Below are 55,056 nucleotides of genomic sequence, written 5' to 3'. Positions count from 1 at the left end.
GGTGCAAGTTTGGGTGTCGATAGGTGTTGTGAGCAATAAGGTAATACCGTGTCCAAAACATGATACAAAATAACTACAGCGCCAAGAAACTGTAAGAGCTTTTGTACCAGCCCCATATCCACCGATCAGAAAGAAAAATAGAGGAAACTAGATAAGCTCAGCGGTAGCGAGCGTGGAGTGCCGCCGCGTTGATGTGGCGGAAGCGGCGACTGCGCTGTCGCGTCGCGTTGTGAAATCAGTGATCGCCATAGGGTGAGTGGCAGGCTCCCGCGAGAAGAGACGGTACGCAATAAAAGGCCGGCTGGCGCACCGCCTCTTCCCAGTCGTCAACATGTCTCCCCGCCAGAGGACCGCCGCGCTCACTGCTCTGACCGCCGCCACCCTCGTTGTGGCGTTCGTGCCCGTCGTCCTCGCCTCGCACAAACTGCGTAAGTGGACACACGTCAAACATTCATTCATGCGCCAACATTTCTTTATAGTTCCTGTTGCAAACTGGCGTACAGTCGACTGCTGCTAATTCGAAACTCGAAGAATCTAATTACTCGATAAATCTAACCTGTTGCCAATATCCTCGAAAAAGCCTCGATAAATTGAAGAAGTCCCATGCGACTCCGTACAATCGATAAATCGAAACGGCTGTTATTGCAGACCGCACTGCGGACACCGTATAATAATTCTACGTCAGCGATTGTCCAACACTCGCTAATACAAATTGCTTCGCTTGTTTCGCCATTCAACTCTTCGTGACACTCATTTGTTTGCTCAACGATGTATAACTTCCTGTACGAATCCGCGATCGTTGTGAATGTTTTGTGAATAGAACTGGTCTAGATCGCTTAATACATAGCAGTGGAGGGTATGTTAAGTTTATCGGGGACGCGGAAAACAATGCAGTTCTTGTCGCAATGCGGAGACGGAGAGATTTATCTGAACTCCAAAAGGGCATGATCTCTGGTCTTCTGGCCAAGGCTGGAAACGTTTCCGAAACTGCTAAGTTTGTAAACTGTTCGCGTGCCGCCGTGGTTAAGTATGCCGTGTATGGCAAAATGACGCTATCCAAAATCGGCGCCCAAGCACATATGGTGCACCACAGGCTAAAAATGTCACATGTCAACTACGGCTGGCGCGCGGATGTGGCCGAGCGGTTCTAGCCGCTACGGTCGCAGGTTCGAATCCTGCCTCGGGCATGGATGTGTGTGATGTCCTTAGGTTAGTTAGGTTTAAGTAGTTCTCAGTTCTAGGGGACCGATGACCTCCGATGTTAAATCCCATAGTGCTCAGAGGCATTTCATCCATTTTTGAACTACGGCTGCGAAGATTTGTACGGAGGAATAGACGTGCAACTGTTGAGCAACTGACCGCCCAGATGAACCAAAATCCTACCAATAGCGTCTCCTCAAGGAGCGTTCAGCGAACGTTGTTGCGTATGGGTCCCCTCAGCAGCAGTCTGCTTCATGCACCCACGATAACTGCTTTTCACCAGCGACGAACTCTTGAATTTGCACGCCAGTACCGCAACTCCATGTCCACTGAGTCGCGATGGGCGGTCTTTGTACATGAATGACGTTTTATGCTCCGTCAGACAGAGGACTGTTGGCATGTACGGCATGAAACGTCTGAATGCAAAGACGCTGCCACAATCGTCGGAAGGGTCGAGGCCAGATGGCATTTCCTCCGTGATCTCTTCATTGTGGAAGGCGCAATGTATCAACACAAGCATGCATCTGTCCTTGGGGACCATGTACACGGATACACGTAGTTTGTTTTTCCTCGGTACAATGGCATCTACCAGCAGGACAATGCAACGTGCCGCACGGCTCGCAGTGTAAGTTCCTGGTTCGAAGAGCACCAGGAATGAGTTTACCGTACTCCCCTGGCCACCAAATTCCCTGGATTTAAACCCAGTCGAGAATCTGCGGGACCAGCTCGATAGGGCTGTGAGCGCCGTGGATGCTCAACCGAGAAACCCAGTGCAGCTGGCCACGACCCTGTTACTCAGCACGGCTCCACATCGCTGTTAGAACCTCAGAACCACGTGGACTCCCTTCCTCCATCTCTCGCAGCGGTCCGTGCTGCAAGTGGTTCAGGCTTTTGATAGGTGGTCACATTAATGTCACTGGCTCACATTTCTTTATTTGGTACACCGTTTCCGCTATTACTATTGGATCTATAATTAAGATTAAAGGAACATAAAGAACGACAAGAGATTGTTACACGTAGTCAAGCTTCAAAAGATGAAAAATAAAATTAAACGTTTTTTAAAAGTTCACTCACCAAAACTAGTAACTTGTAAAATAAGGTTGTACATCTACATCTACGTCTACATCCATACTCCGCAAGCTACCTGACGGTGTGTAGGGGGAGGGTACCTTGAATACCACTATCGGTTCTCCCTTCTATTCCAGTCTCGTATCGTTCGTGGAAAGAAAGATTGTCGGTATGCCTCTGTGTGGGCTCTGATTTCTCTGATTTTATCCTCATGGCCTCTTCGCGAGATATACGTAGGAGGGAGCTAATACTGCTTGATTCCTCGGTGAAGGTATGTTCTCGAAACTTCAACAAAAACCCCTTACCGAGCTACTGAGCGTCACTCTTGCAGTCTTCCACTAGAGTTTATCTATCATCACGGTAAAGCTTTCGCGATTAATAAATGACCCTGTAACGAAGAGCGCTGCTCTCCGTTGGATCTTCTCTATCTCTTTTATCAACCCTATCTGGCACGGATCCCACACCGGTATTCAAGCAGTGGGCGAACAAGTGTACTGTAACCTACTTCCTTTTTTTTTTTGTATTGCATTTCCTTAGGATTCGTCCAATGGATCTCAGCTTGGCATCTGCTTTACCGACGATTAATTATATATGGTCATTCCATTTTAAATCACTCCTGTTGCCTACTCCCAGATAATTTATGGAATTAACTGTTTCCAGTTGCTGACCTGCTATATTGTAGCTAAATGTTAAAGCATCTTTCTTTCTATGTATTCGCAGCACATTACACTTGTCTACATTGAGATTCAATTGCCATTCCCTGTACCATGCGTCAATTCGTTGCAGATCCTCCGGAATTTCAGTACAATTTTCCGTCGATTACTACAGCATCATCCGCAAAAAGCCTCAGTGAGCTTCCTATGTTAACCACAAGGTCATTTATGTATATTGTGAATAGCAACAGTCCTACGACACCCCCCTGAGGCACCCCTGAAATCACTCTTAATTCGGAAGACTTCTCTCCATTGAGAATGCCATGCTGCGTTCTGTTATCTAGGAACTCTTCAGTCCAATCACACAATTGGTCTGATAGTCCATATGCTCTTACTTTGTTCATTAAACGACTGTGGGGAACTGTATGAAACGCCTTGCGGATGTCAAGAAACACGGCATCTACCTGTGAATCCGTGTCTATGGCCCTCTGAGTCTCGTGTTAGACTAGCGCGAGCTGGATTTCACACGATCGTCTTTTTAGAAACCCATGCTGATTCCTACAGAGTAGAGTAGATTTCGGTGTCAGTATCAATAAAAGCTCTGCCTAATCGGGGCGTTAACTGTCAACCTGGCTCAAAACATTATACATAGAGGTAAGTATAACCGACAGCACAAAGTCAAATTATTTTATAAATGAGCAACAAAAAATTTCAATGTTCAAATGTGTGTGAAATCTTATGAGACTTAACTGCTTAGGTCATCAGTCCCTAACCTTACACACTACTTATCCTAGCCCGCATCTCGTGGTCTTGCGGTAGCGTTCTCGCTTCCCACGCCCAGGTTCCCGGGTTCGATTCCCGGCGGGGTCAGGGATTTTCTCTGCCTCGTGATGGCTGGGTGTTGTGTGATGTCCTTAGGTTAGTTAGGTTTAAATAGTTCTAAGTTCTAGGGTATTGATGACCATAGATGTTTAGTCCCATAGTGCTCAGAGCCATTTGAACTACTTATCCTAAATTATCCTAAGGACAAACACACACACCCATGCCCGAGGGAGGACTCAAACCTCCTCCAGGAGCAGCCGCAGTGCCCAAGACCGCTCGGCTAATCCCGCGCGCCAAGTGAGCAACAATTCTCCTTTAAATCGTGTCTTGTAATCGGACTTTGAATGTTTGTAATTTTAAAACTGTTTGTCATATAAGAAGTTGAAGGCAACGTCCACCACAATAGCGCTACCTGTCGGTTAGACTTCACATCTTTGTACAATTGTTTGAGTCTACTTGTTAGTTGCCGACCCGATTAGGCATAGATTTTATTGATACTAATGCTGAACCTTATTTTACAAGTTACAAGTTTTTGTTAACGAACTTTTTGAAATTGTTAAGCTTGACAGTATCTCAACTTTTGTAGCCTGAAGATGTGTAACAAGCGCGCGTAGTTCTTTACGTTACTTAAATCTTAAGCACAGATTTGCTGATTCCAATAGCCGAAACGGCCTAATAAATAAAGAAATATGTTAAGGAGTCTAAATGGTTTTATTTCCAAAAAAATGCATAAAGTATCGCAAAGAACATAAAACAGTTGTAAAAATCTCTTCAAAGTAGTTGTTCGAACTTGTCAAAAATGAAACTGGTAATTCAGTCTGTGGAATGTGGAGTCAAATAAAGATGAGATTGCTGAAAATTTGAAAATTATCATTGGGGTGTAGGGGAGGGGGGAAGGAGGGGACAGAAAACGGATCCAGCAAGGTGAGTTTCCGGCTCCTAAGGAATGCTTTGGAAATGTGTTAGTCAATGCAGAGAAAAAAAATCTGTCTTAGGTAATAAATGGGACGATAGTCAATGCGGAGGAAAAAACTTGTATGTCGGAGATATTAAATGAGTTAGTCAACGTAGAGAAAAAAACGCACAATGATGGAAAAAGAATCGCAACACCAAGGAGTTAGGCGACATGAACGAAGGTTGGTAGGCGTAGTTATACATACAGGGTGTTTCAAAAATGACCGGTATATTTGAAACGGCAATAAAAACTAAACGAGCAGCGATAGAAATACACCGTTTGTTACAATATGCTTGGGACAACAGTATATTTTCAGGCAGACAAACTTTCGAAATTATAATAGCTACAATTGTCAACAACAGATGGCGCTGCGGTCTGGGAAACTCTGTAGTACGATATTTTCCACATATCCACCATGCGTAGCAATAATATGGTGAAGTCTCTGAATGAAATTATCCGAAACCTTTGACAACGTGTCTGGCGGAATGGATTCACATGCAGATGAGATGTACTGCTTCAGCTGTTCAATTGTTTCTGGATTCTGGCGGTACACCTGGTCTTTCAAGTGTCCCCCACAGAAAGAAGTCACAGGGGTTCATGTCTGGCGAATAGGGAGGCCAATCCACGCCGCCTCCTGTATGTTTCGGATAGCCGAAAGCAATTACACTATCATTGAAATATTCATTCAGGAAATTAAAGACGTCGGCCGTGCGATGTGGCCGGGCACCATCTTGCATAAATCACAGAAAAATCCCCTGTTCTAAGGAATAAGCCATGTTGTCCACAGCACACTTGCACTTGTGAACAGCACACGGTTGCAGCATAAAGGCGACGTACAGAATGGCGCACCCATAGACTGCGTTGTCTTCTATATCTTTCTCATCACTTGCAGCGCCATCTGTTGTTGAAAATGGTAACTACTGTAATTTCGAAAGTTTGTCAGCCTGAAAATGTACTGTTGTCCCAAGCATATTGCAACAAACGGTGTATTTCTATCGCTGCTCGTTTAGTTTTTATTGCCGTTTCAAATATACCGGTCATTTTTGAAACACCCTGTATGAAAGATGATGTGTATTCCAACTGCTTGCCAGTCGCAGAAGAGAGTCACTAGTAGCGCCACTACGAGGATGCAAATCAGTTTTGCTTGACATCTACATTTACATCTACATCATTATACACTTCGCTAGCCAGCAAGCGGTATGTGGCGGAGGGCACAATTCGCGCCAGTCATATGCCCCCCCCCCCCCCCCCACCTCTCTGTTCAACTCGCAGATCGCGCGAGGGAAAAACGATGGCCTGAACGCCTCGGTACGAGCTCTAATTTCCCTTATCTTTGAATGGTGATCATTGCATGATTTGAAAGTTGGTGGTAATAATATATGCCCTACATCCTCGGTGAAGATCAGATTTCGGAATTTAGTGAGCAGCACCTCCCGTTTAGCGCGCCGTCTATCCGCAAGTGTGTCCCACTTCAAACTTTCTATGAGATTTGTAACGCCCTCGCGATGGCTAAATGTACCAGTCACGAATCTTGCCGATCTTCTTTGAACCTTCTCAATCTTTTGAATCAGACCCAACTGGTAAGGGTCCCATGCAGACGAACAATACTTTAAGACTGAACGAACTAACGTATTGTAAGATATTTCCTTTGTTGAAGGACTGCATCGCTTCAGGATTCTACCAACAAACCGCAATCTAGAGTTTGCCTTACCCGTTACTTGTGTAATCTGATCATTCCATTTGAGATCATTTCGAATAGTCACACCCAGGTACTTGACGGATGTTACCGCTTCCAAAGACTGGGCATTTATTTTGTACTCGTTCATTAATGGGGATTTTTGTCTTGTTATACGCAGTAGGTTACACTTACTAATATTGAGAGATAACTGCCAGTCATTATACCACGCATTTATTTTCTGCAAATCCTCATTGATTTGTTCACAACTTTCGTGTGATACTACTTTCCTGTAGACTACAGCATCATTGGCAAATAGTTTAATGCCGCTGTCAATACCATCAACCAGATCGTTTATGCAAATCGTAAAAAGCAGCGGACCTATTAACGCTGCCCTGGGGCACACCTGAAGTTACGCTTGTGTCTATTGAAGTCACCCCGTTCACCTCCCTGTCTGTTAGAAAACTTTCTATCCAACCACAAATGTCATCAGATAGACCGCAAGCGCGCACTTTTTGGAGCAAGTGATAGTGCGGAACTGAATCGAACGCCTTTCGAAGGTCGAGAAATATGGCATCAACCTGGGAGCCGGTATCTAGAGCATGTTGCATATCATACACAAAGAGGGCCAGCTGTGTCTCAGATGACCGCTGTTTCCTAAAACCGTGCTTGTTTCTGCAGATGAGCTTCTCAGAGCTTTAAATAAAAGTTATAACGGTCGTGAGTATTAGTTACATTTGAGATGGGCGTGGTGAGTTGATGTTAGTCAAGAATACCTTTAACACGACAAAGACGCCATTATCAGCACCTGATCGAGTTTGAGCGAGGTCGTGTAATAGAACTGCGAGAAGTTAGATGTTGCGTCTGCGACATTTCTGAAAGATTTGACAGGAACGTAGACACTGTACATGAATGTTGGCGGCGGTAGTAACGAGAATCGCAAGAGGACCGAACTCCAGATGGCCACGTGGCACTAGAGAGAGGGAAGACCATCGCGTTTGGAGCAACGTACTGCGTCTGTAAGAGCAATCTGAGCAGCAGTTGGCACCACAGTGACGCAACGAACTGTTACGAATCTGTTACTTCAAGGACAGCTCCAAGCCAGACGCCCTCTAGCGTGCATACCGCTGACCTCAAACCACCGCCATTTGCTGCTTCAGTGGTGTCAAGCGAAAGCTCATTGGAAGGCAGGGTGGAGGTCTGTCTTATTTTCTGTTGAAAGCTGGTTCTGTCTCGGCGCCAGCGATGGCCGTGGCGTTGGTTAAAAGGAGTCCAGTTGAGGGTCTGAAGTCAATCTGTCTGCGTGCTAGACACTCTGGGCCTACACCATGAGTTATGGTCTGGAGTGCCATTTCTTATGATACCAGGAGCACTCTCGAGGTTATCTTACGTACCCTGACTGTAAATTTGTACGTCAGTCTGATGATTATACCTGTTGTGCTGTCATTCCTGAAGAGCATTCCAGGGGTGGTTTCCAACGGTATAGCACTCGCCCAAATACTGCCATTGTAACTCAACAAGCTCCGCAGAGTGTCGAGATGTTGCCTTGGCGTGCTCAATCACCAAACCTGTCTCCAAAGAAGCACATATGGGACAAATCGGACGATAACTCCAGCGTCATCGACAACCAGGATTAACTGTCCGTATATTGACCGACGAAGTACAACAGGCATGAAACTCCATCCCACAAACTTGTAAGTAGGCTGTTTAAGTTTTTATGTTGGTAACGCCACGTAGAGCTCGGTATAAAAATCACTGACTGTGCTGTGTGCAGTCTGTGGCTGGTTTGCATTGTTGGAATATTTACTATTGTAGCGTTGCGCTGTTGGGTGTGAACAGCGCGTAGCGTTGCGCAGTTGGAGGTGAGCCGCCAGTGGTGGTGGATATGGGGAGAGAGATGGTGGAGTTTTGAGAGCGGATGATCTGGACGTGTGTCCATCAGAGACAGTAAATTTGTAACTACGCCTATCAGTACTTAGTGCCTACAGTAGTTAGAATCTTTTATTCAGCTGGCAGTATTGGCGCACTCTGTATTGCACTAGTTCGAGTAACGAAGATTTTTGTGACGTAAGTGATTAATGAAAGGTATAGGTTATTGTTAGTCAGGGCCATTCTTTTGTAGGGATTATTGAAAGTCAGAATGTGTTGCGCTAAAAATATTGTGTGTCAGTTTAGTGTTGATCAGAATAGGTATAGAGCGAAATGTCTGAGTACGTACAGTTCTGCTCAGCTGCTTGAAAATCAGATAATGTAAGAGGTTTATCAGCACAGTCATTCATAAATTTTTCTAAGGGGACGTTTCGAACTGACATCCGGTACCTTTACAACACAATGCCTGCATATTTGCATGCTTGCGCTCAACATTCTGGTGGTTACACCGGTTGTTAATGAACCAGCATTTCACGTTAGAAGTGGATTCTCTCGTTCTTATATTCACATTAACCTGTGATCTTGCAGTGTTAATCACTTAAATATGGAACAAGGAAGGAGCTTATGGGAAATTAAATACTGTATCTAGTCAAATGTATTCCCGAAATTTCTTTAGGTTTATTGTTTTTTGGAGTTTTTTTTCCCGTTAGTGTATCTGTCGGAGGTAATAGGAAAAAATCTGTATGACATTCGCTCTTAGTGCGGGCACTGAAGCGTTCGACAGGTGCTAGAAGTAGCTCGCAGGATTTAAGAAAAATATAACTTTGTTTTTAACAGCACTTCTGTTAACAACCCGTATCTTAGAATCGGTGCCACTGCGGAACATATAAAAACTGATAAAAGTTTTCATCGACGTTTGAAAGATGTCATGCGGCATCCACACAGAACCACTGAAGAAAAAAAAAAAACAGTGTGCAGAATCGCATCCAAAGGAAGACGGCCGAGTGAGGTGGCGCAGTGGTTAGCTCACTGGACTCGTCTTCGGCAGGACGACGGTTCAAACCCGCGTCCGCCGGCCACGATGGCCGTGCGGTTCTAGGCGCTACAGTCCGGAACCGCGGGACTGCTATGGTCGCAGGTTCGAATCCTGCCTCGGGCATGGATGTGTGTGGCGTCCTTAGCTTAGTTAGGTTTAAGTAGTTCTAAGTTCTAGGGGACTGGTGACCTAAGATGTTAAGTCCCATAGTGCTCAGAGCCATTTGAAACCCGCGTCCGGCCATCCTGATTTAGGTTTTCGTGATTTCCCTAAATCGTTCCAGGCAAATGCCGGATAATTCCTTTGAAAGGGAACGGCCGAATTTTTACCCCATCCTTCCCTAATCCGATGGGACCGATGACCTTGCTGTTTGGTCTCCTCCCTCGAATCAGCCAACAAAAGGAAGACGACAAAAAAAAAAAAAAAAGAATGGCTACGTGTTATTGCGATTCGTAGACTGAGGTTTCCGTACAATCTTAATTATGTACACTACCGGCCATTAAAAGTCCTGCACCACGAAGATGACCGAGCGAGGTGGCGCAGTGGTTAGCACACTGGACTCGCATTCGGGAGGACGACGGTTCAATCCCGTCTCCAGCCATCCTGATTTAGGTTTTCCGTGATTTCCCTAAATCGTTTCAGGCAAATGCCGGGATGGTTCCTTTGAAAGGGCACGGCCGATTTCCTTCCCTAACCCGAGCTTGCGCTCCGTCTCTAATGACCTCGTTGTCGATGAGACGTTAAACACTAACCACCAACCACCACCACCACCACGAAGATGACGTGCTACAGAAGCGAAATATAACCGACAGGAAGAAGATGCTGTGATATGCAAAATTATTAGCTTTTCTAACCATTCACACAATGTTGGCGCCGGTGGCGACACCTACAACGTGCTGACATGAGGAAAGTTTCCAAACGATTTCTCATACACAAACAGCAGTTGACCTGCGTTGCCTGGTGAAACGTTGTTGTGATGCCTTGTGTAAGGAGGAGAAATGCGTACCATGACGTTTCCGACTTTGATAAAGGTCGGATTGTATCCTATCGCGATTGCGGTTTATCGTATCGCGACATAGCTGCTCGCGTTGGTCGAGGTCCAGTGACTGTTAGCATAATATGGAATCGGTGGGTTCAGGAGGGTAATACGGAACGCCGTGCTGGATCCCAACGGCCGCGTATCAGTAGCAGTCGAGATGACAGGCATCTTATCCGCATGGCTGTAACGGATCGTGCAGCTACGTCCCGATCCCTGAGTCAACAGATGTGGACGTTTACAAGACAACCATCTTCACGAGCAGTTCGACGACGTTTGCAGCAGCATGGACTATCAGCTCGGATACCGTGGCTGCGCTTATCCTTGACGCTGCATCACAGACAGGAGCGCCTGCGATGGTGTACTGAACGACGAACCTGGGTGCACGAATGGCAAAACGTCATTGTTTCGGATGAATCCAGGTTCTGTTTACAGCACCATGATGGTCGCATCCGTGTTTGGCGACATCGTGGTGAACGCACATTGGAAGCGTGTATTCGTCATCGCCATACTGGCGTATCACCCGGCGTGATTGTATGTGGTGCCATTGGTTACACATCTCGGTCACCTCTTGTTCGCATTGACGGCACTTTGAACAGTGTAACTGCATTTCCGATGTGTTACGACCCGTGTCTCTACCTTTCATCCGATCCCTGCGAAATCCTAAATTTCAGCAGGATAATGCACGACCGCATGTTGCAGGTCCTGTACGGGCCTTTCTGGATACAGAAAATGTTCGACTGCTGCCCTGGCCAGCACATTCTCCAGATCTCTCACCAATTGAAAACGTCTGGTCAATGGTGGCCGAACAACTGGCTCGTCACAATATGTCAATCACTACTCTTGATGAACTGTGGTATCGTGTTGAAGCTGCATGGGCAACTGTACCTGTACACGCCATCCAAGCTCTGTTTGACTCAATGCCCAGGCGTATCAAGGCCGTTATTGCGGCCAGAGGTGGTTGTTCTGGGTACTGATTTCTCAGGATCTATGCAAACAAATTGCATGAAAATGTTATCACATGTCAGTTCTAATATAATATATTTGTCCAATGAATACCCGTTTATCATCTGTATTTCTTCTTAGTGTAGCAACTGTATGGCCAGTAGTGTATATTCCCGTACAGGGGAGACATTTTACTGGGAAGTTGCTAGCCCAGTGTCGGCGGATAAATAGGATGTAAGCAGCGCCTGTGTTACATTCCCTATTACGACGCAATATGCCTTCGGACATTCAGGACGAGCGAAGTCAAAGTAAAATGCTTCCCTTGTAGGGGACTATACATATGGATGTACGAGCACAGGTTGTAGACACATGGTTGGCGACATGTGGAAGTTTGGCTGTGGCTGTGAGTCGTGTTCTGATAGCCGTATAGTAAGGCGACCGCTCGCGATAAATGGGAAATCCGGGTTCGAGTCCCGGTCTGGTACAAATTTTCACTGTCGACATTCCATAATACAGCTGATAGTTTTCCAATTCGTAAATCCGAATATAATTCATATATTTCATAACGGCTGTAGACGACGCATGCTTGCTCGAAGGAACATTGCATCGGATTTGGATTTACTGTGATTTAGATGTGACAGTGTGTTTAGGCAGGATCGCTCTCCTTTCTCAGTCTGGTGTATAATGCGTATATTTGAAAGCGTTTGTAAAGTGCTTGGATTTTTATGAACCGTCAGTGACCTGAAAAGACAGTACAAGATATATCTTTCCATTATTAGTAAACAGCAGCAACGACGATACCGAACTTACAGATTTGGAGAGGATGGAAAAGGAAGTCGACCGTGCTCTTTTAAAGTGAATCACTCTAGCATTTGCCTCATTAGATTTAGGGAAATGTCGTAAAATCAAAATGTGCACGACTGGACTGGGATTCGATCCACTGTCCTCTCGAATGTAAGTCAGCATTCCCCCTTCTCGCTTGGTAAACATCACGTCGTGAAGGCTGGGTATAAGGCAAGATATTTACGTACAATCTGGTGTTGGGGGACCATAATTCAACACCGTATCTGTTTACTGTGATGAAATATCGGAGCCAAAAATTTCTCTAGCAATGGGTTTCGAGCCAGCTACTTCCACGGCCGAGATTATTTTCGGGACCTTGCACGTGGCATGCAATTCGACTGAGATTTTTCAGCGAATGAATGAGGATCATTCTTAGCCTTCAAGGTCCGGTCAATCGCAGAGGGTGGGCTTATTGGTAGTTGGGAGCTCCAATGTTAGGCGCGTAATGGGGCCCCTTAGGGATATGGCGGCGAAGGAGGGGAAGAAATCCAGTGTTCACTCCGTGTGCATTCCGGGAGGAGTCATTCCTGATGTGGAAAGGGTCCTTCCGGATGCCATGAACAGCACAGAGTGCACCCAACTGCAGGTGGTGGCACATGTCGGCACTAATGACGTGTGTCGCTTTGGATCTGAGGAAATTCTCTATGGATTCCAGCGGCTATCTGATTTGGTGAAGGCTGCCGGTCTTGCTTACGAGATGAAGGCAGAGCTCACCATCTGCAGCACCGTCGACAGAACCGACTGCGGAACTTTGGTGCAGAGCCGGGTGGAGGGTCTGAATCAGAGGCTCAGGCAGTTTTGCGACCGTGTTGGCTGCAGATTCCTTGACTTGCGCCGTAGGGTGGTGGGGTTTCGGGTTCCGCTGAATAGGTCAGGAGTTCACTACACTCAGCTTGCGGCTACACGGGTAGCGGAGGCTGTGTGGCGTGGACTGGGCGGTTTTTTAGGTTAGATGGCCACGGGAAAGTACGGGGTGGGCTGCAATGTCAAAGGGTGCATGGCAAATACAGGACGTGCTTGGATCAAGGAACAGTCGGAATTATAGTTGTAAATTGTTGTAATTGTGCTGGAAAAGTCCCTGAGCTTCAAGCGCTAATAGAAAGCACAGAAGCTGATATCGTTATAGGTACAGAAAGCTGGCTAAAGCCTGAATAAGTTCTACAGAAATTTTTACGAAGTCTCAGACGGTGTTCAGGAAAAGTAGATTAGGCAGAATTGGTGGTGGAGTGTTTGTGTCTGTCAGTAGTGGTTTACCTTGTAGTGAAGTCGAAGTAGATACTCCGTGCGAATTTGTATGTGTGGAGGTTATACTTAACAGCCGAACTAAGTTAATAATTTGCTCCTTCTACCGACCCCCAGACTCCGATGATACAGTTGGGGAACAGTTCAGAGAAAGTTTGAGTGTCGTAGCAAATAAATACCCCACTCACACGGTTATAGTTGGTGGGGACTTCAACCTTCCCTCGATATGTTGGCAAAAATACTTGTTCAAAACCGGTGGTAGGCAGAAAACATCTTCCGAGATTGTCCTAAATGCTTTCTCCGAAAATTATTTCGAGCAGTTAGTCCACAAACCCACGCGAATTGTAAATGGTTGCGAAAACACACTTGACCTCTTAGCCACAAACAATCCAGAGCTGATACAGAGCATCATGACTGATACAGGGATTAGTGATCACAAGGTCGTTGTAGCTAGGTTCAATACCGTTTCTTCCAAGTCCATCAGAAACAAGCGCAAAATAATTTTATTTAAAAAAGCGGATAAATTATCACTAGAAGCCTTCCTAAAAGACAATCTCCATTCCTTCCGAACTGACTATGCAAATGTAGACGAGATGTGGCTCAAATTCAAATATATAGTAGCAACAGCAATTGAGAGATTCATACCTCATAAATTGGTAAGAGATGGAACGGATCCCCCGTGGTACACAAAACAGGTCCGAACGCTGTTGCAGAGGCAATGGAAGAAGCATGCGAAGTTCAGAAGAACGCGAAATCCCGAAGATGGGCTAAAATTTACAGACGCGCGAAATTTGGCACGGACTTCGATGCGAGATGCCTTTAATAGGTTCCACAACGAAACATTGTCTTGAAATTTGGTAGAAAATCCGAAGAAATTCTGGTCGTATGTAAAGTACACAAGCGGCAAGACGCAGTCAATACCTTCGCTGCGCAGTGCCGATGGTACTGTTATCGACGACTGTGCCGCTAAAGCGGAGTTATTGGACGCAGTTTTCCGAAATTCCTTCACCAGGGAAGACGAATGGAATATTCGAGAATTTGAAACACGAGCATCTGCTAGCATGAGTTTCTCAGAAGTAGATACCTTAGGGTTTGCGAAGCAACTCAAATCGCTTGATACGGGCAAGTCTTCAGGACCAGATTGTATACCTATTAGGTTCCTTTCAGATTACGCTGATACAATAGCTCACTACTTAGCACTCATATACAACCGCTCGCTCACCGTAGATCTGTACCTACAGATTGGAAAATTGCGCAGGTCGCACCAGTGTTTAAGAAGGGTAGTAGGAGTAATCCATCTAACTACAGACCTATATCATTGACGTCGGTTTGCAGTAGGGTTTTGGAGCATATACTGTATTCAAACATTATGAATCACCTCGAAGGGAACGATCTATTGATACGTAATCAGCATGGCTTCAGAAAACATCGCTCTTGTGCAACGCAGCTAGCTCTTTATTCGCACGAAGTAATGGCCGCTATCGACAGGGGATCTCAAGTTGATTCCGTATTTCTAGATTTCCGGAAAACTTTTGACACCGTTCCTCACAAGCGACTTCTAATCAAGCTGCGGGCCTATGGGCTATCGTCTCAGTTGTGCGACTGGATTCGTAATTTCCTGTCAGGAAGGTCGCAGTTCGTAGTAATAGAGGGCAAATCATCGAGTAAAACTGAAGTGATATTAGGTGTTCCCCAGGGAAGCGTCCTGGGACCTCTGCTGTTCCTGATCTATATAAATGACCTGGGTGACAATTTGAGCCGTTCTCTTAGGTTGTTCGCAGATGATGCTGTAATTTACCGTCTAGTGACGTCATCCGAAGACCATTATCAGTTGCAAAGCGATTTAGAAAAGATTGTTGTATGGTGTGGCAGGTGGCAGTTGACGCTAAATAACGAAAAGTATGAGGTGATCCACATGAGTTCCAAAAGAAATCCGTTGGAATTCGATTACTCGATAAATAGTACAATTCTCAAGGCTGTCAGTTCAACTAAGTACATGGGTGTTAAAATTACGAACAACTTCAATTGGAAAGACCACATAGATAATATTGTGGGGAAGGCGAGCCAAAGGTTGCGTTTCATTGGCAGGACACTTAGAAGATGCAACAAGTCCACTAAAGAGACAGCTTACACTACACTCGTTCGTTCTCTGTTAGAATATTGCTGCGCGGTGTGGGATCCTTACCAGGTGGGATTGACAGAGGACGTCGAAAGGGTGCAAAAAAGGGCAGCTCGTTTTGTATTATCGCGTAATAGGGGAGAGAGTGTGGCAGATATGATACACGAATTGGGATGGAAGTCATTACAGCAAAGACGTTTTTCGTCGCGGCGGGATCTTTTTACGAAATTTCAGTCACCAACTTTCTCTTCCGAATGAGAAAATATTTTGTTGAGCCCAACCTATATAGGTAAGAATGATCATCAAAATAAAATAAGAGAAATCAGAGCTCGAACAGAAAGGTTTAGGTGTTCGTTTTTCCCGCGCGCTGTTAGGGAGTGGAATAGTAGAGAGATAGTATGGTTGTGGTTCGATGAACCCTCTGCCAAGCACTTAAATGTGAATTGCAGAGTAGTCATGTAGATGTAGATGTAGTATACGCTCAACTGCAGCGACTGATTTAAACTCAGCAAACTATCTGGCTACGCCAAAAGTTGATATCAGGCAGTTGTGTGATTCCCATAGTGACGAATTTACATTACAGGTGAAGTACAGATGTCCGATGTTATGATGTTTCTCAACTACCTAGAATGGATCATCAACACTTTGAAGTTATTTCAGATATCGTAGCGTCGCAAAACACTGCTGAGATGAGATCTTCGGGCCAGTAAATATAATAAGATTTTTATCATGATAGAATATCAGCTACCTATACGATTCACTATTAAAGAATCGTCTTAAGGTAAATATGTGCGCATACCTGTCGTGTCCCTAAAAACAATTTGTAAAGGATGTTGCTGGCACCTGCTTACAGGAGAATGTAACGTAAATATAAGGGTGAACTATATATAAACTGTAATTTATTAAAAGAAAGGCGAACGAACAATTATTAACTACTGAAATTAAAATACAAGTTTCAGTAAATCTTAGAGAAGACTTCACTGAACTCAGTTTTCTCATATAACAAGCGTTCAGGTTTATTCTTACGGTGGTTGTTAATTTCTCTTCCTATTTCAGATTGCTCAGCAGTAAACTTTTGGGAACTATGTGCAGAATTTCTAAATTGTATTTTAAATTCTCCATGGTATGTTTAATATTTAAAATGTCTAAACCCAAAGTTGATTTACTTCGTGTTGCTCAATAGGAGTGTTATTTAAGTCCTTAGTTAAAATTACCTACAGTTATCGTGTCGTCTCCCACGCATACATCCTCTGACACATTTTTTGTGACAACAAAAATCTTTTTATCACTTTAGAAAGATGATTACGATAATCCTTCAGTTGCCGCAATACATTTTGCATTTTACTAGGACTGGTTTGAATAGGTGAGTAATATTTTAAAACTATTATAGATGAGTCGAATTCTTTTTTATATAAGTCACCTTTTATTAGACTTATAAAACGTCTCACAGAATATTGATAAAATTAATGAGGGTGCACCCAATGAATTTTGTTTTCGATCTAGTATGGAATCCGACAGAGACTGTTGCAGGTCGCTTGACGTATCTTCTAATATATCTTGAGTCAAAATTGTGGATGCAGCAGAGATGTACAGTGAGTATCTAATCCATTGGAGAAACAGATAAAACTAGCAACACAGACACTATCGCGAATCAAAAAGCTAAACAGATTAATGCAGTGGTCGTCAGACTGCAGCCTGCGGACTGCACACGGCCCCAAACAAGTAGTTGTGCCACCTGCTATTCTCAGACAGAGTTTTTAACAATATGCATCTAAAAACGAACAGATGAATTCAAAAACGTCAAATAACGTTATGAGCTTCTTAAGAGTGCAGTTCTCCTGCTCAGTAACTAACAAAAATACTTGATTGACGTTAGTGAATTTAGCCGTGAGCTATGTAAAGTTGGCCGCTTACCTCAGAGGCAAGGATCCCTCTGTAGCGCGGCCACTACGAGCTTAGCGGATGTCTTCCAGTGCTGACAACTCACTGGCGTATGTGCAACATACCGATCAGCCGTTATGACATTAATTAAAATGTAAGTGACATGGACTCGTGAATGCGCGTTGTAGAGACAGTCATCTTCATATACAGTACTTATTTGTAGCAAGGAATGTGAAATTACATGAAGGCTTTTGTAATGCAACGCAATGAAAAGAAAATTTACATTCAAAACATTTAGGAAACATCTGTGGTCGTGTCTTGTATAGCACAGAGCATTTAAAAATAAATGCAATTACTGTTATAAATACTCTTGCTGCCAGTCTCATCACTTGACGGGACGCGAAAATTTCCGCAAACTCAGTCGGTCTTCATTGTGTTGCGGGGGACATGTAATTTTGATTTCGTAAAACGCTGGATGATACACTGCGTTGTTTTCTAATGTTTCTTCATTTCCGAACCATGGAACGTTTTTGTATTTGGTATAGACAGGATGGGTTGCTAGTAAAGACACTACATACCACAGCATCTAGTGCAAAATAGCCATGTGCAAGAAACCTTGTTACTAACTCCATAACATAAAATATATATGAAAGAAATACGTAACAATTTATATATATGACCCGGTTGCTAGTAAAGACACTACATACCACTACATCTAGTGCAAAATAGCCATGTGGAAGAAGCCTTGTTACAAACTCCATAACATAAAATATACACTCCTGGAAATGGAAAAAAGAACACATTGACACCGGTGTGTCAGACCCACCATACTTGCTCCGGACACTGCGGGACGGCTGTACAAGCAATGATCACACGCACGGCACAGCGGACACACCAGGAACCGCGGTGTTGGCCGTCGAATGGCGCTAGCTGCGCAGCATTTGTGCACCGCCGCCGTCAGTGTCAGCCAGTTTGCCGTGGCATACGGTGCTCCATCGCAGTCTTTAACACTGGTAGCATGCCGCGACAGCGTGGACGTGAACCGTATGTGCAGTTGACGGACTTCGAGCGAGGGCGTATAGTGGGCATACGGGAGGCCGGGTGGACGTACCGCCGAATTGCTCAACACGTGGGGCGTGAGGTCTCCACAGTACATCGATATTGTCACCAGTGGTCGGCGGAAGGTGCACGTGCCCGTCGACCTGGGACCAGACCGCAGCGACGCACGGATGCACGCCAAGACCGTACGATCCTACGCAGTGCCGTAGGGGACCGCACCGCCACTTCCCACCAAATTAGGGACACTGTTGCTCCTGGGGTATCGGCGAGGACCATTCGCAACCGTCTCCATGAAGCTGGGCTACGGTCCCGCACACCGTTAGGCCGTCTTCCACTCACGCCCCAACATCGTGCAGCCCGCCTCCAGTGGTATCGCGACAGGCGTGAATGGAGGGACGAATGGAGACGTGTCGTCTTCAGCGATGAGAGTCGCTTCTGCCTTGGTGCCAATGATGGTCGTATGCGTGTTTGGCGCCGTGCAGGTGAGCGCCACAATCAGGACTGCATACGACCGAGGCACACAGGGACAACACCCGGCATCATGGTGTGGGGAGCGATTTCCTACACTGGCCGTACACCTCTGGTGATCGTCGAGGGGACACTGAATAGTGCACGGTACATCCAAACCGTCATCGAACCCATCGTTCTACCATTCCTAGACCGGCAAGGGTACTTGCTGTTCCAACAGGATAATGCACGTCCGCATGTATGCCGTGCCACCCAACGTGCTCTAGAAGGTATAAGTCAACTACCCTGGCGAGCAAGATCTCCGGATCTGTCCCCCATTGAGCATGTTTGGGACTGGCTGAAGCGTCGTCTCACGCGGTCTGCACGTCCAGCACGAACGCTGGTCCAACTGAGGCGCCAGGTGGAAATGGCATGGCAAGCCGTTCCACAGGACTACATCCAGCATCTCTACGATCGTCTCCGTGGGAGAATAGCAGCCTGCGTTGGTGCGAAAGGTGGATATACACTGTACTAGTGCCGATATTGTGCATGCTCTGTTCCCTGTGTCTATGTGCCTGTGGTTCTGTCAGTGTGATCATGTGATGTATCTGACCCCAGGAATGTGTCAATAAAGTTTCCCCTTCCTGGGACAATGAATTCACGGTGTTCTTATTTCAATTTCCAGGAGTGTATATGAAAGAAATACGTAACAATTTATATATGTGACCCAGAAGAAGTAGTTTCCAGGTTCATTAAAAGGTTAGAATCACAGTTAAATGTTAGCTAGTGTTCTTGATTAAAAAAAATACTGAAAAACCTTAAAAATAGCCAGCATTCTAAGAGACGGAAACGTTTATGTGGCGGGCAATCAAAGCGTTAATTAATAATCTGCTCACACAAAGGACACAATAGCACTTCGTTAGGCAATCACACTGTCTCAGCTTAGGCGTCGTCGAGGGTGGCATTAATTTGAAACAGAACAGTCGTACGGAATGTTCCGAATAGCGCCGACTTTTAACGATCAGTACGAGGAACGGTGGTCAGTTTATCGTGCCTTTACTATAGCTAGCATATAGGGTGCTCATAACATACTAATTTGTGCAGGTAACCAATTAATAATAAGACGGTACGTGTGTGCCCCGAGAAACCGCACCACTGTTTCTGGGGGCAAGAAAGTTTGATGACCACTGGACTGATGGGTGCCGGTGCAATACGACACTATTAATGCCGCACATTTATGACCTATTTCATTCTTCTGTGTAGCAGATGGCTTGTAGATAGTTTAAGCAAACCCAGACACTAAGAATAAATAAAAACCGACCTGGACACCATCAAAATTAAGCTTTTAATTATCATTCGCTGACGACCGTAGGAGTATTGTCTAAAATTATTGAAAAAACGAAATGCGTAAAATGTAGATAAACTTTACAGACTTACTAAAATTAATTGTTACTCCGTGAAAGGCCGTCAAAATGAGAGAGAATTTATTGCTAACCAACTTTTCATCGTACATTAGTAAGTCTAGAGATACACTGAAGCGACAAAAGTAGTGCGATAGCGAAATGCACATATTCAGATGCCGGTAGTATCACGCACTTGAGGTATAAAAAGGCAGTGCATTGACGGAGCTGTCGTTTGTACTCAGGTGATTCATGCGAAAAGGTTTCCGACGTGATTATGGCCGCACGGGGAATTAACAGATTTGGAACGCGAAACTGTGGTTGCAGCTAGACGCATGGGACATTCCGTTTCGGAAATCGTTTGGGAATTTAATATTCCGAGATCGACGGTGTCAAGAGTGTGCCGATAACAGGAAATTTCAAGCATTAGCTCTCACGGCCTTCACTTAACGACCGAGGCCAGCGGCGTTTGCATAGAGTTTTCCGTACTAATACACAAGCGACACTACATGAAATAACCCCAAATATCGACGTGGGAGTACCATGAATGTATCTGTTAGGACAGTGCAGCAAAATTAATGGGTTATGGCAGCAGACGAACGACGCGAAGGCCTTTGCTAACAGCACGGCATCGCCTGAAGTGCCCCTCCTGGACTCGTGGCCACATTGGTTGGACCCTAGACAGATGGTCAGATAAGTCTCGATTTCAGTTCGTAAAGCTGACAGTAGGGTTCGCATGTGGCGTAGACCCCACGAAGCCTTGGACCCAAGTTGCCAACCAGGCCCTGTGCAAGCTGATGTCGCCTGTATTCACCACCTGAGGCCATTTGTAGCCATTCATTGACTTCATGATCCCAAAAAAAAAAACGAAGCAATTTTTATGGATGACAATGTGCCATGTCACCGGACCATTGTTGTTCGCGATTGGTTAGTAGAACATTCTGGAGAATTCGAGCAAATTATTTGACCACTCAGATCGCCCGACATGAATCCGTCCGCCAGGGTAGCCGAGGACGCTAACGCGCTGCTTCCTGGACTCGGGTAGGCGCGCCGGCCCCGAATCGAATCCGCCCGGCGGATTAACAACGACGGCCGGTGTGCCGGCCAGCCTGGATGTGGTTTTTATGCGGTTTTCCACATCCTACTAGGTGAATACCGAGCTGGTCCCCAAGCCCGCCTCAGTTACACGACGCGCAGACATTTGAAACACATTCACACTATTTCACGATTTATACTTGACGCAGACAGCTGGGGTACACTACTTCCGTCCCAGGGGGTGTGGGGTAGCGGCAGGAAGGGCATTCGGCCACACCTTAAAATTCACCATGCCAAATCCGTACTTAACCCTGCCGAACCTTTGCACAATGCGGGATAAAGCCAGTAGGAAAAGAAAGAAAGAATCGCCCGACATGAATCCCATCGAACATTTATAGGACACGATCTAGAGGACAGTTCGTGCACCAAATCTTGTTCGAGCAACATTTTCGCAGCTGTGAACGGCTATAGAGGCAGTAAGCTCATTATTTCAGCATGGGACTTCCAGTGACTTGTTGAGTCCTTGTTATGTTGAGTTGCTGTGCTACGCCGGGCAAAAGTATGTCCTACACATTTTTAGGAAATATCCCATGACTTTCGTCACCTCAGAGTATGTGGTATACAGTTTACTAATTTCTTTTTCAAAACAAGCATTACTTTATTTATTACATATGCAAAACCTGATGGATTTGTCTCATCTTTCTCAGAAGTAAGGTTCTACATTGTGTTGTGTTACAGCGCCGTACATAAAGCCATGCTCCCGGAACGACATCCATCTAGATGAGTGTGCTCTGCGCAGCGCACGAGCCGCCCTGCCCGGCATCATTAAAGGTGAGCTCCAGCGCAAATCTACGCACATATCTACACTTAGATCTATATGTAATCACACCGAACAAACAACGAGTCTAGTAATACCATGTAACTCCGCCTCTAGCCGTAATAGTTGCCTTAATTCGGCGAAGAAGAGCTTACCCAAGTTTCTTCAGGCATGTCACTCACTGACGGTTAGATCCCGTGGAGCTAGCATGTTGCAGGGAAACTGACTATCACTTTCACCCACTGCTCTAAACAATCCCACACATTTTCCATGAGCTTCTTAAGATCGTGTCATTTAATGGGCCAGCTAACGTGGTGCCTGTATGTTCGTCCAACTAGAAATTTGTAAATGCAGCCCTTTTATCTTGGAAGATGCGAGTCTATACAGTACTCGTACTTGATCACCAAGAGTGATGAAATAAACGGCCTGGTTCATGTTCATGAAAATCTGAATGAGTGGGCCCAGATCATGGTACGAAAAACACGCCCAAAAGATCACAAAACCATCTCCAGCCTTACCCGCACCATACATACACTTTGTGTTAAACAACCATCGGGCCTGGCGGAGCGCTCGACGCTCACGCATCACTTTAGAAACACGCAGAATCACGACTCGGCCAGTTTCTGCGTTGCTTGAACCATCGTATACGAGGCATGACTATAAAATAACGGGACTGATGCTGTAACGAAGTAGTTATGCGTGAGTCAAATATGAAAGACGAATAGCTGTGAAGCGTCAAGCCTTCTTAGTCGAATTCGGTATCTCTGGTGTCCGTAGACAATCAGTGTGGCCGTGGTCGTCCTTTGTCTAACAGCCGTTACTTTGTTTTCCAGGAAAAATTGTAAGTGTAATAACAGACCAATAACTTGTCGTGAAGTTTCGCGTGAAACTTGGAAAAACTGCTACGGAAGACTATCTTTTACTGAAGGAAGTGTACGGTAAAAGCTGTTTATCGCATATGCCAGCTTCTGAGTGGTTCAAGCGTTTCCTAGATGTCTGGGAAGATGTTAAAGATGATTCACACTCGGGACGCCCGTCAACATCAAAAACGGGAGAAAATGTCGAAAAAGTAAGTAATCTGATACGATCCGACCGTAGATTAAGTATTTGATCGATTGCTGAAACTGTAGGAATTGACAAAGAATGCATAAGGCCAATTTTACATAACCAGTTTAACATGAGAAAAGTGACTGCGAAAATGCTACTGAAAATTTTCACAATCGAACAAAAAGGAGCTCGTGAAAATGTTTGTACTGGCACTTTGAATAACACTGAAAATGACCCTAATTTCTTGGGAAGCGTGGTAACATTTGACGAATCATGGGTTTTCACTTATGATCCCGAACTGAGAGCCAATCCACGCACCTGAAGGGGCAAACTTCACCCAGAGCAAAAAAAAAGCTCGAATGAGGAAATCAAGATTCAAAGCGACGATGACTATTTTTTCGATATTCATAGAATTCTGTATCTTCATTGGGTTCCTGAAGGTCAGACTATTAATCATCATTACTGCCTTGAGGATCTTGTTCAACCCCGCGACAAAATAAGAAAAAAACGCTCCGAATTGCCGAATAACAAGACATGGGTTCTGTATCAAGATAACGCAAAACCGCTTTGTCTGTGACGAGGTTTCTAGTGTAATACAGCATCCCATTGTTAGACCATCCACCTTATTTGCCTAACCTAGCATCATGCTTTTATCTATTCCCCAAGCTCAAATCTACATTGAAAGGAACAAGATTTTACTCCGCTGACGCAATGCAAAAAAAGCGGCACGCATCATCAAGGAGCTCACAGAGAAAAACTTCTAGGACTGTTTCCATCAATGGAAAATTCTCATGTAGCGTTTTGGGGATAGAGGAGGGGAGTATATTGAGGGCGACTAAATACAATGTGTGATTGGAAAGTTTTAAGAATGTACCCGTTATTGCTTACTAGTTTGGCGGGCATGTACGCGGAGGGTGGTGAATGAGACATTGCCTTACCCTTGAACGTCCTCGGACAGGAAACTGCGTTTTCTTTTTTCAGTTAGTTGTGGCAGCTGGCTGAGTGCGGGCCTATTAGGGCTTGTCGCCGGATTTTGTCTGCGTGAAAATGGACGTAAAAACGGAGCAATGAGTTTGTGTGAAATTTTGTTTTCAAACCTGGAAATCAGCTTCTGAGACGTACGAACTATTAAAAAAGCTTTTGGAGATAATTGTAAGAGCCAGTCAAATGTTTTTGTCTGGTTCAACAAATTTAAAAATGGCCGCGAACCATTTGAAGATGAACCACGGTCTGGCCGTCCTTCCACCTCAAAAACGAATGAAAATGTTGTGAAAGTTCGCTACTTAGTGCGCTCTGATTGTAGACTTACAATTAGTGAGATGGCTTATGAACTTAATTTAAGTTCCTATGCAGTTCAGTCAATTTTAACTGAAGATCTGAACATGCGTCGAGTGTCCACAAAATTCATTCCAAAAGTGTTGTCAAGTGACCAGAAACAATACCGACTTGAAGTGTGCCAAAAACTGATTAATCAGACCAAAACGACCCAGATTCGGTAAATAGGTTAGTTACAGATGACTAATCGTGGGTATATGGATATGACCCTGAAACCAAAGTGCAGTCTTCGCAGTGGAAGACTCCAGGTTCATCACGGCAAAGTCGGTCGAAGGTGAAGACAATGTTGGTGATTTTTTTCGATTCTACCGGTATTGTGCATCATGAATTTACCCCTGGAGGACAGCCAATTAGTCAGGAATACTACAAATGTGTCCGTGAGCGTTTGCGCGAAAAGGTGTGGAAGAAAAGGCCTGCATTGTGGAAAGACAGGAGTTGAGTGCTACCCCATGACAATGCTCCGGCTCATCGTGCCTTCTCCATCGTTGACTTTTTGACCAAATTCAAAATTCCTGTGCTTCCACAACCGCCATATTCCCCTGATTTGGTCCCTGCAGATTTCTACCTGTTCCCTAAACTGAAATTTTCACTGAAAGGGAAGCGATTTGACTCGGTTGAAAACATCCAGGCAAATATGGAGAGCGTCCTTAACACACTTCAGGAAAAAAAAAGTTTCCAGGAATGTTTCCAAAAGTGGAAACACCGTTGGAATCAGTGTGTTCATTCAGAAGGGGACTGTTTTGAAGGAGATGTATCACAGTATCATGTAAGTACCACTACTGCACAATTACAAGCCCATTCTTAAAACTTTCCAATCACACTCCGTATGTATGTTCCTGAAATAAAATATTTTACAGCAATAGTCCCATTATTTTGTAGCCACACCTCGCATGTCCCGCCGTGAGTTATGGGCTTCTGCGAGGTACCCGACTACAAATGTTAATTGCATACAATTTCCTTCTCTGTGATCACTCGCAGATGATTTGAGGTGGGTCAGCGTTAACTGACTGAAGTAATACCAATGAAGTGGCCCGTAACGCAACAGATATAAAGCAGGAAATCCAGCCCCATACCCCAGATAGGGGACCCAGCTGCCTTCTGTTGATGCTCCAAAAGCACTACCAATACAGCGTACATTATTCGAAGTCGTTATAGCCCGGCATGATCTTTCTTACATCTACATCTTACTCCGGAATCCTAACAATATGAGGCGGAGGCTACTTCCCACCCTATTCCTTGTTTCACCCTCGAATAGTGCATGGAAGGAACTACTGTCGACAAACCTCTGTGTTAGCTCTAATTTCTCGAATGTGTCAGTCGCGATCATTTCGCGAGGTGTATGTGGAAGGAGATAATGCGTTGTCCGACTCTTTCCGCAAAGTGCTCTCCCGAAATTTAAAAGTAAACCTCTGCGTAATACACAACGCCTCTCTTTTAACGTCTAGCACTGGTGTTTGTTGAGCATCTGCGCGACGCCCTCGACTAGACGATCCCGTGAAGAAACACACCGTTATTCGTTATATTTTCTCTATATCTTCTATCAGTCCTCCCTTGTAAGGCTCCCACATTGATCAACAATGCTCAAGAATCGGTCGAACAAGCGCCTGGTAAGCCCCTTCCTTATTTCCTCAATATTCTTCCGTGAATCTCAGACCAGTACCTGTCTTCCTACTATTTGTTTTATGTGATCTCTCCACTTAAGGTCTCTCTGGATAGTTACTCCTAGATATTTTCGGCAGATACTGTTTCCAGCAATTTGTCATCCCATAGTTTAGTTATACAGCCGTGAATTACTTTTCCAATGTACGAGCTGTATGTTGCGAATATTTACGTTCAGGGTGATCTTACAGTTCCTGCACCATTCATCAATCCTCTGCAGCTAATTCGGGAAACTGATACTGTCTTCTGGCGTTGCTGTTTTCTTATAGACAGTCACAACATCTGCGAACAGTCTTAAGAAGCTCCCGACGCTTTCTTCTCGGTTATTTATGTACAGTTTAACCAGTAACGATCGTATCACACTTCTTTGGGGCACTCCGGTGTTTACGTTGAGGCTGTTGGTTTAGTTCCGTTAAGAGCGACGTGTTGAGTTACATCTGCAAGAATGTCTGCAATCCAGTCACAAATCATGTCCGATACTCGGTAAGCTCCTTTTCTTTTCTTTTCTTTTTTCGCGAAATGGCAGTGCAGGTCGATGTAAAACGCCTTCCGGGAGTCAAGGAACTCGTCGTCAACCTGAGTGCCACTGTGTACAGCGCTATGACTCTCATACATGAACAGAGCGAGTTGATTTTTGTATAGATTTTCGTTCTCCAAAAATGTAATTCTTGAGCATAAAACATATCCCCTAACTTCACCACGGTACACGCGCATTAATGAATTGATGAAGAGATATTACTTTCACCACTATTCCTTACTTTTCATTGATTATAGATAGCGACGAATGCTTCGCGATGATTGTCGTTACTATTGTTGTTTCTTTCCGAGGAAGCTTGGTTTATTAGCGATGCAAGGAATTAATGGCAGATAAGAAAAAAAACTGACGAGACTCGAACACAGTATGTACAAACTGCCACCTTGATCTTGGTGAGTTGCGCTTATGCCGCTACACAGAGGCTGGTCCTCTCATATAGTATTCAATAGCCTTGTAAATCTTTGAACTTCGATCTCTTGAAAAGACTTGACAAGCGCGTCGTTAAACGTACTACAATCGTGCGTAAGATCAACAATATCGGTGATCCGTTGTGTGTATGCCTCCCTTGCAAGTTGCAGAGGTGCCAGCGAACATTTCTAATCATCACAATGACGTGTTAAATTCCGTATCTCTTCAAAGTGTCTTGTCAAATGAAGGTGCCTGTCAGGTCAGCATATCAAAATGCTGGTCCTTTACCAATTATCAAGAAGCGGCAATGTGCCACCATTGTTAAACAAGTGCAAAGTGGGAGGAATACGAAATGCTATCTGTAACTAACGACTTGTCAGGACAATTACAGTATACGCTACAATTTTGCTAGTAGCGTGTGCTTCGTATTGTGTATGGGTATCAAGTGAAATGTGAAATCCATTTCAGTTCCTTTTCTAACCCTTCAGCTTTTCGAGACGGGAACTGGTGTCGTTTCTCCGCGAATAACAGCATGAAAAAGAAGGCACCCAGAAGCTTCTCACCTAATGGCTGTGGGCTACCAATTCCTCTTTCCCTTCTACCATTGACCTGTGATACTGTAGGGCAAATAAAATGTTATAAAATAACTTCGATGGCCTTACTATATGGTTAGAAAGATAATTTGTTGTAGCATGCAACGTCAGCTAAATAATTCTATGCTCAGGGGGATGCCTCTGCAACACGACCGAAACACCTGTTATTTTAGAATTCAAAGTATTTAATAAAATTATGAGGCGATACACCCAGAAAGATTTTAATGAGATTCGTGAAACACGTTCCTCTGAATCACGAATGGAATTTAGGCAGTCGTAGAAGTAATACAGTAATAGAAAATTGTTTCAGTTCTTATTCTGGGTGTTCTACAGTAGTTGAGTTAGGTGACTATTTAACATTCTACACAGGAAAAGCAAAGTAATTCCACCCTTTAATGAAAATTACATATAACAGGAATGTAGGTCACGAGTTTATTGATGACGAAAATCTCTCGATTAAGTAGACTGATATCTAACGCTTACCTTATTGAAAAATGTGCGGATTAACAATATAAGACTCGTTGTCTGCATTGTACGAAATAAATTGCAATGATAATAGTTGGTAAGGAGGAAGCCAAGATCAAATATGTACCGCTGAGCTGCTTTCACCTCATTCTTTCAACTTATGCCCCGGTTTATAGTCTCCTTGACGTATTAGTGAGCGTCCTTGTTTTCGATTCATGCTGAGTGCCTTTTCAGGGGTAGAAATATCTGTATCGTGGTCCTCTTTGACTCAAAAGCCCAAATAAATTGCTTCGACAAAATAAGAAGAGCAATTCAGTTAGTTTCAGTGAAATGAAAGCAAAGGATCGTTTGGGATGAAACCAATTAAAATGCAATCACATGCCGAACCCGAAACGTAATGAATATGTCTTGACTAGTGAACATTTGTGAAACATCAACATATTCATTACATTTAGCATTTCTGAATTGTTTTCATTGACATTATTTCACGTTTTCAGAGAGATGAGGTACTGGCAGAAGTAAAACTGTGAGGACGAGTCGTGAGTCGTGCTTGGTTACCTGAGTTGGCAGAGGGCTTGTCCGTGAAAGGCAAAGGTCCCGAGTTCGAGTCTCGGTCCATCACACAGTTTTAATCTAGTGGAAACTTTCATCACTTCATGTCATTGCATCTCCATTGATTTCATCCGCATTGATATTTACATTTCATTTCCGTGAATAAAATTAAGTTGATATTCTTTATTGAAAATTAAGAGGCATGCATAACTGTGTACATTCATAATTGTTTATAATTTCTTTGTATTTTTTTAGCTTTTATTAACACCTCTGTTCTTTTAGGCATACTTTCCATTAGTTTTTTTACAACTGTTTTGGATATCTGCGCCCTGTAACCACGATTGTGTCAGCAATTTAATCAAACAATCCTTCTTTGTGACGTTCTGTATTCTTATCATTTTCTTAACTATTTCGCGTAGATTTTTGATTGGGTTCATATCTGGGCTGTTCCCAGACCACTGGAGCACAGTAAAACAATTTTCATCCAGGAAATTTCCCACATTCTTTGCGTAGTGCTACATCTTGCATAAAACATGATCTTCACCACTAAATCATTCTCTAGTCTGAGGCAGCGGTCTGTCTATTTACCCTTCGATTTATTGCCCTTGATTCATAGAACCTTCAACAATGTAGGTGTTTCCTGTATCCACCCTTGAGGAAACACTCCAGACCTTAACTGAAGTGGATGTTTGACATTTCTCGTACACCGTCTTGGTGAGAAAGTCCTCCGATTCTCTGCTCCTCACATACTGGCTGCTTTCATCTGTGGCGCAGAACACTGATTCATCGCTGAAACATATCTAGAAGAAATATTAAACCTTTTGTTACTACCACACTTTGCAGTAATAAATTTTTTTATTGATATTCATAGGCAAGTTTTGCTAGTCATGTTGACCATATGCATAAATTGTTGAAGTTCATCATTTGGAAATGAGTTTATTTAATGAAATGTGTATCAATGGATAAATGTTTAGTAAATATTTTTTTTCCAGTCATCAACAGCCTAGTTCTGTAGGGGTTTTCCCCAGTTTAACTGCTTTAAGGCCATTCCTGGGGTGAGCTTGGGCTTAAGTGGGGGTCGATGTGCTAGCAGGCCTGCGTTACACAAGACTTTCCCTACAGTTGTAGTTGACGCAGTTTCTCCATAATCCTCCAACTGTACACAGAGTTCCATACTTGTAGCTTTACGATTTGAAACGACCATATTTTTTCGTTTTCGCTGAACTCTACTACTCCATTTTGGTTTTCTTTCACATCCGCCTGCGCATTGCTGCTGATCAACAAAGTTTTTGTATTTACACACTTTAATATTATTCATTGCCTGTTATGAGATCCAGAACCTGGAAGCAATTTGATGCCGTGTGTATCGCCCTTCTGGCAAAAGTGTCCTGAAAACAGCAATTGTTGTGGGTGAAATGATTTTCTTCATACACATAGTATCAAACTGTATGTCTCCAAATGAAATGAATTAAACCACTCAATTGGTTACATGGAATTAAGTCAAAATAGCTTACGGAAGCCGTTAATCACTGATCAAACGAATGAACATCACTAATATTCCAAGTAATCAACACAACTCTCAAAAAATTCTCGTTAGATGATATACGTAGGACTGCAAAAATATATCCGATTTTCAGTTTCAGGATCTTTCAGTCACTGTAGCCAACCCATGCAATTCAGTACTCTCTAAAAAAATGCTCAAACTTGCCTCCAGACACTTATAAAAGTTTGACTGTCCATTCGGTGGAAGTTCATGTAATCATCAGATTCTGAGTGTAACAACTTTTCTTTTAGCGCCTTTTGATGGATATATCGTTTTTAACTCTCCTTTTCAATCATTCCCTGCAGCAGCGTCTTGTTTTCTTTTTCTTTATACACAGTGAAAAAACAAAGGAAGAAATGCATTGTCTGCATTAGCTGCCATTCCAGCTTGTGTCAAAATACTTCACAGCGCGGCACATACAGCTCGAGAACTGGTTCAAAAGTGATAAACTTGGTTTGCACTTGTTTGATAAACGTGTCGGAAGCCAACAGCGAATTTTACAATCAAATTTTATCGCTTACAAGGGCCTTGAAGTCGTCAATTGTTATTAAAACAGAGGGGTTTGCGAATACACAGCTCTCATTCTACTTATAATGTCAGTTTTCCCAAATTGGAGCTGCTATTTCTCCTTCACGAAGCTTCTTAGTTGTAGTCACGATGCTGGGTGGATCACTTTCAATTCCTCAAACGACCAGAAACATCAAACCCGAGCCCTCCACTTGCCAATTCATCAATATTATCACTCAGTTCCAGAGCCGAAATGAGTGGATTTGAACTGCAATAAATAACGTACTGCTTTTCTTTACGCTTGATGCAAAGAGGCAACGACCTAACTGCGTCTGACACGATATGGGCAGGTAACAATGTTTACCAAACTACGTGCGCTCTTCCGACAGGAGACCGCAAGTTCGGCGTGCAGCCGCTGGACCCTCTGCGGCTGACGGAGGTTCTGCTGGAGCAGGGCCGCGGCCTCAGCCTCGCTCTCCGAGACGTCGACGTCGTCGGCCTGCATGCCACCGACATCAACAGCGTCCGGTCAGTACCCAGTACCCGCACAAATCTTATATTGTTGCCAACATACTGTGAGATGCCCGCCGCCGAGCAAGCCAGACATTTCCCTATACGCCGCACAGCCGACATGATATCAAACGCTCCTTCAACAATAACGTGACAATCATACAATACAGACTTCCGCGGCCGGTATTTGCGTAATCGCTGACTCTTGTTTTATCGATAAGGCGCAAATAACTGCCTATCGTTTCGTCTTCCAACGTTAGAGATATCATCAGAGGCTATTAACGACTCAAAAGCATATCAGACTCGAACAAACTCAGTAAGCCTAACTGTGTACTGTGTATATGCTCACGCAACAATCGGTCGTGACGTCATCAGACCGCGGAGTTTTCAGACGACATGTTGTTTTGGTATGTGGATGATACTTTCTCTATATGACTTCATGTAGAAAAAAAATGCTCTTTATTTCTAAATTTTCCGAATAATATTAACTATAAGATAAATTTCACTATGCAAAAAGAGAAGGAAAAGAAGTCAAATTTCATTTTTGGATGTTCAGGTACTTAGAAAATGTGACGGCATTTCAGGGCGTAAAGTCAGCACAAAGCCCAATCAGACGGACAGTTACCTGCACAAAAATTCCAGTCACCATCCCAGGCAGAAAAGGGGAGTGATAAAATCATTGGTGGACCAGACTAAATAATTTGAGAGTCACAGTACTTGGAGAGCGAGCTCGATAGTTTAAGAAGTGCCTTCAGAAGAAACGACCGCCCTGACAAAGAGATAAGTAGGGCATTACAGCCTTAAAAGTCTAGAATGTAGAGATTCTAATTTTAAAAAAAATCAACTAGAGGAAAATTTTTCGTTCTATTTGTGAAATCTGTCACAGGTTGCATCAGCAAAGCAGTCAGAAAAAAACGGTGTTGATCCAGTGTTTGAACATAACACCCGTCGCTTGACACAGCAGGAGTACACAAAATCCCTTGCACTTGTGACCAGGTGTACATAGGAGACACAAAAAGCATTAACACCCGCCTTAAGGGACGCAAGAGCAATTCTCATTTGGGCAAGACGGATAAATCAGCAGTAGCAAATCAAACACTAGGACCGTGAAACTACGAAATTCGTTTCCCTGACACTGTCGGTTTAATAAGATCTAGTAATTACGACTCTAGAAGGCCATAAAAATTCAAAAGGATTGAAATCAAACAAGTTGTGGCCTTTAGTGTCAAATACAACAGTGCCAACTTTTCTCTATAACAGGTTCCATAGTGCATGTCAGCGAGCCTTCGTCATCTTAGACTGTGGTTTGATGACAGCACGAACCGACCGTTGAGTGGATACATGTAAACAGTTCATCTTGCTGACCTTGTTAGTCTGTAAGTGCATTCTGAGTCGTTAAAGCCTCTGATGATGTCTCCAGCATTTGAAGACGAAACATTAGGCAGAGAATTATGGCTTGGACCAAGACCTTATGCCCGATTGCAGCCGATACTTGGGAGCCTACGAATTAGTCAGTATAAGTAGTCTGCAGAGGTGGTTTGTTCAAATAACACAGGCGGAACATGATACGCCACCCGCGCTGTCATGGGTTCTACAACCGCTGTACCAAGCTTGTCGGGGGGAAAATTAACCTTTAGCGAATTTTGAGCACAAGATTGTGCAATATTGTTAAGGTAGTGGAAATAACAGGTTGTTGACTTAAAACTGTGTGCACATCAGTCCAAAAAGTTACCTGATTTTATTCCTAGCATAATACGCGACGTCAGCGCAGTAGCTGAGAGGAGAGGAGAGGAGAGGAGAGGAGAGGAGAGGAGAGGAGAGGAGAGGAGAGGAGAGGAGAGGAGAGGAGAGGTGAGGAGAGGAGAGGAGAGGAGAGGAGAGGTGAGGAGGGATGGGGAGGGGAGGGGAGGGGGGAGGCTGCGTAGAACACCTGAAGCATTAAACCCATCATCTTAACTTCCTTCTGTATTTTATTAACGTAGTCTCAAAAACTTTTTGAACTGGCGGTATTTTTTCGAATATGTGAAAAATACATTCGACGCAAGTATTATTTCATAAAAACACCATTTTATGTGCAAAGTATTGTCACAACAGTTTTATTTACACATTTTGTCCCGTTAATGGTCTGCCACGAGTTACTACGAACTTTCACCACAGTATTTTCGACTGAGGTTGATTATTTCCATTGTTAACAAAGCTCGCCTAAAAATCGTTTGAGGAAGTAGCTCGCTCAGCGAATCAGTTGGACAGTCAGAACACTCGCGAAGTATGACAGCTATTTCTTTCAACAAGGTTACTTGTATGGTGTTTTGCAATTCTGCCCTACGGTTCTGTCACTAATTTTAAGTTGAGCCATATTTTGCCTTTAAAGGCTTTGTCTATCAAGTTTAAATCCATTCTGATACAACAGTTTGCTCATTTTATGTCACCAATTGCCAGTGTTAGATTTACAGCTTCATAATCCAGGCAGACTATATACTCGTACAACTGATTTTTCGAGGATTAATTCACAGTACAACTAAGCTGCAACAATAATGTCCTTTGTGCATTACTCTTTTGCCTCCGCTTTCCGTGATGTTAAGCGACATTCGAAAGTTTAAATATACTGGATGAGAAAGAGAGAAGATATTCTTTTTCGTCACTTTGTCGAAACAAATTCGAAGTTCGTTGAAGGCAATTTAGAGGGTCCACATTGTAATTATAGTTTTAAATGTTTCAGATAGATGTAGGAAATAGGCTGTCTTTCCACTCAGCGTAGACAAAACTCGTGAGGTATTAAAATCCGGAAGTCAGCTAGAGAAATTTGCGTGAGAAGTAACGTAATATATTTATTTTTTGTTTCTATTTCATTACTTATCTTTGTTTTATATTCTTTCCAAATAATTATAGTGTCTTTATATATGTGTAACTATATTGTATAAATTAATATCGTAACATTACATTATTAGAGTCAATAAAAATGTGTACTGTTTATAGAATATTTGGTGTAGCCTACTGCTTGTATTGTTTTATACATCCTGTTTCAGACACACAGAAGGCAAGTTTTATGACTGCAATAAATAAATAAAAAAATTACGGCGAGTAAAATGTTACTTGTGTGATGTTTTACAGCTCTGCCCTACGTTCCTTTCACTAATTTTAGGTAGAGCCAGATTTTGCCCTTTAAGTGTTTGTCTATCAAGTTTAAATGTATTTCTGTCCAGTTTTTACGCAGGAGTTAGTGCAGGCAGTAATGGAACCTTAACACCTTTCTTACGCACGTCTTCTATAAGCGACTGTGGAAAAAGATTGCACCGAAGCCAAATACATCATAGCAGTAGTCTGTAATGTACATGCATTAGCTTAACACACAGCAAGCGACCTTGCGCGACGCTGATCAAATCCACTTGCTTTTTAACAAACGTTTGTGTGGTAAACGGGAATGTGTTTTTAGAGGGATTTCCACTCTTTAGACCCCAAAGACGCAACAAACAGTTAAAATATGAAGACATACTGAACAAAATTCATACAATTCACTGACGGGAAGGACACACAATTTTACTTTCCTATTGTAGAGACATACAGACTAGAGAATTAAAAACAAAATAAAATAAATGGTTCAAATCACGAATGGACGACTGACCATGGTTAGCAAATTTGGCCACAGCGAGACAATGGCTTAAGAAAGACGAGAGGAGGCAATGATCTTTACAACGTGGACATATCTCTTATGGATAACAATGCCAGATACGTGAAATAATGGACCATTTACATTCACGGATTTTTTGCCATCAAATTTACAAACAACGCTGTCTTCTAAATGCTGAGATCCAGAGAGCATGTGACAGCAAGAGACATGTTTACTGTGGGCAGGGAAATGGAGGGATACTTGACTATTGGTAATACGTCTCAAATAATTAGATACGTCGACTGAATCGAAGAGGTACATACTCAGGTGACAGGAAAAATCAAACTACAGCCTATTTCGGTTATATTACTCCTGTTATTTCAGGCACTTCTGCTGAGATGCATGTAGTTTACAGGATATGAAGTAATTTGCGAACTTCCATAATTATTCAGCGCAATGAGAAAGTAGGCTCTCGATATGGTTTGAGTCTTAAAGAGACCTTCGCGTATCTGATCTTCGCAGTTGTCTTTTGTAACTTCACAATCTAATAACGATTTTTTTTTACTCTGTATTTTAGCCTTGATCTTCCCAAGGACACCGTGATTGTCAACCTTACTGTACCGCACATAGAAATTTTGGGAAAATACGTAGTGAAGGGGAAGATAATGGTACTGCCCATCACCGGAAAGGGAAACGCGAACATAACCCTTGGTAAGTAAATTTCCGTCCTGCAGTAACATCTAAACTCAAAAATGTTTCTTGGCGTCACGGATTTCTGAGATAATAAGCAGCCCCGTCTTCACGTGTTTCCTTCGTTTTTCAGACGACGTGCGTGTGTCTTACACGTTCCAACACGACCTCGTCAGGAAGGCTGATGGCAAGCAGTACATCAGGGGTAAGAACAACTCACTGACGCTGACTGCTGGCTGGGGCAGTGCGCACCTGGACAACCTCTTCAACGGCGACAAAAGATTGGGTAAATTGCGCGTTCAGTTTTGAAACTTAAGTTCATTAAACACACACTATATGAGCACTTCAGTATGACCACCTAATTAACACAGTGTAGGTTCTCCTTGGCCTTCAGTGTAGTCGTTCTGACGTGCCTTCGGCATCTGTTACCTAAAAGACTTATGGCTTCCTGATCTCCACCCCACTAAATGATGAACAACATATGTTTTGCAATGTTGTTGCAGCAGTCTGTTTATGTACTGATCTAAGGCAACACGAACTGTTGCAATAGACTAACTCCAATCACTGTACTTTTTCTATGGCTGCGGTACACAGTTGTTTCTCTCAAAATGATATGCATGAGGTCAATTACCACTGAAGTTAAAGACACAAGGTCTCAGGCTCAGGCCTCGATAATAGTCTCGGTTCTGCGAGGGAGAGAGTCTATAAGTTTCTTCAAGGATGCTGTATTCAATTAAAGCCGCTCATTGATAATTAGATCCCCAACAGCCACCAAATTGTGGGGATGCTGTTTGCTGCATTTGAGCCTGTGTTCCAAACGGTCTCAGGCATTGTACATCGGATTAATACTGAGTGATTTGGTGGCTCAGTTGAGCAGCGATAGGATACTTAAGCCTTCATCGAACCAGAAACTATATATGCAGTCCTGTGAACACGACTGTTATCGTCTCGGCTGACGTGAGTGCCCACAGTGTATTCGTCGTAAAGTTGTAGAAGGTAGGACAGCGCCAAGAATGTTGAGATAAGCGTCCTGGTTCGTGTTCACGTTAACCTGAATGAGTAAGACCAAGTCAGTGTACGAAAATTACCCCAAAACATTACAGAACCATCTCTGGTCTGCGCTACACCTTCCATACTCTACAGATTAAATGTCTCGTTGGGCCATCGGTCCACTCCACGCTTTGCGTCATTTGAAAAGAGGCAAAATCTCGATCGTCGGACCACACTACATGCAACCAATTTCTGTGTTGTTTGGCCCACAGAAGGCGTGGAGCTTTATATGCCGCCTGAGCAACGGCCTTTTGCGAAGATTCCGACTCCAGATGTCCATTGCAAGCAGTTTCCTTCGCAATGTTCGTTTGGAAACTGGTTCAGATGGACCTCCTTTCACTGACAGCACGTCTCTCTGTTGGGTTTTATACCGATTATTTATCACTGCCAAGGCATTGTATACATCTCCACTGCTTTTGCACCATATTACATGGCTGGTTTCCTTGTAGTAAACGATGGATAGTCCACGTCGGTACTCTAACGAATCGGGCAACTTCATTCACAGTGTGGTCATGGGCACTTCCAACTTCGCTATCTGCTAGTCTCTTCTGTCAGGTCTTCACAGCGACCCATCTTACTACATGGACTGCATACAACCGATTGGAAATAGACGTCACTTCACTACAATGACTTAGTCAGCTGTGAAATGTCACATGACGTCCTAGAACAAGTTCTACGCCATTTACAGCGCTCCAAAGCGACTATAGTGTATTGTTGTAAGGGGTTGACTAGTAGTTTGTCAGGTGTGCTTAGCTCAACATTTTTTATCAAGGTTTCCTTTAAGTGCCACAATTCATATTCCAAATGGAATTTCTCACTGACTTCTAAGACCATGTTCACTGTGTTAATAATCATCACTCGTTTTTTTTTTTTTTCATTAGGATTTCGAGGTCTAATAGCTGCCACTATTCATTCAAATGTGATTCATCGTGTTTTACAATTTATCCCGAGTTTTTCCTTACGTCATTATATCTTACGCAAGCTATACAGACTTCCTTTCTTGCCAGCAGAAGTGAATTTTGAGCGTAGACAAACTAGAAACAGTTGGACTCATGTAGTAGGTATGCATTACCACAGGCCTTAAAAAGATTTTCCCCCAAACGCCTTCATATCAAAACGCTTTACAGGGGCACGGTGAAGAACCCATCTCAACACCGTAAATATTGCCGAAATGGAAAGTGCTGTTTGTGTGTGGTTTTCACACAATGGATTGGTAGTCAAAGGCTCGTATGTTTGCCAAAAAACTTAGTAAGAATACTTAGAAAGTTATTTTCAGCCATAATGGCTAATGTTTGTATACCGTGACTGTATGAGAAAATTATTTATTTCAAGTTTCTGCTACCAGTCACTTTTTATTTTATGTTTAATCTAACATAACGCAACGTGTTTCGAAAACATTTTGTTCATTTTCAAGCGTTTGTACATACATATATACATCGAGAAATGTTACTTAAAATAAACAATTTCAAATTAGATTAATCTAGAACACTTTCTTTTTTACTGTAGCTGCTGGTGTGGCATTTGGGGGGAAGTAGGGGGCCAGTGTATATATAGAGATCGAAGTCAGTGATGTCTTCTGCTGGTTTTCTTCTCTGTTGTTGGTTATGTATCTCACAGCCTGTATCGGATGCAGATAGATTTGCATCAGTTATGTGTTACTTAGAAAGTATTTTTTGTGCAAACATACATTTTAAAACTGAACAACCCTTATTCATATTCACAACTAAAAGTAACCTAAATACGACTGTCAGTGGTGTTTGTTGCAGGGTTCTATAGCGAGTAGTTTACGAGATATCTTTTTTTTTTTTTAAAGTTTCCACAGCGACACTTCTTTGTGCCATTCAGCCTGCGTAGTTGCTAGGTATGATAATGTTATTTTTGCTTACAGCAAACTTGTTTTGTTTCTTGAGTGCATTGTGACTTGCTAGTCAGTCAGATACGACAGTCCATGCAGTAGGTCGTTTGGGGACGATGGGATTTACCAATGCATAGAAAGCTGACATGCTCATGTTGTATGGAGAGTATAGTAAGAATGCAGTTTGTTCTTGTACGGTGTATGCTGCAGGATATCCCAACAGACGTCATCTCGGCAATTAGTTATCAACTTCTTCACCCAGTTACTTAAAAGTGGTAGTGTAGGACCTAGACAACGTAACGGAAGGAAACAAGTGACGAAAGAAGAGGGGCGAAATGAAGGTTCTTCCTGCTGTTGCAGTTCATCCGCATGTTAGCTCCCACACAGTCGCATGAGGAAGTGGCATGGCTCAGGCAAGCGCCCTACACATTCTCCATCGACCTAGATTCCATCCCTGTCAAATCTCTCTCCATCAACAACTGCATGAGCTGCGCGGAGTGGTCGCGCGGTTAGAGGCTCCATGTCACGGACTGCGCGGCCCCTCCCGCCAGAGGTTCGAGTCCTCCCTCGGGCGTGTGTGTGTGTGTGTGTGTGTGTGTGTGTGTGTGTGTGTGTGTGTGTGTGTGTGTGTGTGTGTGTGTGTGTGTGTGTCTGTGTGTTTTGTTCTTAGCATACGTTAGGTTAAGTAGTGTGTAAATCTAGGGACCGATGACCTCTGGAGTTTGGTCCCTTAAGAACTCGCACACATCTGAACATTTTAAGGTGCATGGAAACGATTATGAGAATCGGTTTAGCTTCTACACAAAGGCATTAAGACAGGATACTCCAGAAGTATCATGTAACTTGTTTAGTGATGAATTCACGTTTACCAGTGGCGAGGTAATTTGCCAAAACGTGCACTATTGGTCTGTTGACAATCCCTGTTGGCTTCGTCTGGTGGAAAGTTCACAGAGTGTAAACGTGTGGCGTGGGATTCACACTGTACAGCTCGCCTTTCCTTACCTAAATATCTCGAACAATGAAACCATTCCAGAATGGCAGGAGACGAGATACTGGCAGAAGTAAAGCTGTGAGTACTGGGCGTGAGTCGTGCTTCGGTAGCTCAGATGGTAGAGCACTTGCCCGCGAAAGGCAAAGGTCCCAAGTTCGAGTCTCGGTCGGGCACACAGTTTTAATCTGCCAGGAAGTTTCACAATGAAGCCATTATCCAAGTTTCACATACACAAATCTATAATGCGCTAGAAATTAGTGCAGTTTTAAACAGTGATTTAATAGTTATGTTCTAGCCTAAATTATGTTTAAGACACTATAATACTTTTATCCGCCCCCAAATGGAAGATATGCTTTGTTGTGCTCTCTGATTTTCAGTGTTTTGAATGGTACACACTGACGACCAACGCTACAGTGTTCATCTTCCGTACGCTACTGTAGAAGTTGTCACTAAACCACCTACGTACAAAATTCGTGTATTTCGAAGGCTTAGCTAAAAATAGATAAGTCGACTCTTATTTTTCCTTCTTCAACGAGCGGGAAATTCATTCGAAATTCTAAAATTTTCTTGTCGTTTCCTTATATCTTTCATCGATTGTATTAAAAACTGTATTTGTGATAAATCATGGATTTGAAACGATTACAAGTGAAGTGTAAAATTAGCACCTCTTGTTAGCTACAAATTATACTTGTGTTTCCTACAATTTTCTGCAGTTGTCTCCTCGTTCAAATAATCGTTCCTCCTAATTTCATAATACATCTGCGAAATTAGTTATATTTTTTAGAGTTTTCGGTAGCTTTTAATTTTTGTGCAAAGCTTCTTTTGTAGTAAACCGATGTTGTGAGTTATAGAAGTGTATTCCATTAACTTTGGTAGCAAGAGGGTGTCTCAAAAGGTACGGCACAGTTTGAATATGGTATAGCACCCAAACTAATTAAGATACTCGCACCATGTTCGGCTTATGCGACACACTGTCTCTAAACGTTTATATGCAATTCGATCAGTTTCAACACGTGCGCCTCCTGTGGCACGCACACCATCCAGTCTGTATTCCAGCTCTAATCACACCTGGCAAAACATATCTGCATCAACTTTGACAATGGCAGCAACAATTCGGTTGTTTAAATCATTGATGCGGATGACACGAGTTTGGGAGACTCTGTCCTTAGCATACCCCACATAAAGAAGTCCATTGGTGCAATGTCAAACGGCCTTGGAGGCCAGGAAATTGGACCATCCGTGCCTATGCACCAATCTGGAAGTGCCTGGTCTAGAGCATTTCGCACAGTCAGAGCCCAATGTGGCGGTGCACCATCTTGTTGGAGACTGTATGTCTTGGCAGTCTGCCAGTTCTTCCCAAATAGCTCTGGCATATCAAGGAACTTGTCAGAATGAACTGTTGTTTTCTGTGGAAAAAAAATTGTCCACAATACTGCCAACCATCAAACAACTCAACACGTTAACTTTTGGGCTCTTACATAGTTCTTCCGTCACAGTATATGATTTGGTTGCGCTCCAGATGTGAATACTATATTTGTTTACCTTTCGACAAATGTTAAACTTTGCTTCATTAGAAAATACCAGGTTGTTTAGATCATTTCCATCCATCTCTAAATGGTGAAGAACACTAACAGCAAATAGCATATGTTGTGGCTTGTCGTCTGGTTTCAATGCACGCAACAGCTGTAGTTGGTATGGATACAGCTGTTAACATTTCCAAAGGATCCGTGCAGCTCCTGCGATGCCCTCGAAACAGGCTTCTGCGATTAACGCTGAAAATCCACTGCAACTGTTCTGCGTGAGCTTAACTTCTTCTAGTCATCCAGTATGATCCTTCACATCAACACTTCTTCTCAGCATGAAATTCCTGTACAACCTGTGTGTCAACATCTGCAAGGATGGGTGCTTTCTGTGCCATGTTTCGAAGTTCCTTTGAACGTGCATGTCCGATTTGGTCTGAATAGACCATTCCACACGCTGAGTCTTTTCATGAACCATTATCATTACGCTTCCCTCACGGCAACGTAAGAAACACACAAACAAAAACAGAGTTTGAAACTTCCTGGCTGATTAAAGCTGTGTGCCGGACCGAGACTCGAACTCGGGATCTTTGCCTACTGCAGGCAAGTGCTCTACTATATGAGCTAGCCAAGCACCACTCACGACGCATCCTCACAGCTTCAATTCCGCGAGTACCTCGTCTCCTACCTTCCAAACTTCACAGAAGCTCTTCTGCGAACCAGGCAGAACTGGCACTCCTGGAAGAAAGGATATTGCGGAGACATGGCTTAGCCACAACCTGGGGATGTTTCCAGAATGAGATTTTCACTCTGCAGCGGAGGGTGCGCTGATATGAAACTTCCTGGCAGATTAAAACTATGAGCCGGACCGAGACTGCCAGGAAGTTTCATATCAGCGCACACTCCGTTACAGAGTGAAAATCTCATTCTGGATATTGCTCCCAGGCTGTGGCTGTGCCATATCTCCGCAATACCCTTTCTTCCAGGAGTGATAGTACTGCCTGGTTCGCAGAAGAGCTTCTGTAAAGCTTGGAAGGAAGGAGACGAGGTACTGGCGGAATTGAACCTGTGAGGACGGGTCGTGAGTGGTGCTACCAAAGCACCGGAAGGCAAAAGTCCCGAGTTCGAGTCTCGGTCCAGTGCACAGTTTTAATCTGCCAGGATGTTTCATATCAGCCCACATTCCGCTGCAGAGTGAAAATCTCATTCTGAAAACAGAGTTTGTCTGTCACAGAAGTCAAATATTGTGAGAATATCTCAATTAATTTGGGTGCTATAACACACTGAAGTTGTAGCGAACCTTTTGAGTCATCCTGTAATTACATCTACATCTCCATGGTTACTCTGCAATTCACACTTAAATGCCTGGCAGAGGGTTCATCGAATTATTTTCATACTACTACTCTACCATTCCACTCTCGAATGGCGCGTGGGAAAAGGGAACACCTAAATCTTTCCGTTCGAGCTCTGATTTCTCTTATTATGATGATCATTGCTCCCTACGTAGGTGGGTGTCAACAAAATATTTTCGCATTGAGAAGAGAAAGTTGGGGACTGAAATTTCGTAAATAGATCTCGCTGCAAAGAAACCCGCCTTTGTTTCTGTGACTGTCACCCCAACTCGCGTATCATATCAGTGACACTCTCACTCCTATTGCACGATAACACTAAACGAGCTGCCCTTCTTTGCACTTTTTCTATGTCCTCCGTCAATCCAACATGGTAAGGATCTTACACCGTGCAGCAATATTCCAGCAGAGGACGGACAAGTGTAATGTAGGCTGTCTCTTTAGTGGGTTTGTCACATCTTATAAATGTTCTGCCAACAAAGCACAGTCTTTGTTTCGCCTTCCCCACAGTATTATTTATGTGGTCTTTCTAATTTAAGTTGCTCGGAATTGTATTTCCTAGGTATTTAGTCGAATTGACAGCCCTTAGATTTGTGCGATATATCGTACACCCAAAATTTATCAGATTTCTTTTAGTACCCATGTCGATGATTCGCACTTTTCTTTGTTTAGTGCCAGTTGCCACTTTTCGCATCATACAGATATTCTCTCTAGATCATTTTGTAATTGGAATTGATCCTCTGATGATTTTCTAGACGGTAAATTACAGCGTCATCTGCAAACAATCTAAGGGGGCTGCTCAGATTATCACCTAGATCATTTATGTAAATCAGGAACAGCAGAGGGCCTACGACACTACCTTGCGGAACGCCAGATATCACTTCTGCTCTACTCGATGATTTACTGTCCATCACTACGAACTGTGACCTCTCTGAGAGGAAATCACGAATCCAGTCACACAACTGAGACGATGCTCCATATGCACGCAATCTGATTAATAGTCGCTTGTGAGGAACAGAATCAAAATCCTTCTGGAAATCTAGGAATATGGAATCGATCTGAGATCCCTTGTCGACAGAACTCATTACTTCATGGGAATAAAGAGCTAGCTGTGTTGCACAAGAACGATATTTTGTGAATCCGTTTTGGTTATGTATCAATAAGTCATTTTCTTCAAGGTGATTCATAATGTTCGAGTACAAAATATGCTCCAAAATCCTACTGCAAATTGAGGACAATGATATGGGTCTGTTATTCAATAGGTTACTCCTATTTCCCTTCTTGAATATTGGTGTGACCGGTGCTGCTTTCCAGTCTTTAGGAACAGACCTTTCGTCAAGTGAGTGGTTGTATATGATTTCTAAGAAAGGCGCTATTGTGTCTGCATACTCTGAAAGGAACCTGACGGGTATACCATGTGGACTGGAAGACTTGCCTTTCTTAAGTGATTTGAGTTGTTTCGCAACACCTAAGGTATCTACTTTTATGTCACTCATGCTAATAGCTGTTCTGGTTTTATAATTCTGGACTATTTACTTCGTCTTCTTTCGTGAAGGAATTACGGAAAACTGTATTTAGTAACTCCGCTTTAGTGGCACCATCATCGATAACATTTCCATCGCTATCGCGCAGTGACGATATGGACAGTCTTTTGCCACTGGTGTACTTGACATACGACCAGACACTCCTTGGGTTTTCTCTCATATTTTGAGACAATATTTCATTGTGGAAACTATTTAAAACATCTCGCATTTATGTCCGCATTCAATTTCGAGCTTCCGTGAAACTTTGCCAGTCTTGGGAATTTTGCGTTCTTCTGAATTTGGCATGCTTTTTTCGTTGCTTCTGCAACAGTGTTCTGACGTTTTCTGTATTTCATGATCACAATGTAACATAACTCATACAAGTCCACAATTGTGGCATAATATTGTGTTTGCATAAGACACATATGCTGTCATATCTTGGCCCAGTTATGGAATGGCATCGCTCTTTCGTTGGCTGCCTTCATTATAAAATTCTGCTTTTAAAGGGTTTATTATGCATGTCTGTTACGGAGTGTAATCATCGAAAAAAAATAATTCTACACACTAACTTCTGAATAACTTCAGGAGTCGTACATTTTATTCCAGATTTTGCGCTCTTTGTGAAACAAATGATTTTGTTAGGTAATGATGTTCCAGTTCTAAATGGAACTTGTCATCCTTTTAGCAGACAAAGTCTTGAAATTAAAAATTAATGGAAACTTCAATTAAGCTGTAATGGTTTACTGTTATACAATACAGTGCAACAGTCAGAACATCACCCCAACGTGACTGCTATTCTTACATGTGGAAATGAGATACTTGCTGTTCATAAGCAACTGGAAATTCTTCTGACTGCTATTGATTGGAAGCTGCAGCGAGTGGATATGCTTGGCAAACCATCAAGAGTCACATACCAGATATTATCTTCTCCCATGGACACTGCACCATCTCCAGTACATATTTTCTACCAGACAGACAGTGGAAAGTCAGTGGGCGGTACAGAGGAGGCACAAACTAAGCAATGCTCAAAAGAGTACACTCATCCCCTAACCAACGGGTTCGAAGTGCTGTCTGCAACTGAATTTGGAAATGAGCCAGTGCAATACGCTTTCCGTATAGCGAACCCTCCTGTATCCCATATTAACAGAAAGCAAATGCAAAAGAATAAGGATTTGGCAATTGTTGGCAGTTCAGATGAACAGCAAATAATCGTACTTCTCAGAAATATAGCAGCAAGACAAAAAGGATTACCTTGAGCACTTTTTGTGTGAACCAGAAGGCCTCATTTAAAATGCTGAAGGGGCAATTTCAGCAGCCATTGAAAGACCAGGTTGCATCCAGTTACAGACTCATGCGCATGTTGGAACAATTGATTATGTGTGGACTCTGAGGTTGGGTCATTCCAGTGAAAAAAAAAATCTTAGATTGGTAGCATCGAACGTATTACGGAATTCTGTCGATAATTCATATACTTCATAAGATATTATATCAAACAAAAAGTATAGGGAAACAGAAATTAACACTTGTTACAAAAGCACCCTTCCTACGCACATTAAGAGTGAGTTTGATATATTCCTGGAGAACATGATAGCAAGTCGGGGGGGGGGGGGGGGGCGCTTGCTTTAGCTACTTTTTTCGCGTGTCTGTATGAGATATAAAACGTAACACTAACTCCGAAAATCTCTCTCGCACTGAGTGCACAGAGCAATCTTGTTCTGTCACAGTGCTCAAATATGGCTCTCACAACACCACATGGAATCAGCGATCCATATGAACATTATTACATCGGTTCTGCCTTCCAAGTAACACAGAACACGCACGTAGGCTGCCAGCCTTCTGAGAGGAAGGCGTGGCTTGTCCTCTCACTCCGTTCTTCTCCCCTAAACAGCCAGAGCTCCTCGATTGTTTTACGTTCGCGGCGGACTGCCAGAAAAGTGTCCGCTGCAACATGAGTGCCAGTACGAGAAATAATAGAGATTGTATAAATTATTCGAATTTGTGATCTGGATTTTGCGAAATAAATTTAATCAAATTACCAACATTTAAAACAAAAAGCATTGTGCTAAACAAAAGCAGCAATTCCATGACTGTCTGAAGAGAGATTCACAATAATTTGTAGGAATGATATTGTAAATCGATTCGTCGCTCCTTCATGTTGGTAAATAAATTTGTCATCTCAAACTAAAATCTTCAATTTTACACACGAAAGACTTTTCACAGTATAGAATCCCTAAGGAACTCAATCGTTCTTTCGTATGAACATTTTAATTCTCTTGAGCATCGAGCATCACAGCTCTGCTTCTGGTGCCGACATAGGTGTCGTGATTAGCAGTTTCAAAACTTTAACAGTCTCGTCGAATGTGTCACAAAGTTCATCCTATAGAATCAGCGATAGAAATGGAACTGCGTCAGCAACTGCTCTCAACTCCGGCCTAGCACAGAAGACTTGAAGCTCACTCTTCAACTTTCTTTTTTCCAGAAATGTCAGTAATTCCAAGGTATCTAAATGCAAAATCTGTGACGTATTTGTCAAACTGATTTACATAAAATGAATTGGTTGCAATAAGGTGTCCAGTGAACTGGAAACGTAATTTTATTTCAGAAAGGACGTCATCGCACACTTCCAAAGCATCTTTTTTTATGCCCATCAGGAATCCGTGGCTTCTTGGCAGGCATCGTTTCGTCATTTTCGAAACCAATCTCGATAAGGATGGAGTCAATGCCATCTCTGATGTTTTGCACTATCGCTTCAAAGTTCTGGTTGTCTTGCGTTGCTTGGGTCGGTTCGGTAATCTTCTTCTGAAGCTGATTAAAAAGTATGTCTGCATGAGGCATTATCTTATATAAAAATGATAGCTAGAAAATGAATTCGTTTTCTTGTCATCTTTGTTTGTATGAACCAGCTTTTTCAACAATAGAAGATAGTTTTATGCTCTCACTTGTTTCAATGACCTCCATAACAGTAATAAGATTTTGAGAACAGGGAACAAACTTCTTTTACTACTCGCGAATGGTAATCCCACCTTGTCACACACACGGGGCAAGCTTTTTTGAATTATGCTATGCAACAATTTCTGAAAAAGTTAGAAATGATAGAATTACCTGAAAGATGTGCAAAAAAGATGCAAGCTTCGCAATTAACAGAGGCTGCCGTAGACATAATGTTGAACTGATGCGAGTAACAATGGATGTAGTTTGCATTTGGATATTTGTCTTTAATTAATTTCTGAACCTGATTCTCATAACGTTTGTACCATCGTAATTCTGAGCTATTAGTTTTGCACGGCCATCGCCAATTAATGATTCAGTTTCCTTCAGAATACTCTCATCTAAGTACGAGCATTCTGTCTTCCTGAATTAACAAAGTACCAAAATCTTTCAACAAGTTTTCCCGCAGCAACATAACGCAAAACAAAAGCCAACTGAAATTCGCAGGCCACATCTATGCTTTAATCCGCGATTATTGCAACATAATTGATATGATTTATTTCTTGACTAACATCATCATGGTACACTTCCAACGTGCGTTGGTGTAATTCGTTCTGAACGGTCTTACAAATGCCTTTGAACACTGATGCTTGAATGGGATGATCTTTATCCTGTTCCGCGCTGAACTGAACAAGCCCTCGTAAAACCCCCATATTTTGAGCACATCAGATTCATTGCGGTCCGTGACAGCCAGTTCCAAACACCACAGAACCGAATACATTTTACAATTAAAATCAATATACATCTATTCTTTTCTACACATTTGTTGTAGCTGTCAATTGTTTGTCTATATTGCGAATCTGATTTCTGCTGAATGTTGGTTTTGTCTAGATATGAAAGACACATTACTCGTGTATCACTTTGAAATTTCTTGTACTTTCACTTTAGACCATATATGTCGAATATCAGTTATTCCGGTCTTACACCAATGAACTTCAACCCCAAAAAACACACAAGGAAAACCAAAAAACAGCGTTGTTTTCTTCCCAACCACAAATCCATTTGTTCTTTTCGTAAATTTCTGGATTGAACTTACGGCATAGATTTTTTGTTTGATGCTGCAGTTTCAGATTCGGGAGTGGCCTATCTAGTGTTTTTTACCTGAAAGTCCTGTCGCTAAATGGCGTTTTTAATAACTCATTTACTTTGTTCATGTTTGCTATTTTCACAGTCAACTGAATTTTCCCTTACAGATAACACTGTGCAGACAGCTATATACTGTTAATTACCCGACCTCACAATAACTACGATGTGTTTGTACAGAACTGTATTACACAAACGTTAACGAGTATAAACAGAAATACTGCACTTTTGCTTGGAAAACAAATGCTCAATAGGTGGTGAATATGTCAGTTTTTTGTTCTGTAGCAATAGCTCTGCTATTGTGAAATATACCAATATTGAAATAACATCTCTTAGCTACAAAATCAAAAGGCATAATTACACTATGTGATCAAAAGTATCCAGACACCTGGCTGAAAATGACTTACAAGTTCACGGTGCCCTCCATTGGTAATGCTGGAATCCAGTTTTGTATTGGCCCTCCTTAGTCCTGATGACAGTTTCCTCTCTAGCAGGCACATGTTCAATCAGGTGCTGGAAGGTTTCTTGGGGAATGGCAGCCCATTTTTCACGGAGTACTGCACTGAGGAGAGGTATCAATGTCGGTCGGTGGGGCCTGGCAGAAAGTCAGCGTTCCAAAACATCCCAAAGGTGTTTTACAGGATTATGGTAAGGACTCCGTGCAGGTCTGTCCATTACAGGGATGTTATTATCGTGTAACCACTCCACCTCAGGCCGTGCATTATGAACAGATGCTGGATTGTGTTGAAAGATGCAGTCGCCATCCTCGAATTGCTCTTCAACAGTGGGATGCAAGAAGGTGCTTAAGACATCAATGTACGCCTGTTATGTGAGTAACTGTCATAGTACTTGCAGTGGATCCTGATGCGGTTTGGAATTCCTGTGTGATGGTCTGCATAGATGTCTGCCTATTACACATTATGACCCTATTCACCTGTTGGCAGTCTGCCAGTCAACAGACGAGGTCAGCCTGTATGCTTTTGTGCTGTACGTGTCCCTTCATGTTCCCACTTCACTATCACATCGGAAGCAGTGGACCTAGCAATGTTTAGGAGTGTGGAAATCTCCCGTACAGACGCATGACACAAGTGACACCCAATCACTTGACCACGTTCAAAGTCGATGAGTTCGGCGGAGCACCCCATTCTGCTCTCTCACAATGTCTAATTACTACACAAGTCGTTGATATGGAGTACCTGGCAGGTGGTATCACAATGCACCTAATATGGAAAACCTATGTTTTTGGGGGTGTCTGGATACTTTTGATCACATAGCGTATATTCAAATTACATATCGTTATAAATAACACTATTTAAGTGTATTATTTCTGTACTCAATTTAATTAAGCATTAATTAGCATTCAGGAATGCATTAGCATTAACTTGCAGAAAGATTGTAAAACTGGATTACAATAAATCTGCACCTCGATGTATTCTAACAGGATTGCTAGATGGCAGATCATGTTTCTGTAGGTTCTGCACTTTACTGTTCTCTGGCAGAAGGAATATAAAGCTCTGAGTCAGAGTAGCTGTGGCTCCATCTCTGCCATAAGAAGCAAGGAGAAACCAATGGCTGAGCCTTTCACACAGAACTTTGTGAGGACAAATGATGCCAATCTGCAGTTGGCTCCAAGCTTGAGAAAACTACCCCAAGAGAGTGCGCAGTGAAACGTGCCTCTTCAGATCAGAAAATACATACTCCGAAACAATGTTTTCTGCGCAGTTTGGATAGATTTCTCTTTCTTTCTTTTTTATTAAAGTGGTGCCACTGCACAGTGGCACTGTCTCAGAAGCCACACCTGGTGACCTCTGTTTCTGAGTTCTTTGGAAGGCCTGAACCAGAAACTTTGAAGATTCTGTGACCTGCTTAGCTGTCACTTTCATGACTAGCACTACAGGGTTGATAACTGTAGGGTCTTCCCAAATGGGTCAGGGCCTGCTACCATTCTGTGTGAGGTACACACATAAAGGAACTTTTTTTTTACATTAGTCAACTAACCATGCAGTAGAGATAATGGTAACTGTAGGTGACTCCAAAGTGTCCTCAGACATCTGATAGTAAGGCAATAATCAGACTAGATGAAATTATTTCAACGCCTTTTAAAGCACAAAAAGAAGTCCGACAGCGGTGTATTCCATCACTAGTTCTATTTAACATCCATGGGGAATATGTTATGAGAAAAAATGTTCATGTCTGTACTGGCAGGATCCGAACTGGATGACAAAGAATCAGTAATTTACGATTTGCTGATGACACCACATTGTGCACAGAATAACAATTGGAAATGAAAGAAATACTGAATAAAGCTGAGACAGAAAGCAAGAAATTTGGTTTTTCAATTAATACAAAAAAATCACGATCATAATAATTGATAGAGGTGAGTCACTACCACCTACTGATGAACGATCAGAATATGAAGAAGTTTATCACTTTGTCTGCCTGGCCTCAGTGGTTCAGAAAGAGGGTGGGATTCTAGCCAGGAAATAGGATGCAGAATTGTTCTGTAGGGATGCTGCATTGAAGCTTAGAGTGATTTGGGAAGACTGAGTATTAATTACACATACTAAATTGACAGTGCTGAAATCTATGGTGTTTTCAGTTTTCCTTTAGGGTGCTGAAACATGGACAGTAACTGAAGGGGAATGCAAACGAATTGATGCTTTTGAGATGTGGACATATATGAGGTTGCTGACAAACAAACCAACAAATTAATCCTTCAAGAATCGAGAGCGGAGAAGAGGTTATCCAGTATTTGTTTCCTGTAAATCCTGCAGTTCTTTCAACATATAATTCGACAAGAGTGGGATAACTTGGAAAGGATGATCATCCAAGGCGAAGTCGAAGGAAAAAGATTACAGGGATGGCCACTGAGAAGATGGATACATCAGATAAAAGAGAAGACCCACCAAACATGGGGCCAGCTACTCCGCAAAGCTGAACACTTTGGAAAATAGAGACATACTGTTAAGTGTATTGTGGTAGGTGTTGTTGTCATTGACGAAGATAATATGTGGTGAGTATGACAGGACATCCCATGATACGAAACTAATTTTTTTTTTTTTTTTTTTAAGATAACTACTGAGAACAGATACTTTGGGAAGCCATTTATGATGGAAATATATCAGATCTAAAGGTAACATACTGACCTGGTCTGTTTAAGGATGCCCACATTGAAACTGGAATAAGTGACCATGATGCAGTTGTAGCAACAATTATCACCAAAGCACAACTGGAATTTATAACAAGTAGAAGGGTTTACATACTCAGTAAAGTAGATAAAGAGGTTACAGTGTTGTATCACAAGGAGAAAATTAACACTTTTACCTTTCAGCATGAACAAGTAGAGGAACTAAGTTCACAAAAATAGTACACCAAACACTGGATACGTATGAACATTTTAGAACATTTTATGATGGGAGAGATCCTACACGGCATACAGTCTCTGCAAAGAATCTTCTCCGTAAACAGTGACTATTGCAGAATATGTGTAAAACAAAGTGCAGGGCTACAGATACAGATATGCTAAATGACAACCATTTGGCTGCCAAAAGAATAATATCTAAACCTTTCAAGAACTACTGTAGAAGAATGTTATTGAAAGACCTCTCACAAAACTAAAGAAATATTGGTCAAGGCGGTTAATGGCTTAAAACATAATATCCAAACACTTCTGGCTGACTCACAAACCACAATTGAGGTTAGCAAAGTGAAGTACTCCATTGTCAAACACTATTTTAAAAAGAAAGGCACAGAAGACCTGTCACTGTTTAGTTTCACATTTCTGCAAAGGTGAGTGAAACAGCTGCAAAAACATTGACTGACTAACTGTGACCAATAGTTGGAAGAAAGAACAGGTCACATCTCTTTATAAGAAGTGTACCAGAAGTGATCCACAAAACTACTGTTCAATATTAGAATCTTATAACATATTCTGACTTTGAAAATAATGAACTACATCGAACTGAATGACTATTGACAGTTATTCAAAAACCAACAGTCATGCAAAACCTAACTCGCACTTTTCTCTCATGACATCCTGGAAGACATACAGATAGATGCAGTATTTCTTGAGTTAAGAAAACTTATGACTGGATACAACACCAACATTTTGAATGAAAGTGTGAACATATGGGATATCAAGCAAAATTTGTGATGGGACTGAGGTTTTCTTGGCAGGGAAGACAAAGCATGGAGTTATAGACAAGTGTAGAAGTAACTTTAGGCATGTGCCAGGAAAGTGGGTTGGGACACTTGCTGTTCATGTATACATTAATGACCAGCCACATAACATTAAGAGTTACCACAGTCTCTCCCCACTCCTCCCTTTTTCTCTCTTTTACAGATGGTGCAGTTATCTATAATTAAGTACTATCTGAAAAATCTACACAAATATTCTGTCAGATCTTTACAAACTTTCAAAGTTGTGCAAAAACTGCCGAGTTGCTTTACATGATCAAAAATGTAAAACTGTGCATTTTACATAATATGAAAATATAGTTTACTATAACTACAATATCAAAGAATTAAATTAGAATTAGTCAGCTAATATACTTATATATACCTGGTCCTAACTATTTGTGGAGATATGAAACAGAATGATCAAATACGTTGACTTATATATTAAGCAGGCAGTAGACTTCAGTTCACTGACAGGATCCTGAGAAAAAGCAGTCATTCTACAACAGCAACATCCTAGGATATTGCTCAAATGTTTGCCATCTATACTAACTAGGTTTGACAGGGGATATTCAATGTATATAAATATGGGAAGCAAGAATGGTCACAGGTTTCTTTGATTAATGGGAGAGTATTGCAGAAATGCTGAAACCTGGAATGGCAGACATTTGAAGATAGTTCTGTCCATCCCGCACAGTTCTACCTAAAAAGTTTCAAGGACCTGTATGAAGATAGGAATTGAAGGACAGAGTAGTATTGAGGTGATCCTGTTTCCCTGACAGAACTGTCAAAACCGCACCCCTACCCCCTCCATGTAAAATATCTTTCTAAATGTTTTGCTGCACAGATTTAGCAACTTTTTGTATTGTTCATAGGTATAATAGAAATGTAGCATAAATGAAAAATATTACTTAAATGAACTATATTTATACGAAATACTTCACACAACAATGTGTCACTGTAGCAAATGAATTACGATTTGTATAAACTTACTAAAAATATAAAAGTAAAACATGTTTAGAGCTACTGTAAATTGTTTTTTGTATGATCTATAATAAAGAAAACATTTTATTTGTTCCTCATAAATGATAAATAGTGTAAATTATCAATTACAAATTAAGGAAAAAGCATTACAATGAATAGTTGAGAAACTATCACTTTCCAAGAATAGTGTTGTCATCATAATTTTACTTTGCATTTCTTTGCTTTCAGCAAACTCAATTCATTGATTATGTCACTGAAGTCAAGCTTAACAGGTGTGTCATATTCTGTTGATAACATAGCTAAAGTTGACACTCTTTCACTTATATTCAACCTTAAGTAGATATTTATTATCTTTAATTCACAGGAACTGCTTTCAAAACATTCTGCAGTCACTGCCATTGTCATGAATGTCCTCAAAACTGTTTCAATAATTCAATACATATTCTAACACACATTTTGAAAATAGCTTTCAAAATATCCAAATAGGAAGGAATGTCAGTACTCTCCATCAGCTCTTTCACTTGGAATTTTCAAATAGCTACTTAGTTAAATAGCTCCAATGTATCAATATATATGCTGTATTTGGCACCAAAATCAACTGCATGTTTTTCAAGATGAGATACAGCGCTATCACTTAAGGGATTTCATAACAGGAAATTAAAGTAAGGTGAAATGGTTTAACATATGCAAAATCTGTTTTCCATTTCAGGCATTATTCTATAAATAAGCAGTTTATCAGTATAGCTCCAGTCCTTAGTCAACAGAAATCACCAAATTTAAAGTCTTCAGTCAAATAGCAAATCTGTTTTAGCATCCCCTCGCCGATCTTTGAGATCCTGCAATACTGTAGTGGAGTAGCTGGAAGAACGCTGTTGAACACGATCGAGCTGTGTACACAGTATCTGTGTTAAGCTAGCACACTGCTACCACATTATAGAATTAATAAATGTATGAAAAAATGAAAAAAGGAAATGATCAAGTAACTATACTACAAATTCCTGGATGGAGCAATAAGTAAGATAATGGAAGGCAGCCATTCACATATAGGGGATTGGTGTGTGGAGAACAGAAACACTTATCAGGAAACTAGCTTTTCAGCTATTGCACTCCCCCCACCCCATGGCAAAAGTACACCAAGAGCTCAAAAGCTGGTGTGGATATTGTTTCCTTTTGTGTGTTTTCATTCTTCTTACATCAGTCCACTACAGGTGAGTGGTTCCCTTTCTCTTGGTTTACATGAATCATCAAGTATGTGTGTTGTTACCATGGTAAATGGTGTCATGTTCTCAATTTCACCATGATTAACAATTCCTAAAATAATGATGTTTTACAAATTATTAAGAGTATCAGTTTCTAACCATGCATTGAAGCCCAACCTATGCTAGCAAATGAATCATTAAAGTCGTCCTGCGATTTGGCAGGGCTGAAAGTTTCCCACCCATCTATTAGCCTCAGCATCAGTAGTTTTAACACCATTAAGTCATATTGCTGCTTTTTTTTTTACAGGAGATGCAATGAACAAGTTCATCAACGAAAACTGGCGAATTGTGATGGAAGAGATTCGTGCACCCATAGAGGAGACAATTGTGCAGGTTGTTGAAAGGATACTCACCAGTTTCACCAGTAAAGTACCCTACGAGGAGATCCTGCTTGCATAAATACCACATCAGTCTCTCGAATCATTGTAAACACTGAAGTACATGCAGCAATAAAATGTTCTCCTCTACTGATACTGGTTTTCTGTCTCTACATTCCTTCCATAATAGCTTTTTAACAGTCATGAGATGATATAAAAAATATGTTTTATGCAATTAGTCAATGTAGTCATGCCTGTCAGATTGAAATACAAACACAGGTGTACAGAAACAAATGCATGCCATACAGAGATCAGATTAGATTTGTACTTCTTACATAGATCATGAATACAACACTTCGTAATGATGTGGAACATGTCAGGTTAATAAAAGGTGTCTATACAAGATAT

The 55,056-nt window shown here is 42.3% G+C and overlaps 1 protein-coding gene across 1 annotated transcript; it reads left to right on the top strand.

The window, feature by feature from the left end:
• The first annotated feature begins 324 nt into the window (after window positions 1-324).
• On the top strand, window positions 325-54,800 carry LOC126328344 (protein takeout-like). Its single transcript, XM_049996028.1, has 6 exons — window positions 325-428; window positions 22,024-22,116; window positions 31,136-31,274; window positions 35,441-35,574; window positions 35,687-35,839; window positions 54,579-54,800. The coding sequence occupies exons 1-6, from the start codon at window positions 332-334 to the stop codon at window positions 54,728-54,730; spliced, it is 768 nt and encodes a 255-aa protein (XP_049851985.1). The 5' UTR covers window positions 325-331; the 3' UTR covers window positions 54,731-54,800.
• Window positions 54,801-55,056: the final 256 nt, after the last annotated feature.

This window comes from Schistocerca gregaria, chromosome 2 (genome assembly GCF_023897955.1).
Source record: "Schistocerca gregaria isolate iqSchGreg1 chromosome 2, iqSchGreg1.2, whole genome shotgun sequence".
Classification (NCBI taxonomy): domain Eukaryota; kingdom Metazoa; phylum Arthropoda; class Insecta; order Orthoptera; family Acrididae; genus Schistocerca; species Schistocerca gregaria.
Note: the sequence above shows the minus strand (reverse complement) of the source record. Positions and strands in the feature narration are given on the sequence as shown.

Bases quoted from the DNA above. Each gene is read 5' to 3' on its own strand.
- LOC126328344 (XM_049996028.1), top strand. From the start codon at position 332: ATGTCTCCCCGCCAGAGGACCGCCGCGCTCACTGCTCTGACCGCCGCC. The intron at 429-22,023 runs GTAAGTGGACAC...GTTGTGTTACAG, and splicing joins CCTCGCCTCGCACAAACTGC to CGCCGTACATAAAGCCATGC. The intron at 35,575-35,686 runs GTAAGTAAATTT...TTCGTTTTTCAG, and splicing joins AAACGCGAACATAACCCTTG to ACGACGTGCGTGTGTCTTAC.